Source organism: Nelumbo lutea, chromosome 1 (genome assembly GCF_056320005.1).
Source record: "Nelumbo lutea isolate HS-2025 chromosome 1, American lotus-T2T, whole genome shotgun sequence".
Taxonomy (NCBI): Eukaryota; Viridiplantae; Streptophyta; class Magnoliopsida; order Proteales; family Nelumbonaceae; genus Nelumbo; species Nelumbo lutea.
Genome location: NC_142684.1, coordinates 107,441,779 through 107,513,867, shown reverse-complemented (window position 1 = coordinate 107,513,867; position 72,089 = coordinate 107,441,779). Strand labels below are relative to the sequence as shown.

The following is a 72,089-nucleotide window of genomic DNA, read 5'->3' as shown; positions in this document are numbered from 1 at the left end:
GGACACCAATTGGGGTCGAAGTTGTTTTCACTATAAGAGTTCTGATATTGAGGGGTGCTTATACTTCCATGATACGCAGATGGCTCATTGTATGTGTTATCATTAGAAAAACCAAAAACATATTTTGTTCGACAACATTGAAGAGCACCATGTCCATCTTTGTTATAAATTTGACAAATTATGTTGCTCTTACCTCCATGACCTCCAGATGATTGTTGAGACTGATTTGAAAAAGATTGACGATTGTACTGGGGAGATCCACGACCTTGTCCTCTGCCTCTATTATTATTGAATGCCGAAGAAAATTGTTGTGGAGGTTTTTGAGGGTTACATTTGTTCTTGGAAGTAATACCGACAAGGTTGGCATTCTGAGGATTTGAGACGTGGGACTGTTCTTCAAGCCAGCTCTCATGATTAAGAAGAGCTCCCATAATGTCTACAATGCCAAGATCAGCTGCATCAGCCATGTTGGTGAGTGTAGTAACTGTAGATTCATACTCACTCCCTAGTCTGGAAAGAATATAGAGAACAAGTTCTAATTTGCAAACTGATTCAGCAATTGTGGATAGGCTAAAAATGATGGACTTAGCACGTTGAATATAAACAAAAATAGAATGTGACCCCTTTTTGAGACTATACAATTGTCGTCGCTGTTGAAGAATTCTAGATCGAGAATGAGTAGAGTACCTGCAAGCAAGTGAAGTCCATACCTTGGCTATTGTTGATAAGCCTACCACTTGAGCCATAACACCTTTTGCAAGAGAAGAGATCAACCAGCTCAACACGAGTTGGTCTATGTTTGTCCACTTTTCAAATTCTGGATTGATGATTGTTCTCGTACCGTTTGGATTTGGAATGACTTCAGGAGGTGGCTTCTTCTTCCCTTCAACAAAATCCATGAGATGGTGATGTCATAGAATAGGAAGGAACTAGGGGCGTCATAACAGGTAGTTGTCACTACCAAGTTTGATAGGCAAATATTGAGTGACATTTTAGATTGAAGGGAGTGAACTGATCGTTGATGAATTACCATTGTTGGAAAGAGTTGTACTGCTGTTGTGTGTTCCAGCTTCGGTCGACATCAGCTCTGATACCAAGTTAAAACAATAAGAAAGATAAAAATAACAACATTAAAGAAGACAATAAAGAATAGAAAAGAGAAAGCAATAAAAATAAATCGGCTAACCTTGCCTTGGTAGAGCCAAGAGTCCATCTATTTATAGAGAAAGAGTTTAATTTACATTAGGATTACAAGAGATAAGAGAAGAGTTTTACATTATCTAGGTTAGATGAGAGTTATCTAGGAGAGAGTCTATCCTAGATTTGGAGAAGGATTATCCTAGATAAGAATGTTATATAAGAGAGTCCATAGGATTTGGTTTCTTGAGAGAGTTGGGCTTGGAGGCAGTCCATTTAGAATGGTATGGGCCATAGGCCATGGGCCATGCATGGGCCCATGAGCACATACACTATCACTGAAAGAATGGTATCAATTTAAATATGGAATACCCACTTTTAGTACTCTCTTCTTCTGCTTTAGGAGATTGATTGAGCTCCTTCTCCACAAGGACCTTCCACAATTGGAGGAGTAGAGCGTCGGATGGATTGGTGGGATCGTCGAGGTAGGAGAACACATGTTGGTGTTCAATAACCTACAAGAGCTCCTCATAGAAACGAATTTCGAACAATAATAGTCCGTTGTGAGTTGTGTATAGGGTCTTCCTCATAACTCGGTCAAGGATGTGTTTTACTACCTCCCTCATGCTCTCCTCTTATTAGCAATCAGACTTCTGATTCTAATAGAACTTCATATTTTCCGATCCAAATAAGGATAGAGATTATCCTACTAAACTTGTATGATAAGGATAATGACTACCCATCTATCTAATCTTGTAACAAGTCCTAATAGGACTCAAACCTTTGTAACTCTATAAATACATCTCAATGAAACAGATGGATTATCATCCTAGATTTTCTGTTTACATAATTTTCTATATTTCTATTCGTTCACATGGTATCAAAGCCATAATGTCTACGACCCCAATCCCCCAATCTTCTAATTCTTCTCCTTCCTCTGTTTTGTCTCTAGTATCTCCTACTTTACAATCTCTTTCCTCTTCCATCAATTTCTCCAACATCAATCACTTTCTACCCATAAAGCTAACTGTTGACAACTACATAGCATGGAAGGCTCAGTTCATTCCATCTTTCGTACCCATGAAATTGAAGGTATAATAGATGGCAATATTCCTTGTCCTCCAACATAAGTTCCAAACTCAAGAGAATCACATCCTTCACAATCCATAATACATGATGTGGATCAAGTTGGATCAGCTTATTCTAAGTTGGATTATTTCATCTCTCAATGAGAATATAATCGGACAAATTGTTGGCCTACGTACATCTCACCAAGTCTAGAAAGCATTGGAAGATGCTTCTGCTTCTCCCTCACCAACCAAACTTCTTTAGTTGCATTTTCAACTCAGGAGTCTCAAGAAGGGTTCTATGACAGTTATAGAATATATCCATCATGTCAACACCATTGCAGAGCAACTCGCAGCAGCCTCAGAACCTGCTCACCATCGTGATCTTCTTCTTAGTATCCTACATGGTCTTGGACTAGATTATGGCTCTTTTGTTACATCTGTTACTACTAAATCAGATTTTTCATCTCTTACTATTGTAGATCTTCATGGGTAGCTTATTAATCATGAGATTTGGCTCAAGCAAAGACATACTTCTTCTCTTGAACAAATCACTCCAGGTGTTAACCTTGCCAATAAGAAGTCTTCATCAACCTGAACCTCTACCCCCCAACCAAATACAACCCCTAACCAACCTCCTTCTCAACAACAACACTATTCATCAAGGGGGCATGGGTGTGGTAAAGGCCGAGGCTGTGGCTATTTTCCTCAACAGCAAGGAAACTATCAAAATCAACAGCAACAATTTTCTCCTAACACCATACGCTACCAACTTTGTAATAAGTTCAATCATAATGCTCTTTAGTGCTATAGGTGTTTTGATCTTTCTTTCTATGGGGAGCAATCTAACAACATAGCACCAAATCAGTCATTTGCCTTTCAGGCAAAAACTCTCAATCTCAATTTGATCCCGCTTTGTACCTAGACATTGGCGCAACACATCACATGACTTTGATCTCAACAATCTTCACACCAATTCTGAATACCCTAGGAGGGATCAGATTTGTGTTGGTAACAATGCAAGTTTGAATATTTCTCATATTGGGCATTCATCGTTCTCACTTCATAATCTTACTTTTCATCTAAATAATATTCTTCATGTTCCTCAAATTACCAAAAATTTACTTTTTGTTCATCAATTTGCTCGTGATAATGATTGTTTCTTTGAATTTCACCCTTCCTTTTTCTTGATTAAGGATCAATCCTCGGGGAATCTCCTCATGCGTGGTCTCAATCATAATGGTCTTTATCAGCTTTCTCCTCCGACTACTCATTTTCTCCTCCTTCATCTCATGTTGGTGATGTTTCAAGTTTGGAATCATGGCATTCTTGCCTCGGGCATCCTACTTTTCAAGTAGTTAAGAAAGTTCTTTCTAGTATCGACACTCCTTTTGATAATAGTTTTTCTACAATTTTTCATCATTGTCAAGTTTCTAAAAGTCACAGATTGCCTTATTCTTCTATTCATACTAGGTCTTCAACTCCTTTGGAGCTTATATATTCAGACATTTGGGGTCATGCACCTTGCACTTCTGTTAATGGATTTAATTGTTATATTCTATTCTTGGATAATTATAACCGTTTTACTTGGGTTTTTCCTATTACTCATAAGTTTGATGCTCTACCTATCTTTCTCCGTTTCAGGATGTATGTTGAGAATCTATTTTCTTACAAAATTAAACAGTTTCAGTCCAATTGGGGAGGGGAGTATCGCTCTCTTTCCACTCAACTTGCTCACTTTGGCATACACCATTGTATATCGTGTCCCCATGCTCATGCTCAGAATGGTGCACCGGAGAGAAAGCATAAACATATCACTAAAACCGCGCTAGCCTTAATCCAAATTGTTGTCATTTTCACTAACCGGCTTCCCACTCCTATATTACAAGGGTCTTCACCATTCCAACTTTTGTTTAAATAAGACCCTGACTACTCCATTCTTTGTGTTTTTGGATGTGCTTGTTACCCATATTTATGACCATATAATAAGCGTAAGTTTGATTTCAGATCCTCTCTCCATGTTTTTCTTGGCTATAGTGCTTCTCATAAGGGATATCATTGCTTGAATCCCTCTATTGGTCGTATTATAATTAGTAGAGATGGTTTTGCGGAATCTTCATTTCCTTTTGAATATCTTTCAGTTGCCTCCTCTACTTCATCTTCTCAATCTACCGGTACATACATATTTGCTCCATTTTCTTCTTTACCCCAACCATCGTACTCCTCACCTCTATCTTCCCCTTCACCTATACAACCTCCCTCCCCTATAACATCACATGAATCCCCTTTATCCTCCTCTCCCATCCCGAAGGTGCAAACATTGGAGTGTATTATGAGGAATATTGAACTTATCCCACCCCCTACTTGATCTCATACTATGGTTACAAGGTCCCAAACTCTTGCCTCTACATCTCTTGCTACAAGGTACCCTCTCCCTAAGGCACTTCTTGCTCACCATGCAAGCATACCTAGTGAGCCCAGTTGTTTCTCTCAAGCTAATAAACATGTGGAGTGGCAGCAAGCAATGTGTTATGAGTTTGATGCTTTAATGAAAAATGGGACTTGGACCCTAGTCCCTTCTCATTCTTCCATGAATATCATTGGATCCAAGTGGGTATATTGTGTGAAACAAAATGCAGATGGCTCTACTCAATGTTACAAGGCACGCCTCGTAGCACAAGGCTTCTCACAACAAGGTATTGATGTTGGTGAAACTTTTAGCCCGATTGTCAAACCATCTACCATAAGGACTATCCTGAGCCTTGCTTCATGGTGAAATCACTTAAGAAGTCTATATGCCCCAGCCACACAGTTTTATTGACCCACAGTTCCCAGATTATGTTTGTTGACTTCATAATGCTTTTTATGGACTCAAGTAGGCCCCACATGCTTGGTTCTCTAAATTAAGTGGTCAACTTCTGAATGTGGGCTTTACTGCTTCTAATTATTATTCTTCTCTCTTTCTATTCAACAAGGATGGTATTATTATTTATTTGTTGATTTATTGATTACTGGCAATAATGTTTCTGCTCTCTCCAAGTTTATTTCTCAGCTAACTACTCACTTTGCCACCAAAGATTTGGGTGATTTACGCTACTTTCTAGGCATTGAGGTCACACATTCCCCATTTGGACTTAACTTTCTCAATGCAAATATATCATGGATCTTCTCCTTCGTGCTGATCTTGATGGCTGCAAACCAGTCACCACTCCCATTGTAGCCAATAGTCACCTCTCCAAGTTGGATGGTACTCCTCTTGAAGACCCAACTGAATATAGAAGTCTTGTTGGTTCACTACAATATGCCACCATTACGAGGCTCGACATTTCCTTTTCCGTGAACAAAGCATGTTAGTTTCTTTAGGAACCAACCACTGAGCATTGGAATCTAGTCAAGCACATTCTTCGCTATCTTAAGGGCACTATTGATTTTGCTCTCATATTTCACCCAAATACTTGTTACACCACCAATGGATACTATGATGCTGATTGGGCTGTTTGCTTGATGATTGACGCTCTACTGGTGGGTATGCTATCTTCCTAGGCTCCATTTTAATATCATGGCTTGCTCACAAGCAACCTACCATCGCTCGATCAAGTAACGAAGCTAAACTACGCTCCCTTGCTGGCTTAGTTGCAGAAATTGTATGGCTCTGCTCCTTGCTCAAGGAATTGGGTGTTTCTTTCTCTCAACCTCCTACAATCTGGTGTGATAACATAAGTGTGACATACCTTGCAACAAATCCAGTCTATCATGCACGTATTAAGCATGTTGAAATCGACTATCACTTCATACACGATCGCGTCACTACTAGTTCTCTTCTAATTCGACATTTGTCTTCTATAGATCAAATCGCCAATATACTCACCAAGGGCTTACACAGATATCGATTTCATCTACTGCGGTCCAAACTCAACATTGTTCATCACCCGTTGAGTTTGAGGGGGCGTATTAGCAATCAGACTTCTGATTCGAATAGAACTCCATCTACCGGTCCAAATAAGGATAGAGATTATCCTATTAACCTTGTAAGATAAGGATAATGACTACCCTTCTATCTAATCTTCTAACAAGTCATAATAGGACTCAAACCTTTGTAACTCTATAAATACATCTCAATGAAACGGATGGGTTATGGCACAGCGTGGAAGCAATGGAAACCGGATCTGGCTATGCAAGCACTGGGCATTCGCTAGCACCTAGTAAATAACACCAATTTCTCTAGGAGAGAGAAAAGGTGATGAACACTAAAAGAAGAGAACTCAAGAAAATCTAAAAAATATGAAGTATGAATTGATTAATAATTCTGGGAAATAGCAGTATTTATAATACATTGAGAAATTGTAAAATAATTACGAAAGAACATGAATCTTGATCTTGATCATGATCCTCTGGAGCTGTCTTGATAAGGTCGAACCCTCTTAGAATTCTTGGGCTTGATCTTCCATCGTCCGATCTCCTTGGTAGTCCTCTATGTTTAATCTTAGAATGTCTTTGGAAATCTTGATGATGCTTGGAGTCTTGCTAATCTTGATAGTCTTGGGAGTCTTGAGTTGTTCTTGCTTATCTTTCTTGGACTAATCTTGATAATCTTGGGTTCTTGGCTCATTCTTTATCTTGACTTCTTGCCTTATTCTTATCCTAGAACTGCCGCCCCTAGTGGTGAGATGGGCTTTCTTGTGATGAGCCTCCATCATTCTCCCCCACTTGGAGAGAGCTCGTCCTCGAGTCATGATTAGGATAGGCAAGTGTGATCTCTGGAAAATACCGGTGAAGGTCAGCAACATTGAAGGTCTTGGATATACCCATCTGATCTGGTAGGTCCACTACATAGGCATTATCATTGATCTTCTTGACGGTCTTGTATGGACCATACTTCCAGGGCTTCAACTTATTGTAAGTACCCACAGGAATTCTTTCCTTCCTTAACAAGACCATAACCTACATCAAACACTTGAGACTAGCGGTGCTTGTCTGCGGCCATCTTGTATTTGGCGTTGGATTGCTCTAGCTTCTGCTTCACGGCCTCTTGGGCAGACTGGATCTGTTCTACCATATGTTCTACTGAGATACTGGCATTGGGTACTTTGGGAAGCTTTACTAAGTCCAGTGCATGGTTAGGGACCTTCATGTACACGATGGAAAATGGTGATCTGCCTGTAGAACTGTGCACTGCATTGTTATAGGCGAACTCAGCCTGGGCTATGGCGAAGTCCCACTGTTTTGGCCTCTCCCAACATATGTTGCGAATTAAATTCCCTAAGGTCCGGTTTACCACTTTTGTCTGTCCATCTGTCTGTGGATGGGCTGTACTACTGAAATTAAGTGATGAATCAAACAACCTCCACAGGATCATCCAAAAGTGACTAAGGAACCGTGTGTCACGATCTGAAGTGATGGTCTTGGGTACCCCATGCAAGCAGACAATCTCCTTGAAAAATAGTTTGGTTGTAGCGGATGCATCTGCTATTTTCTTGCATGGGAGGAATTGAGTCATTTTTTAGAATCTATCAACCACCATGAAGACAGAGTCCATGTTCCTCTGGGTCTTTGGCAAGCCTAGCACAATGTCCATGGACAGGTCTTCCCATATAGCAGTAGGAATGTATAGGGGCATGTAGAGACTTGTGTTTTGGGTTTGTCCCTTAGTTGTCTGACAAACATAGCACCTACTTACAATGGTACACATGTCCCTTCTTAATTTTGGCCAGTAATATCGCCCTTTAACTGCTTCTACTGTATTGTCCCTTCCCAAGTGTCCTACTAATCCACCCCCATGCAAATCCCTGATGATCTTTTCACGGAGGGAAGTGCAAGGGATACACAGTTGTTTCCCTTTCATGAGGAACCCATCATAAATAAAGAAATCTTCTGTTGGCTGTTTATTCACACATTTCTCCCATACCTGTTGGAAGTCTTCATCCTGGGCATATAAGTCTTTCAGGCACTCAAAGCTCACAATCTCCACACTAAGGGTCTTGATGAGAGCTACACGCCTACTAAGTGCATCAGCCACTTTATTTTGCTGTCCTGTCTTATACACAATTTTATATGGGAACTTGTCTAGGAAAGCAGACCATTTGGCATGTAAATCACTTCTTAATTGCTTTTGCCCACTAAGATATTTTAGGGCCTGGTGGTCGGTATAGAGAACAAATTCTTTTGCAATTAAATAGTGTTCCCATGTCTTCAAGGCTCTAATCACAGCATAGAACTCCTTGTCATAAGTATACCACTTTCTCCTAGCTTCACATAGTTTTTCACTAAAGAAAGCAATGGGTCTTTTCTCTTGGGACAATACAGCCCCTATGCCAACTCCACTGGCATCACATTCAACTTCAAAGAATTTATTAAAGTCTGGCAAGGCAAGAACAGGAGCAGAACATAATTTTTCTTTTATGAGAGCAAAACTTTGCTCTTGTTCTTCTCCTCATTGAAATTTACCCTTTTTCAAGCATTCAGTAATGGAAGCCATGATACTATTAAAATTCTTAATAAAGCACCTATAGTAGGTTGCCAACCCATGAAATCGCCTGACATCTGTGACAGTGGATGGGGTCGGCCACTCCCTAATGGCTTTCACCTTTTCCTCATCTACTTTCACTCCATCTTTGCTTACAATAAATCCCAAGAATAATAAATTATCATTCATAAAGATGCATTTCTTCAAATTAGCATATAATTTATTTTCCCCCAATGTTTGCAGGACCTCCCTAATATGTCCCACATGCTTAGTGATAGATTTGTTGTATATCAAAATATCATCAAAATAGACTACCACAAATTTGCCAATGAAGGGGCGCAATACCTGGTTCATCAGCCTCATGAAAGTGTTGGGTGCGTTGATTAGTCCAAAGGGCATGACTAACCACTGGAACAAGCCATCTCTAGTCTTGAAGGTTGTCTTCCATTCATCTCCGGGACGGATCCTAATTTGATGATATCCACTCCAGAGATCTATTTTTGAGAAAACTATAGCTCCACTTAGTTGGTCCAGCATGTCGTCCAGCCTAGGAATGGGAAATTTGTACCCAATGGTAATCTTATTAATGGCCCTGCTGTCGACACACATTCTCCAACTGCCATCCTTCTTAGGTGTAAGTAAAGCAGGTACTACACAATGACTCATGCTGATTTGAATGTGTCCCTTTTTCAATAATTCTTCTACCTTTTCCCATAAGATTTCATTCTCCTTAGGACTCATCCTGTAATGTGGGAGGTTAGGTAGACTAGCACTTGGAACAAAATCAATATGGTGATGTATATCTCTCATGGGAGGGAGTTCATTTGGTAACTCCTCTGGAACTACATGATTAAATTCATCCAGTAGTCCCTGTACTTCAGCTGAAATTTTATTTTCATCATTAACATCTTCTCCTTTTACTACTAACAAATGTATTTCATGAGTATCCTTACATTCTTTAACAAATTCAACATGATGATGGGTGATGGTAAGGAAATTCTTCTCATGTGCCTTTGGAGTATTTGTAATATTTTTTTTTTCTGCTATGGGTAACAAAGTATAACGTGTACCCTCTTTTTCAAGTTGGTAGGTATTCTTTCTACCCATGTGCCTTGCATCTGTATCAAACTGCCAAGGCCTCCCTAACAAAATATGGCAAGCATCCATATCAACAATGTCACAATATACTTCATCATGGTACTTACCAATTGAAAAGGGTACCTTGCAGCGTTCTTCCACTCGTATGCCGCCTCCTTCCTTAATCCATCCAATTGTGTATGGGTTGGGATGTTTTTCAAGAATCAGCTGTAATTGTTGGATGACATCCCTGCAAATAATATTTTCCTGACTGCCACTATCAATAATTAAAATAAATAATTTTCCCTTGACAGTGCATCTGGTACGAAATAATCTGTGCCTTTGAGAAGTATCCTTATTTTTCTGGGACAACATTAATTTTCTTACCACACAAGTATACTCCTCATGTTCATATGGACCCTCTTCATCCTCCCCATCAGGTCCACAGTATACTTCCTCCTTGATATCTTCTTCCTCCTCCCTTTCTACCATATCAATTGCCTTCCTCTTGGGACAGTCACTGAATCTATGTCCCACCTCATTACATTTAAAGCATTTAATAGGAGCAGGCCTTACATAAGGTTACTGAGTTTAGGAGGGTTGGAAGGATTACCTCGCGTATGTCCTCCTGTAGTAGCCTTACCGTCGTTACTTGTGCTTGCCGGGTGAGAAGGTTGTACTGCCGGGGCTGATTTGTTCTTGTCGACAGTTGCTGATTTATTGTCGCTTCCGTTGTACCGGCGGTAATTATCACCGTGTGCCTTGTCTTGGAACATTAATTCTGCTTTCAAGGCTAGGTTCCTTACTTCCTGCACACTGAGAACCATCTGTACACCAATTTTAAACCACTTAGATAACGGGCTGCCTGCTGGTTATCACTTTCAGATAATTGATTTCTCTCAACTAATCTCAAAATTTCAGATGTATATTCATTAACACTACAAGAACCCTACACACACCTCTGATGAGATTCGAACATATATTGTTCATAGTCAGGGGGTAAAAATCTACCTCTGATTAATTGTTTCATGCACCTCCAGGTTTGAACAGGACCCCTTCCTTCTCTCATCCGAGTCTCTCTCATCCGTTCCCACCAAACAGATGTGCCTCCCTTTAATCGGAAAGCTACTAGTTTTACCCTTCGTTCCTCTGGTATCTCCATGTAATCAAAGAACCTATCGACTTCTGTGATCCAATCCAGAAGTCCCTCTATACCAAGATCTCCACTAAAAGTAGGAATATCTACCTTGAGTTTAAACTCATCATTATTCCTACGAGGATTGAAATTACCTTGATTGTGCCAATTTCTACCGTTTCTGTCGTTGCCGGAAAGAACTGGAGCACTGCCAAATTCGAAATCATCATCATTGTCATCGTCAAGAATTGGACATCGGGACGCAGTAACGACGGGTGGTCTGTCGTGGTTGTCTCCTTCGATCTGCTGTGGATTTTCCCGGTTCCGTGGGACAACCTCCCGTAACAAGGTTTGCAGTTGCTCAGTCACCTCTGCCAACTGTCGTTCGATGTTACGTGTGGTTGTGCATTGTTCTTCAATCACTCTCCAAACAGCTGGGAACCCCTTATCTCCGTCATGGGGTGGGTTGCGACTGCTACCGTCTGGGTTGGCCATCTGACTGGACGAATTCCCTGCTCTGATACCACCGGACGCAGTGTGGAAGCAATGGAAACCGGAGCTGGCTATGCAAGCACCAGGCGTTCGCTAGCACCTAGCGAATAACACTGATTTTTCTAAGAGAGAGAAAAGGTGGCGAACACTAAAAGAAGAGAACTCAAGAAAATCTGAAAAATATGAAGTATGAATTGATTAATAATTCTGGGAAATAGCAGTATTTATAGTACATTGAGAAATTGTAAAATAATTAGGAAAGAACATGAATCTTAATCTTGATCTTGATCCTCTTGAGCTGTCTTGATAAGGTCAAACCCTCTTGGAATTCTTGGGCTTGATCTTCCACCGTCCGATCTCCTTGGTAGTCCTCTATGCTTAAATCTTAGGAAGTCTTTGGAAATCTTAATGATGCTTGGAGTCTTGCTAATCTTGATAGTATTGGGAGTCCTGAGTTGTTCTTGCTTATCTTTCTTGAACTAATCTTGATAGTCTTGGATTCTTGGCTCCTTCTCTATCTTGATTTCTTACTTTATCCTTATCCTAGAGCTGCTGCCCCTAGGGGTGAGATGGGCTTTTTTGTGATGGGCCTCCATCAGATTATCATCCCAGATTTTCTGTTTACATAATTTTCTATATTTCTGTTCATTCACACCTCTAAATGCCGGGAGATCAATAACTTGGAAAAGTGCCACCATGTATGTTGCAGACATGAGCTTTAAGATTTCTATCGCTTCTGTGCTCTTCCTGGCCGAGATCAAACCAAGTGAGTTCACGTCCTGGTTATGTTGTTCAACGCTTTGAACATGCGTGTTGATGGGGTTTGCCAGGTATTGAAGCTCTGAGCAATATGCCGCCATGGCGATCTCCGCACCTTTGAACCCATAGTCTAGGCTCGGGTTGGGTCTACCACTCAGATTAGAAGGCACCAAAACCAATGGTGATGCCATATGTATTCATTCCATGAGCAATGTTCTCGACAACCCAATTGGCACTTTTTGCCACATGGTCCCAGGCCACAACCTCGTCGAGAGTAACAGTCACACTAGACCGACAAGCAACCGCGGCCACCTAAGCAATGATGAGAGTAGTGCCCTAGAGATTAACTATCTGGGACTGCTGGAACTATGACACCATGCGACGTACTTCGTCACAGTGGGTGCACTGTAGAGACTCGGTGGCCTTTTTCCAATGTAGTGGATTGGTTGGAGTGGTTGAATGGGCAGGGTGGGAGGACGAGAGTGGTCGATGGGGTGGTGAATTCTATTGGTTACCATTGCCAGAATTTGATTGGAAATATTGGAAGGAGAAGAGGATGGAGTGGCACAGTGGCAGGCAGATGCTCTGTATACTAATCACATAACACTAAAATAGAATGAATAAATGAATATGGTGTGGTTATCAGCACCGGCAAGGACAAGGTGGTTATCAGCACCGCAGCGGCAGGAGAGATGCACCACTGAGAGGTTGGGGACAATGGTGAAAGGAAAAGGGTAAAATGGTTCAAAGATCATCGTAAAGGTTAGTTTTGGCATTGTGAAGTTATTTAAACTGCACTTAATCTCATGTGATGGCCCTGACTGACGATGAATTAATGCTAAATACCGAATTGTGGCAAATTGAAAGTTTGATTATTAGATTTTCACATTTTAAAGTTTTGGGACCAAATTGTCAAATAAACTAAAATACAGGATACTGATTGAAAAAATTTTCAGATATAAAATATGAGGTTTTGTACTCTACATATTTGTATTTATATTCCTTCCTAACTTAAGCGTTGATTGTCATCTTTATTCCTAAAACTGATGATATTTTAATCTTCATCTCATATAATGGTGGAAGAAACTGAGGGGAGGATTGAAGCTTTGGTTTAATTCACTGACTGTCCGGCCCTTTGGGAGAGTTGAAGCACAGCGGCTTCGGGTTCTTCAGCACAGCCTAAAAAATCAAAATCTAGAGAGCCCAAATCAATCAGTTGCCAGTCAGTAATTGAGCTGTCCATTTCAGCCTGTTTGGATAGTTTAGCCAGAGCACCTCAAAGCAGCTAAACCAACTTAGCTGAATGTTCAGCTCAGCGTGGCTGAAGTATAGCCTCTTCTGGCTTTCAAAAGTGGGTTCCATACATGAACAGTCTATGAGATATCTTCTTTGGTGAAAATTTACAGAGAATGAAAGAACTCAAATTAGCACCAGCTAATCATAATTTAGCAAAAAGAACGATTTATAAAGCCAATTATCTGAACAAAAAATTTGATATTTGTATCTTTTTGTATGTGAACAAAAATATTGTAGCTCATGGAATAGCTAGAAAAACTAGGAACACCGATACTCAAAGGATGGAGCTTCATCCGAATTGTTTGAAATTCTTTTTTGCACTCTTCCACTTCAGGAGGTGAATTGTAATAAGATAGTGAGATGAAAGTGCTTTCTGGTTTGCTGAATAGTAAAAAAAAAAGCAATAAAACAAGGAACGTTTAATTAAGCATTATATAATGTATAGTAATATGGTTATAAACTTCATTGACCTTCTCCATGTTTTCATAAAACTTCACCGGCCTCTCTTGTTTATAAAAAATGCTTTTACCTTCTTGTCATATATTTTCATATCACTACCTCCCTATCATGATGAATCTGTCAATGATGCAGACAGTACCTCATCATATGACCTGTAAATACTTGTAAAACCCCAAAATACACCAACTGTTTGTAACATTGTTTAGAGAATCGGCTGGGAGGTAGAACCGTTTTTTCCTCCGGGTTGTGGCCTGTGGGTGATGTCTTTTTTATCACTCCAATTTGACCACCGGACACAAAGTCATGATCTTCGGAAGTAAGAATGAGAAATAAAAAAAAAAATGAATAAAAACTGATCAATTTTACGAAACCCAGCCGGACCGATACATCAATTCCCCAATTGAAACGACTAGTTGGCCAGTTATGCCCCGTTTTTATCACCTCGGTTTTTAGTGCCTGACCAAACCGACTGATGGACCGGTTCATAGTTTTTTCCTCGGTAAACACTGATTTGTGTTCAAAATTTTGCATGATCGATCAAATTGTCCATGATCCATACAAGCTAGAGGCCTTTTCACCTCCTCTTCTATTTCTACTCACTCAATCTTTTGCAGTTCTGTTATATGGATTATTCATTGATGGATAAGAGAGATCTTCATTGGCATCCTAAGTGTTTCATGGAGATTCATAGCTTCTCAGTTGACCTTGATTGTCTTCACAGTATGGCGAATGACGACTAGCGTTTTCAGTAGTTTGGTAATTTAAGTTTAATTTCACCGACCCCGTTGGGATTTGGGAAAGGGAATTCTCATACATCTTAATTACTTTTTGGCCAACTGGGTTTTTCTGTCTTAGAGCACTTTCATAGTTTTAAGGAAATAGGGGAAACTAAATCCACATAACCCCAACTTAAATGTAGTTAAAAAGCTCATCACCACTGTTTGGTTTTCAAGAATAATGAGTCCATCTTTTTTTTTTTATTTTGGAAAGTAGAAATAGAGACAATTAAACCCCAAAAAAAAAATCCTAAGAAGAAACAAATGGCATTCCCACTATCCAATGGATAATGGGACCATCTTGTCCTTGTAATTTCTCCCTTTCCAAGTAAAAAGAAAAGGATTCGTTTTTATAAAAGTGATCTGCCCTTTATCCTAGTCCTAGGATGTGCAAGGACGATCCCAATGGGGCGTTATTTGGCCCAAAGCCCAAAGTTGTCCAAGTTACAAGGAGCATGCCCATTATTAGGTCCATTAATTAATAGTGCGCCACAGTACTATTGACTTAGAAACTGCTGAACAATGAAACCAATAAAAAAAAAGCTGGAGCTTGCAAGCTTGAATCATTTTGCTGCTGCCTGCTGAGTGCTGATTCACATTGCACAAAGCTACAACTTTGGGAAGAACTTTCAACAATCTTTCTTTCGTTGTGGGCTCTTAAATCTTAAAAATTCTTAATATTGAGATCTGTGAAGTTTGGGTTTATTTGTTTGAGCATTGAGTGTTTCCGAGGTCACAGATAGGGCCCACCAAGCTGCATCAGAATCTGGAAGAATTATATCTTGAGTACAGTGAGTCATGACGAGTTATGACTCATGACCCACTACTGTCTGGCTTTGTAAATCTTCCTATCATTAGTATTTACAGCCGGCACCGGCAAGCTGCCCAGCTGCAGCAGAAGCGTACTGCTCAACTGACGTTTGGGCCAAGCCCTCAGCCCCAGTATGATCTGGACTGCCGACATCAACTAGGTCGAGGCTGCTGGGCCACCTATTTTAAACACAACCGAGGCCTAGTCTGGTTCAAAGCTTCATGGTCAATGATGTAGGCTGCACCCTGCACCCTGCACCCTGCACCACCACCACCAGTTTTAATGAAAAGTCAGTCTTCAATCGAGAGCCCAAGCTTCATGTGCGGACTGCGGAGGAGGAAGAGTCCTTTTTCAACTCTGAGATTGGATCGATCCACTTTAGTTATGTGAAATACTGAAATGGCATTGGGGTTGGGGTGGGGCCGTATATAGCTGAATCATCATCTTCTTTGCAATGGAGATGCAAGTTTTGATATTTAAAAAAGAAAAGAAAATTGCAGACTCAACTAATAACTAAAATTGATGGAAGGCGGAAAGCTTCATCAGAAAATGGTAATTAATAGGTACTAGTGCTGCTGCAAATACAAAAGTTGATACATATATAATCAGCTAGTCGATCATGCTACTTCATCAGAGAAACTGAAGAGGATAGAAATGGAGGTAAAGACTGCCGGCTCTAAAACTTGCAGTGATTGGGGGTTTTTTGCTGGTAAAGAACTGACATTGCAGTTTATTTTTCTTCTTCTCCTTTAGATATATTCTTCTTCTTCTTCTTTATATATATATATATATATCTATATATATATATATATATATATATATATACTGGGTAATTATAAGAAGCGACAATGCAGATTCAGTCTGTCCATTTGACAAAGAAAGGACCTTCCGTCTTAACTTTAACCACATGAATTATGTGCAGTGTCCTTGTCCATGTGACCTCCATCTCCATCTCCACCTCCCATTCCATACTCCACTACCCCATCCCCATGTATTGCGTAAAAAGCACCCCCTGAATTTTCTCAAAAACAAAAATTCTGAGATTTTGCACTTATTACTACGAACCGAATATTTTGCTTAAAACAAGCTCCATCCATCTACACTCGAGCAATTTGTTGTCAAACCCAGATCAAAATTAATTCATCACATTGTCGATCGAGTTAATACTTAATACGAATTCCACCCCTGCTAAATAAGTCCTCTTAGTGATCATGACCTCAAAATAACAAAGCTAGCTACCTAGCTAGATATTGTCACCTGAAAATACCATCAAAATCAATTTGGTTAAATTATTTTTTAAGCGCATATATAGCTATATAGGTAGTAAATTAATTCGGACTACAATCGGTCCATCTTCTGCTCCCGGGAATGAATGAGCTTAATTAATTTGCATGCACTGTATTTTGGCCTTCCCATTGATTGGGTGCTGCGCTAATTATTACTTTACTACTGCCAAATTCCAATTAAAATGAAAATATCTTGAAAGAGCCCCGTTCTGGACCTCTGTTCAGTTTTTAAAGGTGTTACCCAGTAGAGAGAGAAGCTGTATTTAAAAGGAGCCAACTTGTGCATTGTTCCTATCTGTCTCCCAACGTCCCACCGTTGTTACTTCTGTTTTCCTGCCCATGAACCAGTGCTTACATGGGCTCCACTTCCACGTATTCCCGATACCATCCTATCAATCCATAGGTTCCTGCCACATGGCAAAATGGGTATGGTTTAACCTCATCTTATCCATCTAATTTACATATCTATTAGTGGAAGCCAAAAGCGAATGAGAGGTTAAGAGGAAAGGAGAAATCTGATGGGTTACTGGAGATGATATATGAGAATTGGGGTGAGCGAATGGTTCAAAGTATTTATACTCTTGATTGCGTATCAACTATAGAAAGGTTTTTTGTTTCCCTTTTTTTATCGTTTTGCTGTCATATTTTGATAGGAATATGATGCCATTGCCTTGTAATAAGTAAAAATGTTAAAATATGTTAACTCTCCTAAAATAGCATATATATATCAGGGACGAGGAATGGGCCTATTGTATCTATACTTTGAACCTTGGACGAGAGTATTCTTAAACCCCCCCCCCCTTTTCCCTATATAAGATTTATTAGGTAGATGAGGAAAAATAGACTAGATATGCATATTAAAGAGTGCCACTACTTACAAGTAAGAAAACTTTGATCAGTTGATGTGATACTATATAAATTTACTCTTACAATTTCATCTACTCATACTTGCTTCTCTGCCCCAATTTCAATGAAAGAAAGAAAACTTGATCTAATGCAAATTGATCATTCTAAAAGAGTTCGTTAATTAGGAAAACACCAGAAATAAAATGGATTGAGAGGTGGGGGTTCTCTATAGATTCATGTGATCGAGTTTCTTTATGATAAATACGTAATCATTCAAGAATTGTATATGGGGAATAACACTACTTAAACGAGTTTATGTAACTAGTGCTGTATAAGCATGGTGTGACCCAGGCAGGGCCAGGAAGAGAAACATCACAAGGCTCGTCTGTAGCGTGTGGTATCGACCGACCAAAGAGTTGCACTCTATCTTATTCTAAACTCCAATATTCTAGTCATGATCTCTGTATATTCGATTCCCTTTCCCTACCATACTTGCTTTGAGATGAGATATATAAGGGGAACCTTTGGATTTGCCGGTTAAATCACTTCTCTGATTGAAGTTTAAGCTATACATTTGGTTTCATAGAAATTATCAAAAGTAATTAAAAGAGAGAAACAGAAAATTGAGGAAAAGTTTTTGACAAAATCTGTGAAACTCCTTAAAAACTTACCCTCAACTTTGTGTTTCTCTCTTATTTTTCTATCAAACCAAACATAACCTCATTAGCTGTTACCCAGGCCACCAACTATATTCTTTTTCTCCTGAACTTCAAAGCAGTCTCTCCTGATCAACTCCTTTGTTTTGTCATTTGTATTGCTTATTTTTCTTCATCAATCCAATTTTTTCAGACCCATGAGCTACACAGATCATATGCACCGATAGAATTTCTGGTGCAACGTAACGCCCGATTGCTGGACCTTCATTGCTAACTAGTTATCGGTCATAGCTAGATTGATGTCGTTACCCCAAAAATTGTTTTGTTTCATAGAGATATGCCGGATCTGTTGAACCAATAAGATGTATACATTCACCTATCTCACAAAACTACCATCTCTGCTTTATCCAATGCAAAACCCAGATTCTTAAATGCCTTCGTTTCAGAGGGAGAGCTTAAATAATCTTCAACTTTGTTGGCCGTGCAAATACACAGCTGCTTCGTGCAAAGGGAAAGCCTGTGCATAGAGCTGAACTGACCACACGAATGGTTGCAAATCCCAACTCTTAGTGAAGACCATTACCCATTTCATCGAAAGAAGCTTGTTGGGCAGAACTCGGGAAGCTGAAAATTCGTTCCTCCATTAGTTGCAGTATGAAATGATGTCTCAGATCAGAGAAGTTTGAAGCAAATATATCTAATTAATCCCCACCACAAACTGTGACTGTGATATGAAAGAAGGATATCGTCTCTGGTCTGGTCTGGTCTGGTCTGGTCTGATCTGGTAGGTAGGTAGGTAGGTATAATAATGTCAGTGTGCAAGGAGATGAGGATGAGACAGGAAATACAATAATAAAATTTTGTAGAAAACATTCTCAGGGGAACGACAAGGAAGAAGACACAAGCCGCAGTCCAATCGACTGGGGTCCGCCTGCATGTCCATACACTGATTAAGAAGTGAGTTGTAGTCGGGGCCGGCCTCGGCCGGGGGGGAGACAACAATATCCATATAACATCCATAAAGCCTGCTTACCTCAAACCTTTCTACATTGGATTGCCATCTTTTTGCTCCTTTTCTAACCGTATGCTTCCTTTTCTTTTTCTTTCTTTCTTTTAGGTATATTTGTTGAAAATGACTTGAAAATCCATGCCCCAACGCCATGTTTGGTTTGATAGGAAATAAGAGAAACGGAAAAATTGAGAAAAAGCACTTGTCAAATTCCTTTTAGGCACCGTTTGGGAAAAGTCCAAATACAAATACGCAGTTTTGCATGCATGTCATCATCCTGGAATGAATGCATGACCAATCTCAGTCACCCAGTCACGAGCATACTAGAAAATTGACTTCCCACCCAACAAAAGTTCAACCCAGGTCACAGGCTTTTCCAAAATATGAAACAAGAATTTTTTTCTTTTCATTTCCTCCTTTGCTGAATTAACGAAACTTATTGTGTACTATGAAACCAAAGTTCAATTCATCTCCTCAGTTACATAAGCATGAATTATACATTTTTTTTTGGAAAAAAAAAAAACAGCATATCCTCACCCATTATGTAAGAAAACATTTGATATTTATATAAATATATATGCTTCATCACCATCATCATCACAACATGCAACAACAAACAGCAATGGTAACAGAAAAAAAAATAAACATTTCCTTATTTTATCAATCCACTAGTAAGCAATAACCATCCCCTATCCTTCTCCAGATTCGCTTCCATTTCCTCAATTCTACCTCCAACCAACAATGTCCACAAATTGACAACCACTTTCTGGATATGGAATATCCATTCTACACAGTAATAATTAATATATACAACATGGTAATTACCATCAATAAAAAAAGTATATATATATATATATATATATATATATATATATATATATATATATATATAACTTCGTTTGTCTAGAAAAATAGTATACAACTAATTGTTTGATGCAGTATCGGGAAGACAATTAATATAGAAATTTCAGCATTGACAAACCTTTGGACCAGACACTGAAAACTTGATCAAGAGAAATGAGATGAGATTTTGGGACCATTCCCAAAACCAAAAGGTGTGTAGTTGCTTCTTTCCAAACTTGGTTAGTGAGCTCCAATTGTTTATGGACCAAGCATGGGCCATGGGAAGGTGAACTCCTGAAAGACTCGGCTAAGGAATTTCCAAATCAACTCTCAACATCATTTCCTTTTTCCAGTAGATTATTAGGGTAAGCCACAGTAGTAGCTTTTCTAGGGCCCATTATGACCACGGCATCTCAATGGACCCATGTGACCAAAGGTAAGCGGGAGATGAAATTACCAGTATTTTTCTTCCTCTCCTTCAAAAAGAAATTCTTACCTCTGGTAAAAGATTTGGATAATCATTCTTAGACGGAACTTTGTCTCTGGAATTACCCAACGCTGGGTTGGCCTCGTTCCTCATGCTTTGGATACTCTATTTGCCAAAGGGAGAAGACAAAAGAAGTTGGTTGCCAACTTTTACTGGCTGTACGTGATATATATGAAAATGAAAAAAAAAATTAAAGATGAAGCTCTCCAAGCCCAGAGAAGTGATGACTTCCATGGATGAATGCACCTGTGCAGGATCTGTAGGATTATGTATCCTGTAGAAATTACATAACACTTCTCGCCGTGTCCATTCTGGGATTTGACCAACTTTAAACAGAATAGTTGCATGTCTTTTGACAAAAACGCCAAGTTTAAGGATGTATTTTATATTTGACCACTTCTAGTGTTTCTAGTTACTAGGCTAACCAGTGAAACAAACCGGTTCATCATTAATAAGAAAAAAAAAAAAAAAGCAAGAAAACAGACTAAATCCCACAAATCTTTTATGTAAACAAATCTTTTATCGCCAAGGTGACACCTAGACAAGCACCTAGTAGCTTGTCACTGAAACAGGGTACAAGGTACACAACTGTCACACAACTTCAACTTGATGCTTGCTGTGAGGGCCAGGGAGCCACAAAAAAACGTTATTTGGATGGAGCAACCACATCAAGCATCTTTTGAACTTTTTTTTTTGATAATATTATGCTTTGTTTGTGTAAGCACGTATGAAAATGTAATCGCCCATATATTACCTAAGAAAGCTAGGTTACATAGGTTTATTGCTTCTTTTGAAAATTCCCTCACTTCTTTAGTTCGGTCTCTTTTTCGCCTTGTAAAAGGGCGACTATGATATGTCTAATGTTTTTAATGAATCCCTCTTGTTTTGCTCAAAAAGATAAAATAAAATAAAAATCAACTTGATTCTTTGACCTCCATGTATTGTTACAATAAATATCCTCTGTTAAAACTCCCTCACTTCAAAAAAATTCTCATTCATCTGTTTAAACTTTTTAAATTCCTAAATTACCCTTTTTATTTATTTGAACGATTTATAATTCAACTAGTTTTTAAATATAAGATTAAAACCCTCTCAGTTACTCCAATAGGTCCTTACATATTTCTGGCTGGATTCAATATTCAGATGAAATAATAGAAGTTTCTTTTCTTATAGATATAAATTTAAGGTTTCATTTTCTTGATTTATTGGAAAAATGAGTGAATAATGTTTATATTTTAAGATGAAGAGAGACATTCATGTCAGTGAAATGAAACAAGACTTTTAAGAAACTTGTTTTTCGACATTAATGAAATGGTTCTTGTTATTTTAACTAGTTTGATTTGAATAAAAGGAGTTTGGGTCAATTAAGATTTAAGAAAAGGGCAAGAAAAAGAAAATAAAAAAGGTTTAGGTCGATATTTTGGTAATTTAATACATTCCATCATCTGATTTAATGGCCTAGGGGTATTTGACTATTTGTGGCAACTGAAAGTTTAGGGGTGTAATTGTCACTGACCTATAGTACAGAGGGGTCATTGTAATTTCAATATGATGCTCTGACCACTATGTTGCTTTTCATTAATTTTGTTACTATTGTTGCAAATATATTATAATTGTTTCTGCAATTGGTTTCTGAGAGAACTATAGTAATTGTTTCAATAGGTTTTTTATACAACAGAGATTAAAAATTTAAAACACACGAGAAAAGACACTCCTAGAGCTTCTTCTATCAGGATATGCCCTTAAACGAAAGGTTGCCAAGTTGATATCTCCTCGATGTCAGAAACCAAAATAGCCACAAGGTTTTTATTTTTCAAGTTCATATAATTATTACATCAGTACGATCAACTTAGGATGACCTGCCAATTGCATCTTTAATCCAAGACTTGGGGATTAGTTTGTGCTAAAGGGACAATTAATAACCATATAAACCATTCAAGTATGGTTATCCAAACCCAGACAAAAATGTGGATATGCAAGAAACACTCAATTACAATCATTTAATTAATAACCATATAACTTCATCGCCTATTTAAGTGCAAAATGAGATTTTTATCTGAGTATGCACTACTCTCCAAGATCCATCATAAAAGTGAACTCTACAAATGTACCTTTAATACAGGAACAATAGGCACATTCCACGGTTCAGAGGCATACAGCATTTCTTTTTCTGACGTTTCAAGTTCATAATGAAACATCTGCAATATGACTCAAAAACTTACAAAGTTGGAAATTTTGGTTCCATGAATGCGCAACTATCACACAGATTGTGAGTTATGACCTTGCAAAGCTTCCTGTAGGCATTTTGCAGCATCTTCATAGTGTACAAAACCCATGAACCAAAATTCATGGTTGTCAACAGAGATAACTCGGATGTATTTTTCAGTACGACTGACTCTGCTTGCTGAAGGGTTAACTGCTTTGACCTGATGAAATGGGATGACCACCTGTTTACAAAATGGAGAAGGAAAGAGCATACTGAATTTTAGTAACCTGCAGCAAGTCTAAAATCTGGGAACCAAAGGTTCATAGATTTATGATAAGGGAGAAGGGAGGAGAAGAAAAACGGGTGGAAGAAACAAGCATGGTGTTGAGGCTTGCTATCTAATACTTTATCTCCTTCTTGGTCCAAACCATTCAGAAATTTCTCAGGAAGAGTATTTAAATAAGTTAAAAGAATATTAGAAAGAACGCATGGATTCCCTTGACTTCTGATGTATTAATATATTTATCATGTAATTGTCTTTCACCTTTAACCGTCAATCCTTAGAATGGCTTAAAACTCTCCTACCATTAAAAGCCATTTAACTCAGCTACTTTAAATGGAGGTGTTTTCCAATTTTGGATACATGCTACTAATAAAGGCCATGGGTTTTGCACATCTTAGGTTGAGAGAAAAAAATAATCACTATGCAGGTAATGGTTGGCTATTTGCAAATAAAGAAAAAAAAAAAAAAAAAACTCAGATAGCCCATAGATTAACAAGGGTCCATGAAGAGAGTGATTGTACCTAATCATCTTTTCATTTGGTATTTTGGAACACTGCCATTTCTAATTCTTTCTCAGATAGCCTGAGTTGTAACCAAGTTTTTTCTCAATGTTCTCCTAAACTGTGTCCATATCTGGAATCATCCCCCATTGAGGATGCTAGCTCTCACTAGCTCAAACTACATGACATTCTGCTTAGGGATAATTTTCTGTAACTTGCCATTAAATGATGAGTCATCAATGGAATACATACTTTCCAACTCAGTCCACAAAATTTTTTTCTTGTCACCCTGTGCATAGACAAAGATATCAAGTTCCAACTGAAATTTTCTAGCTATATTTGTTTGCTGATACTCTTTCAAGATAATCCCACATCACTTGTTCCCTGAAAGCTAGACGATAAACAATGGCTATATCCACGACCCCAACAGACATGAGATAATCTTTGCATTGTCAATTTCCCATCACTCTAATTCCATGACAAACATATTCAGGTTTGGGTTTGGACCCATCTACTAGTCCCATAGACCCTGCACATAAACAGGAACCAGAACCTCCACATACTGTAATAATCATAAAACTGAATAGATACTATATTTGACTTGTCAGAGGCCCTTAAAATCAGGTTTAATGAACTAAACGACCTTATGACAGATCTGCCACAGTATTTCAGAAAATCAGTACTCTTTGGCATTAAAAACGGAGTAGCCATAGGTGCTTTTTGACCTGGCTACACAAATACCTATGTCCAACAATTTTGGTGGGCTTAAAAAGCTCAAAAAACAATAAAAAACGATATGGAATATAAGTCCCCCCATCCAAGCTCAAAATAATTGAGGATAAATCCACAGCAATACCAAGTCTGTCCCTGTTGATTCTCTGATCTAAGCCCAGACAAATGATGAGGATTTTGCCTCATTAAAATTCCAGAAAATTTCTAGAATTACTGATTCAAATCCTAAAACTATTTCTCATTAAATTGTAGATCTCAGATCTGTCACCATGGATTCTTTTTTATTGTTTTCAGTCCCAACACTGTTCATGACAGAAATCCCCAAGATATGAGGGATGATGAAACCTGGTTTTCACCCCTGGTTTGATATGAAGATTCAGATTTCAGAGAAAGAACTTCCTCTCTCTAGAAAAGGTGTGTGGGTGTTGAGAATTAAAGGAAATTGATAGAAGATTTGCCTGGGATCAAACTCAGCCCTTTACTTGAATGATGAAGGTTTTGCATTGCTTTTTCCCAAGGGGCTGAGAGCTCATAACCTTGAGAGAGATGACAATAGAAGACAAAGGAAAAAGAGAAACCAAATAGAATCACTCTAGGGCTTTGTATATATAGACTGTCTATGGTTGGCCAAACTCATTACAAGACTAGGAATACAATACTGCTGCTCATGGGACCAACTTAATTAGCCAATGACTCTGAAAATTTAGACGTTATTAATTAAACTAAGACTAGACAAATCAAATTAATAGGCTAGACACCACGTAGAATGATCAAATTGAGGAAAATACCTCTGCAGGTTAAAAAAATACATAAATACATAGAAATTTAGAGAATTCCATTTTTTGACTTGTCAGCTCCTTCAGGCTACATCTCTAGGTCTGCTCAGGTCCCTAAAGTAGGAAACCGTCCCCCCAAGGTGGTAGTTAAGCCCATAACACAAGATCAAGCAAAGGCATGAATCAACCTGAATTTCCAGGGGTATCGTGGAAAATAGAAACTCGTGGTAGAGAGGGCAGCACTTACCCCCTCTAGACCCACACCCAAGTTGGAAACCCTTCAGCAATGAGGCCCCAGATGCAATCACTAAGAACTAGACCTAGCCCAAATCCATAAGCCATCTACCAAGAGTGAATAAAGCACGATAACATACTTTCCCAACTTCAAAATTAGAAGCATGTTGAAACCACTCATCCACATCTCATCTTGAACCCTGCCCAAAAAAAAGGAACCCAAAATACTTGCTTCAACAAATTCAAAAGAAAGTGTGGTGTGTGAACTCATTGCTCTACATGTTTAAGCTATCTTTGTATTTCTTGATTGTGAAAGTAAGGGAGTGGACCCTAGAGTTATACTTTTCAAGGCACCAATAGGAGGCTAAGCGACAGGGGTACCTTATTGCTTAGTTGCTTAGGCATGGCTTTTTCTTTTTGAATAAAAACCATAAATCCTTGGACAATTTCCTAGGTCTCATAGCAAGCAGCAACCACTTTCCACTATTAATTGTCGATCACTTTATCATAAAAAGTGTATAAACTGCATTTAAAACATAGAAAATCAACTTATTCATGAAAAAAATGGAAGAAAGAAAATAAATTTCAGAAAATAGAATGGCTCAGCCTCTATTTTTACCCAAGGAAGAAAAGAAAAGAAGGGACGAAAGAGTTAGAAGAAGAAGAAGAAGAAGAAAATACTAAATACTAATACTAATAATAATAATCAATGTGTTGATTAGATAAAATTAAGTTCTTCCATGCTTATCGGTTCAAGTTTTGAAGTCTTCAAGGGTTCAACGCATTATACATGTTAATTGTAGTGTTTTAAAAGTACAAGGCACGAAAAAAAAGTGCACGGGACATTTTGCGCACGACGAGTGAGGCACAAGGTGAGGCACATGCCTTTTTGAAGCAAGGTGCAAAAATACAAAAAAAAAATCAAAAATGTCAAAATTTTAAAAAATGCAAATATTAAATGCAATATTAATTAAAAATATAAACTTAAAGTTTAAAATAAATGTTTTAAAAAACCTATTATATCGAATAAAAATACATAAACATAACATGTAAAACATATTTAAAATGAAAATTTAAAAATAAATTCAAGTATAACATATTAACATATTCAAGCATGTAAACTCTTAATCTTTATTTTTTTTTCCCAACTGCATTACTACAAATAGCTAATGTGATGTTAAACATTATGCATTCCTAATTCTATGAGCTGTCTTTGTACCAAGCCCCTTGAAGCAAGCCCAAAAAAGTCCATATCAAGGCCTTAAATTCTTAATCCCTATAAAAAAAAGGTTTTATAACTTAAAGTGTCTTTTAAAAATATCTTTTATTAGGATGAATGAATAAAAAACATTAGCAAATATGGGGACATGAAAAAAGGCACAAATTTTCGAAAGGCACACACTTCAGATAAAGCGCAAGACACACCAGGCTCCAGGCATGCACTTTTGAAAGTATTGCACCTAGGATCTAGGCGAGGCACATACCTTGAAATGCGCCTCGCCTGTGCACCTAGGCACGCCTTTTAAATCACTACCTGATTGAATCCTAACAAATAAGAAAATAACAAAAAGAAACAAGAGTTTTAACTCAAATTGAATAATTTTTGACAAAAGGTTAACTTCTACAAAAGAAAAGAGAAGGATGTACAAAGCTTTAGCAAGGCTATCAACACACTATTAATCTTTAGAAAGGTCTTCGAAGATTTGACGTTTTCTCAAATGAAATCAAAGAGATCTCAAAAAGAGTTATTTGTAGTATTAGCAAGTCAAACCAGATAATTCAATTTAATAATGTTTGCTTTAATATTATAATCTCAATAAGTTAAGAATATAAAGGTATACAAGAGCACCCTATATGAAATATCTTAGTGATCAAGCATAGGGACCCTCTATATAAAAGTATACAATCATGTTTGGTGCCAAATTTTCAATGTCAAACATGTCAATTGAGTAAACAATGTAGAACAACTTTTCATTCAAGTAATAAAAGAGCAAATTTCCCTTTCCATATTATGCATTTTGATGTCTGGGGGCCTACTACTATAACTTCAAAAGGTGGATACAAGTACTTTATCACACTGATTGATGATTTTCTCGTTATACATGGATATTTCCCATGCATACCAAAGACGAAGTCCCAAAGATTATAAAGGACTTCCAAATGATGTGTGAAGAAACTCCCTAATGTACCATTTTATTGTAATCCTTATTGTATTGTTTCTCTTATTTATTATTATTTTCACTTCAGCCCTGCAAGGGCCTCTCTGTAAATTCTCTAAATTGTGTTGCCCTACAAGGGCCTCTCTCCAATTCTTTAATTTCACTTTCTATATAAAGGACCCTTGGGATAGGATCGAATCATCCATTCTTCATCCCTAGAATTCTGTATTCTACTCTGGGTCTGTTGACAGTATCAGAGCAGGCTGCTCTATAATCTCTGCTCTTTCCTTGCTCATTCGTTGGGCATATTAGGGCTTTTTGTTCTCAGGGTGCTTTGGCTGGTGTTAGGACTGTTCTCTTTAATCCTAACCCTTGTTCCTCTTGAAAGCTTCTGTCTAGAAGGATTTCTGACCAGTTGTGTCGCCCAGAACCTTCTTCTTTCTCTCAGAAAATCAGCAGAAACTGACAAGTCTTGGAGGAGTTCTGGTCTTCTCTCCTAGGCAGCAACATTTTTGTTTTCTTCCTCCGTCTGTGTGCTGACTTCTCCAGGGCAGCAGCAACTTTTTTCCTTGTGGTTCAGTTTTGAACAGTCACAGATTAAGGAATCTCAACAGTCTAGCTTCTTCCTCCCTCAATAGCAATAGTTTCAAACCTGGTTTCTTTTGCTTGACTGAGGAACTTCAACAGACATCAGGTCCTCTCTTCAAGCTGATCTAGAAAACTTCTCATTTCAGGTTGGTGCATCACATTATTATCATAATCAACTGTTATCAGTCCTTGGAACCCTAGTTTTTGTGCTGCCCTAGGGTATTTTCTTCTCTTGGTTATCAGTCCTTGGAACCCTAGTTTGTGCTGCCCTAATTCTGTGGTGTTTATTGGAAGATTTTTTATTCTTCTCTACAGTTTCCTGCTGAAGTTGCCTTGCATTTGTCTGTATTTCATGATTCAGCCCTCATTTTACTTTTCTGAAGAATACTGTGTTCGGCTGAAGTAATTTTCTGCTGTTCATTACTGATTTAAGTGCTTTTCCAACATCAGTGCTGCTATTCTAGGTTTTTATTTTTTTTTTTTGCTCATTTATGATGGCTAAAAAGGTTGATTTTCTCCCTGTAAAATTTGATGGAACTAACTAAAATATGTGGAAGTTCCATTTTGATTTCTATGTTGAGGGAAAAGGACTTGAAGGTTACTTGAATGGGACTGTATGTAAACCTGATAAGGTCAAGGCATAGTAAAGCCTATACATAAGGGAAGCTAGACAACAGAAAGTTAGTCTCCTGGATTTTGAGCTCCATTGTGCCTCACATTAGTGTTCCTATGAAAAGATTGAGGACCACCCATGATATGTATGTGCCTATTTGAAAAAGGTTTATCATCAGTCCAATATGTCACAGCAATACTAGATTGAATCTGAAATCTTTGCTTATTGCCAGGGGGACAAAAAGATACAAGAATACTATTCAAGCTTTATTGATCTCTGGGCTGGATATGAACTTTTTCATACTGAACCTTCTGATCCCGTTGAATGTGTCAAGTATTTGTAGAAACATTTTGAAAATAGGAAAGTTAACTAGCCTCTCATGAGGCTGAGACCTGAGTATGAAATAATCAGGTCAAATATTTTGAGTGGAGGAACTCTTCCAGACTTAAGACTCTATGATGGGAGAGTTGTTGAGGGAAGAAATTAGACTCCTAACTGCTACAAACATAGAAGGGAAACATCCTGATTCAGGGATTGATAGTGTTTTTCTTGCACAAGGGGATAAGAAATCTGGTGAAAAGACCCTTCTAAAACTCAATGCTATTAATGTAAAGGATATGGGCATATAGCCTCTTATTGCAAAAGGAAGAATGTCTACACATATTGCAAACAACATAGACATATCATTCCAAATTGCCCAATTCATCCACCCAAGGGACCCATGAAGAAGAACCAACCACGAGCTTATCAGGCGTCTAAGGGATGAGTGTCTGATACCCCTATTTCCAAGGGAGAATCCTCTGCTTCCACGAATAAGAAAGAGATACAACTGGTATCCTCTGCCATCTCATCTGCGTTTTCTGCTATCGGCCTATCTGGTGAGTTCTCCGATTATTACTCTTCTCCCTCTCACGTTTGGATAATTGATTCTGGTGCTACAAATCATATGGTTGGGGCCTATCCTGAACCTTCAAACAGACTATCTGAGACCAACCATAGACATATTGATGAGAAACTTGACATCATTGGGAACGATGACTTGTGTATCAAACCTTCCCCCTCAAATTCCTTGTCCCTTGCTAAAACTTTCCTTGATCCGAAACTTACTACCAACCTTATTTCAATTGGTCAATTAGTTGAAGGTCATATTCTAACATTTTCCTCTGATGGTTATTTGATTTAGGACCAGTGCACTGGGAAGGTGAAAAGGAAGGGGCATAGGACGAGCCGCTTGTTTGCATTGGAGTTTGAGAAATCTCCATCAACATCATCCTCTGCTTTTTTGAGCCCTTCTGAATTGAGTCGTGTTTTGAGTCAGAGAAACTATGTCTGGAATTTGTGGCATAATTGCTTGAGCCACCCAAATTCTGAAAAACTTAAATACTTATTTGAGTCTAGTTTTATTAAAACTAAAATTCCTTCTATGAAATCCTTTGATACATCTTGTGTTTCTTCTTGTTTGAGTAAGAGTCATACTTTACAATTCACTCACCAAGCTGAACATGCTACTTCACCTTTTGAAATTATTCATAGTGATGTTTGGACTTCTTCTGTTGTTTCTTGGATGGGATACAAGTATTTTGTGTTATTCATTGATGATTGTACCAGGTACACTTGGATCTACTTTCTCAAACACAAATCTGAAGTTTTTCCAACCTTTAGGTTGTTTCATAACATGGTTTGAGTTCATTTCCAAGTGAATGTGCAAACCCTACGCTCAGACTCAGAGAGAGAATACAGTGATGGATAATTTTTGGCTTACCTGAAACATCATGGCAAACAAGTCCAACAATGTTGCCTAGACACTCCTCAGCAAAATGGTGTGGCAGAAAAAAATAATGGTCACATTCTCAGTGTTGTAAGGGTTCTCCTACAAGAATCACATGTGCCTCCCACATTCTGGGCTGAGGCCGCTAGCACTGCAATATATCTGGTCAATTGTATCCCATCTGTGCTTGCTAACATTTCTCCTCGTCAAAAGATGTTTGGATCCCCCCCCAAATCTTTCCCCATCTTCATGTCTTTGGGTGTCTACGCTTTGTTCATCTTCCTCCTCATGAATTTTCAAAGTTGTCAACTCAATCTATCATGTGCGCTTTTGTGGGGTATAGCCCTAACCACAAGGGATTCATTTGTTACGACCCCTCAGCACGTCTTATTCGTATTTCTTGAAATGTGATTTTTCTTGAGCATATCTCCTTTTTATTAGGAATTGCCAAGTTATCTACTCCCTCTATTTCAATTTTGCATGATTTTGAAACAACAGGATACTCCATCACCCACTACTGAGAAGGAACTTCTCGTCTTCTCCCGTAAGCGGGTTCATGGTCCTACTCCTACACCTACAACCCCTCTTCCTCCTGGTCCAAATCCCCTGTCCATCACAGACAACCCTGTAAGTGATGCCCTAGTTTTAGATTCATCAATTATTCTTCCTTTTCCTTTACATCATTCTACTCATATCTCTAGACCACCTAACTGCTATAGTTTTCCTTCAAACCATAGTTCATTCTCTATTGTTTTGACCTCTACAAATATTCCTCATTCTTACTAGCAGGCTAGTAGTAGTTCTCAGTAGCAAAAAGCCATGGATGCAGAGATTCAAGCTTTGCATGAGAATGACACCTGGGACCTTGTCCCAGCACCTTCAAATGGCTCTATTATTGGGAGCAAATGGGTCTATTCCATTAAGCTGAAATCTAATGGGTCTCTGGACCGTTACAAAGTCAGGCTTATGGCACAGGGATAGCAGGAGTATGGCATTGACTATGAAGAGACTTTTGCTCCAGTAGCCAAGATTACTATAATCCGTGTTCTTTTAGCCCTCTTTGTTGCTCACTCTTGGACGATCTTTCAATTGGATGTGAAAATTGCCTTTTTACATGGGCATCTAAAGGAAACAGTATATATGAAACCTCCTCCATGGTACTGTAGTGATCCCTCCCTTGTCTGTCGGCTAAAGAAGTCCCTCTATGGGCTTAAGCAAGCCCCTCAAGCTTGGTTTGAAAAATTCAAAGACGTTGTCGTGCAAGCGGAATATAGCCAAAATGCATCAGACTAGAGATGATATAGAAGCAAACCAGGACCTCAAGTCTCTTCTCCATAATTCCTTTCACATGAAAGATCTCGGCCCTCTTAACTATTTCTTGGGACTTGAAGTCCAACGGAGCTCCCGAGGCTATTTTGTCTGCCAACACAAGTATGCCTCTGATCTTGTTAAGTTGGCCAACCTCACTGATAATAAACAGGTTGATACTCCCTTGGAGTTGAATGTCAAATTATCCAAATCAGAAGGCTCACTACTTCCTGATGCTTCCCTCTCGGAAATTTGTAGGGTCTCTCATCTATTTGACCATGACTTGTCCCGACATCTCACATGCAGTTCAAGTCATTAGTCAGTTTGTCTTTGCACCTCACCAACCCCATTTGGTTGCGGTGCATTGAATCATCCGCTATATTCGAGGCTCTTTATCACAAGGTCTTTTCTTCTCTTCATCTTCTTCTCTCCGATTGAAGGCCTATGCTGATGCAGATTGGGCTGGATGCCCCACACACGACTCTCCACTACCGGGTGGTGTGTCATCATGGGTGAGACTCTCTAATATCATGGAAGTACAAGAAACAACAGCCAAGTCCTCTACAAAAGCAGAGTACAGGGCAATGTCATATGTTTGTAGTGAAGTTGTTTAGCTTCAATCTTTATTTCAAGAGTTGGGACATTCCTCTCCTACGCCCATTCCTCTGTATGCGGATAAAGCTAGTGCTATTAAAGTTGCCTCTAAATCCTGCCTTTCATGAGAGGACAAAACATATTGAGGTGGACTGCCACTTTATCCGCGACATGTTTCTTGCAAACTCTATCTCTCTCCCTCATGTTGCCTCTGATATGCAAGTTGCTGACATCTTCACAAAGGCCATGACGAGATCTAGACACATTTCTAGTAAGCAAACTAATGCTCATGCCCCTGCATCAGTTTGAGGGGGACTATGAAGAAACTCCCTGATGTACCATATTATTGTAGTCCTTATTGTATTGTTTCTCTTATTTATTATTATTTTCACTTCAGCCCTACAGGGGCCTCTCTGTAAATTCTCCAAATTGTGTTGCCCTACAAGGGCAACTCTGTAATTTCATTAATCTCACTTTCTATATAAAGGACCCTTGGGGTAGGGTCGAATCATTCATTCTTCTTCCCCAGAATTCGGTATTATACTCTGGGTCTGTTAACATGATGGTGTTCACACAATTTCATGTCGAGATTCAAACTTTTCAATTAGACAATACAAAAGAATATTTCCATGGTGAGCTTAATGAATTTTTTGCTTCCCATGGACCTCTTTATAGGAGCTCATGTGCAAGAACACCACAACAAAATGGGCCAGGCAACAAGTTTCTCTTCCCTTGATTCCAGATCCATCTCCATTTCCTGTTTTTTTACGTACACGTCATAGAGACCAGTAGTGTTCTAAAGATGTAAGCTACTAGATACTAAGCAACTGATGCCGTCAAACTCCCAAGATGTAAGTCCAAACGAGCCAGGCATTCTTATCCCTATCGATTCCCCTGCTCCCATTTCGGTTGTGGATGATCATGACATCCCAATTGTTCACAGAAAGGGAGTCATATTGTGTTCTACCAAACACCCCATTACCCACTTTTCATATGAACATATTTCCCCCTCGTCATGCCTTCTTATCTGTTGTTGATAATGTTCCCATACCCAAAATGGAAAGATTGATGCCCTCCATAAGAATCACACTTGGGAGTTGGTGGATCTTCCAAAAGGGAAAGACCATGTGGGGTGTAAGTGGGTAATTACAGTGAAACACAAGGCGGACGGAACAGTAGAAATATACAAAGCAAAGCTAATAGCGAAAGGATACACTCAGGTTTATGATGTTGATTATGATGAGACATTTGCCCCAATAGCAAAGATGAATTCAATTAGGATTTTGTTATCATTGACTGCAATCTTAACTGAGAATTGCATCAACTTGATGTAAAAAACACCTTAAATGGTAATCTAGAGCAGGTTTATATGGTTCAACCACCGGACTTCTATGCCAAAGGAAGTGAGAATAAGGTGCACGAGTTGCAAAAGTCTCTATATGGCCTAAAACAATCCCCCAAAGCATGGTTCAATATGGTTTCATATGGCAGTCCAACAAGTAGGATTCAAACAATGTCTGTCTGTTTGTTAAGAGGTGTCAAGAACAGGTTGTAGTGCTAATAGTGTATGTGGATGATATCATCATTACAGGGAACTGAATCTCTGAAATACAAAAGTTGAAGGAGTTCTTGGCCTCCCAATTTGACATAAAGGATTTGGGTCCTCAAAAGTACTTTCTTGGTATTGAGGTTGCCTGCTCAAAAAGGGGTATCTTCATCTCTCAATGGAAGTACATCCTAGGTCTGTTACAAGACACAGGCAAGTTGGGTGCAAAACCAGCAAACACCCCTATGGATGTTGATCACAAATTTGGTGATTGTGATGGTGAACCTCTGAAAGATGTGAAACAGTTTCAGAGACTAGTGGGAAAACTGCTTTACTTGTCTATGACACGTCCAGGCATAGCTTATCTAGTTGGAGTTCTAAGTCAATTCATGCATTCTCCTAAGACACCACATATAGGGGCTATAGAAAGAATTCTAAGTTACTTAAAGAAGTATCCAGGAATTGGCTTGCTTTTCAATAAGCACAACCATCTAAAAGTGGAAGTCTATATAGATACTGATTAGGCAAGTTTTGTCGATGATAGGAAATCCATGAGTGGATACTACACATTTGTGGGAATAAGTCTAGTGGCATGGAGTAAAAAACAAAATGTATTTGCAAGGTCTAGTGCCGAAGCTGAGTATAGGGCTATGGCACATGAGGTGGCTGAAGCTCTTTGGTTGAAGAATTTACTAGGGGAGCTTGGGTTCCCAGATAACAGCCCTATGTCTCTCTACTGTAATAATAAGGCAGCCATAAACATTGCTACTAACCTTGTCCTACACGATAGGAAAAAACACATTTAAGTGGACAAGCACTTAAGAGAGAAATTGGAAAACAGTGAAATCGGCACTCCATATGTCAACTCCAAGGAGCAACTAGCTGATGTTCTCACAAAGGAACTTCCATACTTGTGACATAATGAGCTATATGACAAGTTGGGCATGATAGATATATTCAGCCCAACTGGAGGGGGTGTTGTTAGAATGATTTTAGGATTGTTTCTGCTGGTACAGTTATTCCTATTGTTAATTCTAGAGTGCTGTCAACCTGTTTACAGCTCTTGTTATTGTTTATATTAGGGTGTGCCACCAGGGTCAAATATGTAATTTCCTACTTTTTAATTTTAATCTCATTGTTATGATTATAGAGCTGGTCGCTGCCAGCAAGAGTTTTTTGTCTCTCGAAACAGTCTTTCTCTCGCTTCCTCTTCTTCCTTCTCTCTTCTTCTCTTCTTTATAGAAGAAAAACAATTATCATAATGTGAACTAGAAGTGAGATGAGGATGCCAAAGCTTACAAGACTTTTGTTCCACAGCAATAGGTGTTTGCCTTCCTCTTGTGCCTAAGTCCTATATATGAATCCATTAGGGTACAAATCCTAGGAAGTAAGAACATCCCATTCGTCCAAGAAGTATACACCCTAATACAGTCTAAGAAGAGTAGAAGTTTGATGAATAGTTCTAAGGGAGAATCAATGACTTTGGTGGCAAAAGGAGGAGTAGGTACAGGTGGTGGAAGTTCTTTTAAAGAGGAACTTCAAAAGAAAGAAGATGACAAAGATAAGTTATGGTGCACTCATTTCCAGAGGTTCAAGCATACTCGTGACACTTTGTTGGTATCTTCAGGAAGCCGAAATGGGCTCAACAGTTGAGCAAGAAATCAGGTCTAGATCAGAGTAGGAAACCAAGGCAACAAGGTCCAAGAAAATCTAGTGTATTAAATATGGCTTCTCAGGAGACTCAGTTATCTACTACTATGAGACAAGAACATTCTTTTGGTTCAGAACCCAAGAAAGATATTATTAATTCCTTTCATGACCATTTGGAGTTATACGGTAGAGCAATTTGTCAGAAGGATAATGCGACCCCTACTCCCTCGACTTCCTTTGCGTTTACATCAAGTAATTTTGCCATAGCTTTCCATGTGACTTCTCATTTCCCTGACTTTCCTTGGATAATTGATTTAGAATCTTCAAATCATATGACTAGTAAGTCAAATTCCTTTCAGTCCAATCATCTCTTCTCTGGTAGGGACAAGGTGAGACTAGCCGATGGCTCTTTCTCCACCATAGTTGATCAAGGAACTGTCTCCCTCCCTTTTGGACTTCATCTTTCTAATGTTTTGCATGTTCCAAAATTGCCTATTAACCTATTTTCTGCTAGTAGTATTACAAATTCATTCAACTATTCAGTAACCTTCTTCCCTTCTTGTGTCATAGAGGATTTGGGCTCAGGGAAGACGATTGGTAGGGGTTATATGGTCGACGGGCTCTACATGCTAGAGAATGAGACTAGTCTTGCAATCACAAAGTCTAAAAGTCAATTTAAAAAGAGTTAGGTCAATTTGTGGCACAGTTGTCTTGGTCGTGTATCTTTTGAATCATTAAAAGTTTTGTTTCCAGAGCTCTTTAAGTCAGTGTCAATGTCTGAATTTGTGTCGGACTTGCCAGTTGAGCAAACAATGCAAAACCCATTTTCCTTTAAGAAATAATAAATATGGTTTTCCTTGCTGACTATTCCAAGTATACATGGGTGTATACAATGCGGTCTAGGGATGAAATACCCAAAATTGTAAAAGATTTCCAACAAATGGTTTTTACCCAATTCCAAGCCAAAATTCAAATCTTCCAATCAGACAACACTAGAAAGTATTTCCATAGTGACCTCATGGAGTTTTTTACTTCACATGGACCCCTTCACCGTAACTCTTATGCTCAAACACTTCAACAAAATGGTGTTGCAAAAAGAAAAAACCACCACCATCTTGAAGTTGCCTGTGGGTTACTTATACATATGAATGTTCCAAAACGTTTTTAGCTGGAAGTTGTTTTCTGTGGTACATATCTTATCAACTATATGCCTTCTCGATGGTTGGAGTACAAGGCCCCACATCAATTTCAATTTCCCAAGGCTCCCCTATTCCCTACTCTATGTGTTTTTGGGTGTTGTTTCGTTCAAAATCTATCCCCCACTAGTGGTAAACTTGAACCTTGTATTATTCCATATGTTTTCCTAGGGTATCCCTCTTCTCAAAAAAGCTACTAGTGTTATGATCCCATCTCCCAAAAATACTATGTTTCTATGGATGTGTCCTTTCTTGAGAGTGACCCTTATTTCTTAATTTCCCCTCGGGTGGAGAGTAGTAGGGTTGAAAAGAAACATAATCAAGTTCACCTCCCTTCTCTTCCTGATTTTTCTTCTATTTTGTGTCTTCTTTCATTGTCGTAAGGGCCAACCAAGTTCAAGGGGCGTGGAGCATCCGGATGTTGTAACACTAGTGCTACTAGATTCCCTAGGGACAGATTTATATCCAACCAAGTACTCTTATTCACATTGATATGTCTGATCCCATTGACATTGATACTTCTATTGTTAATGGCCTAAGCCTTCCTATTGCTCAAAGGAAAGGTGTTAGGTCTTGCACTACTTAACATCCCATTTCCCATTTTGTTTCTTACGAGAACATCTCACCCTCTTTTTGTGCTTTCCTTTCTTCCATTGACAATGTCCCTATTCCAAAAAATGCCGCAAAAGCCCTCTTAGTACTTGAATGGACAGATGTAATGAAAGAAGAGATCAATGCTTTACACAAAAATGGCACATGGGAATTGGTAGACCTTCTTGAAGGGAAAAAAACTAAAAAAAACTAGTGGGATATAAGTTGGTTTTCATAGTAAAGCACAGAGTTGATGGAACAATAGAAAGATATAATGCTCGGTTAGTAGAAAAAGGATTCACTCAAGTGTATGTAGTGGATTATGCAGAAAAATTTGCTCGGATAGTGAAGGTGAACTCTATCAGAGTCCTTTTCTCCCTTACATGGAGAAGCAAGAAACCTAGTTACATGGAGAAGCAAGAAACAAAGTGTTATAGGTCTAGTGCTAAAGTTGAATACCTGGCAATGTCTCATGGAGTGGCTGAGATCATATAGATTAAGAACTTGTTGAGTGAGCTAGGGTTTATAGTTGATAATCCCATGTCCTTATATTATGATCACAAGGCTCCTATAACATTGCGGATTGTATTTTAGACTGCTTGAAAATGAGAGGCTTTGGAGGTAGATGGATTCGGTGGATTAAAGGCTGCATTAACTCTCCTTGGTTTTCAATGTTAGTAAATGGGGAACCAAAAGGTTACTTTAATGCTAACAAGGGGCTCAGACAAGGATGCCCACCCCACTCTCTCCTTTCCTCTTCACTTCGGTGATGGACAACTTCAATCATCTTTTTGAGAACGCTAACCTTCTAAATCTAGTGAAAGGGTTTGAAATGGAGCGAATTTTGGTTCCTATTTCACATTTACAGTTTGTTGATGATACCATCTTGTTTCTGGATGCTTCCTTAGAAAACATCACAAATACGAAAGGATAATTGAATGCTTTGAATTAATCACACGTTTGAGGGTCAATTTTAGTAAAAGCAGCACTGTTGCCATAAATTCTGTAACAAAGGAACTCCTAGAACTATTCAAATCAGTGCTGGATTGTAAAGTGGAAAATCTCCCTATCTCGTACCTGAGGATGCCCCTTGGAGGAAACCCAAAATCCTTAAGTTTTTGGAGGCCAATGATGGAGAAGTGCAAAAAGAAGTTAGCATCCTGGAAGAGATGTTATCTTTCTAAAGGGGGGAGACACACTTTTAAAGGCCTCCCTAACAAATTTTCCTATCCACTACCTCTCAGTCTTTCAAATCCCGACGAAAGTGAAAAATCTAATAGAAAAAAGTACAAAGAAACTTTCTATGGGATGGAGGGGAGAAAAGAAATCATTTGGTAAGCTGGAATCAAGTTTGCAAGCCAAAGGAGGAAAGGGGATTGGGGGTTGGACATCTAAAAGAGAAAAATACTTCCCTTATGGGCAAATGGCTATGGAGGCTCCCTATCAAATCCAATGCTCTTTGGACAGCTGTCATCACAAGCAAATATGGATTAAGCAACAACGGATGGGATAGAAATCTCCTTTTGAATCAGGTAAAGTCTCCAAATCCTTGGAAAGGTATAGTCTCCTCACATTATGTCTTCTTTTCTTTTATTAGATATAGATTGGGGAATGGCTCTAAAATAAAATTCTTGAAAGACCTTTGGTGGGGAAATTCTTCCTTAGCAGCTACCTTCCCTAGACTCTATAACCTCTCCCCAGACAAAGATTCAACGATTTCTGTCTATATTCCCAACCTTCCTGCTGACAACAACCTGAACTTACACCTCAGAAGACCCTTAAGAGACCAAGAAATTTCAGACATTGTAGCCGTCATCCAAACCATCGTCTACTTCTCCCCCTTTTTCCTTGACACCCAAGTGTGGACCCTCCACCCAAATGGCAAGTTCTCTTCTAAGTCTCTGTTCAAGACTCTTTCAACAGGCGAATACAGCTTCTTCTTCCCCTTCATGAAAATCTGGTGTAACCACATCCCTTCTAGAGTTTGCTTTTTTGTATGGGAAGCTTGTTTACACAGAAGAAATACCTATGATCTCCTTCAAAAGAGAAGTTTGGGAAGACTTTATATTTCTCCTTACGCTCACTATCTGTGCCTACAAGATGGAGAAACAGCTGACCACCTACTTATCCATTGTAAATTCACTCAAAAGGTTTGTTGCATTTCTTAAACCTCACAGGTTACCATTGGGTTAACCCAGAGCATATTCAAGACTTTATCCATCAGTGGCAGGGTCATGCCCTAAGCAAAAGAGGCAAAGCCTACTGGAAAATGGTGATGCATGCAGTAATGGGGGGAGCTTGGGAGGAAAGAAACAAGCAATTATTTGAAAACAAGATTAGAACTCTAGAAAAGTTTATTTCAGATATTACCTATATCTGTAACTTTTGGGCTGCTAATTCAGAGCTGTTCCAAGGTCTCTCAATTAATAACCTTAACAGAAATTTACAAACTGTTCTTTTCCTCCCTCACCCTACTTAGACTTCCTTAAGACACCCAGCATTCTTAATTGAAGGAGGAACAATTTTACACTTCGATGGGACAGCAGGAAATCCAGGCCCAGCTGGAATTGGGGGTAATATTATGGGACAAAAGAGGTAATTTTTGCTGGGTTTTCAGTGGCCCAATTGGATTCACTAACTCAACCAAGGCTGAAGTGTTGTCTGCTCTCACTGGAATCAGAACAGCTAAAAGCTTTGGTATTCAGACAAGGAAGGGGGACCTTGGAGGTTAAGCCATTATTTGGCAGAAGCAAGGGACTCCTTGGACAGCTTAAATGCAAACCTGTTTTGGATCCCAAGGGAGCATAATCCTATTGCAGATAGCTTAGCTAAATTGGGTGCCTGTTTAGAAAATATGTATAATGATAGACTTCCTCCTTTGTAAGCTCTTCAGGGTTCTCCCCTGCTGTATACATCACCTCATGTACTTCCTCCTTTTTTAATGAAATCTGGTTAAACTTTTCTCAAAAGAAAAAAAAAAAATAATAAAATAAAACATTGCGGCCAATCTTGTGTTTCATGATAGGACCAAGCATGTTAGTGAAGAAGTATGTACTCCCTATGTCAGTTCTGAAGAGAAGCTTGCAGTCATTTTCACTGAAGGGTTACATCACTTGTGGCGTAATGATTTGTGACAAGTGGGGCATGATTGACATCTATGTCGAACTTGAGGGGGACTGTTAAAAATGCTATACCTTTTCTTATATTTAGTGCCGCAAAGGCACTATTGTAATTTCCCTCTCTTTATTTTTTGATCACCTAGTATATAATCTAATGCCAGCGCTGCCAGCACAACCTTTTGGCCTCCCATTCTTTCTCTCTTCTTTTCTTCTCTCTTTTATTCTCTCCCTCTTCTCTTCTCGTCCTTCCTACTATTTTTCCAGCTCAATAAGCGTTTCTAGCTGACTTGCTATCCTAGAAGGTATTCTAAAGGTAGACAGGAAGCAAATTGGGAAATTGACTAAAGTTGCTCTAATTAGAGTAATCCTCCCACCAATTGAAATCTAGTTCCTCTTCCAAACGGCCAACTTCTTAGTGAATCTCTAGACCACCAATTTCCAGAACACTTCAGATCTCGGGTTCCCTCCTAGTGGTAGTCCTAGATACTCCATAAGCCATTGTCCAACCTCGCACCCTAATATCTCTGCCAAACTACTCAAATCTTCCTCCTCCACATTGATGCCTACCATACAACTCTTTCCCCAATTCTCCTTCAATTTTGAGATGGCTTCAATGGAGTTAATAAGCTCTTTCAAGTTTCTGAGATTTTCATAATTGCCTCCCTCACAAAAAAGAATGATATCATCTGCAAACTACAAATGAGAAATTGGCACCTAAAGACTTTCAATCCTCCACCCTCTAAACAGGTTGCTTAGAACACCCTTGATAATCATTATACTCAACACCTCTGCTATTAGGGGTCAGCTTGTCTCAAACCTCTTTGCTAAAAAGAAATCTCTAGCCACACCATTTATGAGGATTGAGTAGTGCACTAAGCTCAAAAACCCCTTAACTGTTGTGGATGCTCTTACAGCCGCTAACAGCAGTAGTGATGGACAGCAGCAGTAATGGGCGATTAATTCAGAGTTCCTATCTTATCTTATTCAGTATTCCAATCTGTTAGCTAGTTACAGTGTCCCTATCCTATCCTATCTAGCTAGATACAGTTCTATCTTATCTATTCAGCATTCTTATCTGTTTTCAGTAGTAGGATTAGTAAGGAGTCTTATCTAATCAGTGTTCTTATCTTATCTGTTTAGTAGTATAGATTAGTAGGGAGTCTTCCTAAAAGTAGGACTCTTATCTCTTGTAATCTCCTATTTAAGGAGCTGATAATATTTGTAGAGAAGATGGACCAAATGGAAGTGGGCTTTGAATGCTTTAACAGTCCTCCCAAACAACAAAAAATAACCCAGCAAAGGACTAAGAAAAGACTAACAGTAAGAGAGTCTCTGGTTTGAATATAAACCAGGCCGAACACTTGTTCTCTGAGATAACTTCGAAATTCTTTTTCTCTGATTTAAAATCAGGCCAAACAACTTGCTCTCTGATTCTTCCTGGTCACCGAACCCTTCTCCAAGTGTATAGAAACTTGGGCACCCTCCAATGACCTCCAAGAACCAAGCGGATGACTGTAAACTTTCAGCCCTATAACCTCCTCATGCAGTTGGCTGAACTAGAACCCTATAACCACATGAGGGATACGCCAAGCAATGGCCCGCTCTGATACCAAGTTGAAAAACAGCCACTTGATGTATGGAACTGTTTGAGATTGGATGCAAACCAGAAAATAAACAAACAATAGAGGAAGAGAAGAGAGAGCTGGCGGCAATGAGTGTTAGAGAGTAAGAGGTTCGAACATAACCTCTCTCTAACACTCTAAACATCTTATTAATAAGTTAATCTTTGACAAATTACAGAGAGGCCCTTGAGTGGGCAGGAAAATACAAAAAACAGAACATTACAGAGTATGGGCCCAGAATAAGGCCCACAACAGAGAGAAACATAACATAACATGAAATGACAATCTATGGGCCATTCAGCCCATCTTCTCTACAATATTCAATAAAGGCATCGAAAATATTAGTCAAGAAAGAGCAAAGGAGAGTTGGTGATCTCTTGAACAAATCACCATAAGGCACCAAGATAGGTTCCTCAACAAAAGGGAGGAACAAGGGAAAACAGGAGGTTTTCCCCGTGGACCGACCCGTGACGAGATCCTATTCAAGGGCCCATAACAATTTGGTATCAGAGCAAGGCGTCATGGGTGACCTTGAGCAGTTGTCGACTAGCGTTCATGAACTGGAGTTCAAGATCATGGAAAACAGCACGGAGGTGCGCAAGATCAAGGACGACATCCGAGAATTAAGGCGCTTGATGGAGTTGTACTTTTCCAACAAGGAAAGGATCCCGGAAGGGGCTGCAACCACAACCAACCGCCGACCAGACATGGCAGAATCGTCCGGCGAGCAGCAGGCCGTTGCCCTAGCGCAGGTTAGCAACACCCAGAATGTCCCGATTAAGCAGGAATCCAGTGTTGTCGAGGATTCCATCGACGTGTGTTCAAAGAAGAATAAGAGCAACTACTCCAAGGTCGTCTTCGCTGACCTCAACGTCAACCCTCCCGAAAGCAACGGCGGTGATTGTGCCTCCATCGCTCCTCTTGATTCCACCAGGAGCATTAAGGAAGAAAATTGTGGGGAGAAAAGTACCTCAATATGTAAAGACATTGTGGTTGATGCCACAGAAGGAGAAACTAAACGGTTAAATAAACTGGGGAAGTGTTGTTCAAGAATTAACAAGGGAAAATGTTCTCTTGAATGTGGGCCTGGTACGAATGTCGATCAACACTGTCAAGGGGCTCCAGCATCCCGTGAGGAAAAAATCAGCAGCCTCAAAACTGGTTTGGTTCATGCTGCAAGGAAGATGCTTAAAAATGCCCATGCACATTTTATACTTGGCCTAATGTATCAAAGGTTGGGTCAGCCACAGAAGGCAGTGCCGACATATGAAAAGGCAGCAGAAATATTACTTCGGAGTGAGGAAGAGATTGACAGGCCTGAGTTACTTTCTTTGGTTCAAATTCATCATGCACAGTGCCTCCTACTAGAAAGTACAATTGATCATTGTGCCGATAAAGAACTCACATGAAGAACTTGGAGAAATTATTTCTAAGTTGAAGGAGTCAGTGCAGTTAGATATTAGACAAGCATCTGTTTGGAATACACTTGGATTATTACTTATTAGAACCGGCCGCCTACAGAGTGCTATATCGGTTTTATCCTCTTTGTTGTCTATTGCTCCTGACCACTTGGACTCCCTTGCAAATCTTAGGACTTCTTATCTTCAAAGTGGTAGCTTGGAGCTGTCAATGAAATGTTTTCAAGATTTGATTCTAAAAGATCAAAACCATCCTGCAGCCTTAATCAATTACGCATCTCTTCTTTTGTGTAAATATGGTTCAATTGTTGCAGGTGTTGGGGCAAGTGCTGGTGAAGGAGCTTGTATGCCTCATGTTGTGGCTGCAAAGGTTGCAAAAGAGTGTTTGTTAGCTGTAGTCAGATCAGATCCTAGGGCTGCACATATCTGTGAATCTTGCTAATGCATACTATTTGGCTGGTGATCATAGAAGTGTTGGAAAGTGCCTGGAGAAGGCAGCAAAACTGGAGCCTAATTGCATGTCAACTCAATATGTTGTTGCGCTTCATCGTATCAAGGATGCAGAAAGGTCTCAAGATCCCACTGAACAACTTCCATGGGCTGCAAATGAAATGGCTTCAATACTCAGAGAAGGGAACTCTGCAACAATTGAGCTTCGGATAGCATGGGCAGGACTTGCCATGGTTCACAAGGCTCAGCATGAAATTGCAGCAACGTTTGAAACTGGACATAATGATTTGACAGAAGTGGAAGAACGAGAAGAGGATCCAGATGATGCAGTTCAGTGGCACCAACTTGGCCTTCACAATCTTTGTACTCTACGGTTCAAGACATCTCAGAAGCACCTTAAGGCTGCAGTTGCCCGCGGCAAAGAATGCAGCTACGCATGGTCAAATCTTGGCATCTCACTGCAATTGTCTAAGGATGAACCCTTTTCATTGAAACCCAATCCGGGGGAGCAAAATCATTCCACCTATCCTGGATTCCTTTGACTGTGTTTCAAGACACCTATCATGAATTCGAGCTTGAGGACAAGCTCTTAGTCCAGGAAGGGAGTAATGTTGTGGATGCTCTTACAGCCACTAACAGCAGTAATGATGGACAGCAGCAGTAATGGGCGATTAATTCAGAGTTCCTATCTTATCTTATTCAGTATTCCTATCTGTTAGCTAGTTACAATGTCCCTATCCTATCCTATCTAGCTAGATACAGTTCTATCTTATCTATTCAGCATTCTTGTCTTATCTGTTTTCAGTAGTAGGATTAGTAGGGAGTCTTATCTATTCAGTGTTCTTATCTTATCTGTTTAATAGTATAGATTAGTAGGGAGTCTCCTAAAAGTAGGATTCTTATCTCTTGTAATCTCCTATTTAAGGAGTTGATAATATTCAATAAAGGCATCGAAAATTTCAGTCAAGAAAGAGCAAAGGAGAGTTGGTGATCTCTTGAACAAATCACCATAAGGCACCAAGATTGATTCCTCAAGAAAAGGGAGGAACAAGGGAAAACAAGAGGTTTTCCCCATGGACCGACCCGTGACGAGATCCTATTCGTGGGCCCATAACATTAACCCACAATCTTCACCTCACCCCCATAGTTTTCAAGGCGCCAAGGCAAGGCTAGGCGACCACAAGGCACCTAGGCGCCTAGGCATTGGAATTTTAAAATGTTAATTTTCTTGAGTTTTTACTTTATATATGCTTTTCTAAGCTATCTTATTGGCTTTGTGTGCTAACTAGTAAGCATGTACACTAACTATTAACTCTATAAATCATTCAAATGAGTATAAATTTCATATAACTAGCAAGCATGTACACTAACTATACACTAACTAGCAAGCATATACACTAACTATTAACTAAAAAAAAAAATAAGTGCAGGAACTAGGAAGGGAGGAAAGGAGTATAGGGGCGGAAGAAGAAGTGGAACAAGAAGAAGTATAGGGCAATAGGGGCAGGGAGGTGTATATGACCCTATTTTTTCAAAAAAAAAAAAAGGGACTGAGACTATCGACTGAGAACAGTCAAGGGCAGAGTGGAGTATAGGGGTGGAGCCTCTGTTTTTTCAAAAAAGAAAAGGGACTGAGACTAGGACTAGCGACTGAAAACAATCAAGAAGAAGAACGAGTGGAGTTGTGGAGGAAGGGAGGAGTATAGGGCTGGAGCCCGTTTTTTCGGGAAAAAAAAAGCAAAAAATGACTAAAGCTGGGTTGGGGCATGAAGAAGAGAAGAACTTACCTGCTGAAGCTGAGGTGCGATGGAGTTGGGCTGGGGCATGAAGTCTTCGGTTCTCCTCCCTCTCCAATCAAACCGAAAAAACCCTTATGTTATGCATAAATAAAAGAAAAAGGCTTTATATTGTTGTCTTAATAATAAAATGATAGCATGTAACCGGTTTTATTTTTAAAGAATAAAACATCTAATAAAATATCAAAATAAGTTAAAAAAAAATCTTAGATATATGTAGGCGCTCGTCTAGTCGCCTAGGCGCCCGCTTAAGTCTCTGGGCGGGCGCTTAGTATACAAAATCCGAGGCGTTCAGGCAAGGCGACCATGGAAAACCGCCTAGTCGCCTTGACAACTATGCTCTCCCCCAAAACAACTCTCTAGAATATCCAAAAGAAATGACCAATCAACAAAGTCGTAGGCCTTCTCTAGATCCAACTTACACACCAAGACTTGTCCACCCTTTTCCTTCTTTCTGCTACACACTCATTTGCTACCAAGATCTGATAATTATTTGTCTCCCTTCCACAAAAGCTCCTTGATATTGTAAGATTACCAATGGTGACACCTTCTATAGTCTCCTAGTAAGAACTTTTGCAATGATTTTGTAGATGCTTCCCACTAGGCTTATTGGTCTAAAGTCCTTTGTTGTCCTTGCATCCTTTTTCTTGGGATTAAGGCTATGAAAGTTGAATTTATTCCTCGAGAAATTTCCCCATCTTGATAGAACTCATTGAAAACCTCCAACAAATCACCCTTGGTAATATCCCAACACTCATGAAAGAAAGCCATTAAGAAACCATCTGGCCCTGGAGCTTTGGAACTTTCCATTGAAAATCACTGCTTCTCTAATCTCTTCAAGGGTAAAAACTTCCTCTAAAGCTACTGACTCAGCTTCTAGTACCCTCTCCCACTCCAGATCTGGAATAGGTAGATCTCTCACTCCTGAATGCATATAAATACCTTTAAAATAATCCACAAACACCTTAACAATCTTCTCCTTCGTTATTGTTGAGTTGGGCCGATTTCAAGTTATTGGGCCCAATCATTTATTTTTTATTTTTAAGTTGCTAAGTTAGGAAGTTATTGGCCTTTAGGCCCATTAGTTTATGTCTTTAAGTTGTGACTGTTCAGCCACTTAAAGTAGCTGCCCTTATTCTTGTAATCTTTCATTATTTTATTTTTAAGTATATAATTCAAAGAGGGGTTGACGGCCAGATCTATTCAATTCTAGCGACATCCCACTCTCTTTTCTTCTCCTCTTTGCTTCTCTACTGCTGAAACCTTTCAACTTCTTCTACTTTTCTTCACAAGGCATTCATCTAAGACTGTTATTAACAACTTCTAGTTGGTATTAGAGCAGGCTAAAGGTTTCTTGAGATGCTCTATCATGCAGCCCCAGATCAGCCGATTGCATGGTGATATGAGAGGTTGATCGAAGATCTCAGGTAAGCCCAATTTTTGGACTTTTTGATGGATCTGTTTTGCCCTATAGCTGGTCTAGGGTTTCCTATCAAATTTAGGAAGAACTGGAGAAAAGGGGAGAGTGCTGCTTTTGTAAGACTCTTCAATTTTGACCTAGGAAGTGGCACCCTAATTTTTTAGGGTTCCTTGGAGTTTTTTGAAGAGGGCGGTTCAAGTCCTACCTTTTATGGAGGTCTCTAGAGAGAGCGGTTGCCTCTTCTCTCTCTTTTCCCGTCCCGCAAAAAGGGAATCTTTTGTGAGAGGATCATCTAGGGTACCAGAAGGGTGTTTGTGGTACCTAAAGGGATTTATTTCATATTCTTTCATCTTAAAGTGACCTTCTAACCTTTTTTGAGAATTATGGAGGGAAACGGAGCTGAAAACAAACCCAGGAGTGAAATGGAACCAATGAGAGGAGGTGTCAAAGACCTTTTCGAGGCTGAGACAATCACTACAGTTAAGTTAGATGGTACAAACTATTTAGAATGGTCACAATCTGCAAAGATGGCCATCGGTGCTCGTGGGAAGTTGGGGTATATCACTGGTGAGGAAGTGAAACCCGAGCCTAACAGCTCCCGATGGGTACAAGAAATTTATATGGTGATGACTTGGCTGTGTAATTCAATGTTGCCCCATATAAGTAAAATTTTTTTGTGGGCAAATACGGCTAAGGAAATATGGGATGGAGTTGCAGAAACCTACTCAGAGTAAAAATGTTGCTAGGACCTATCAGTTGAGGAATCAGATTACTGCTATCAAGCAGGGAGATAGACCTATTGCTGTTTATTTTTCGGCCCTTAAAAACCCTGTGGCAGGAGATTGACCATCTGGAGATAGTTGTTTGGAAAACCACTAAGAATGCAATTGCCTACCAGAAGCTCTTAGAGAAGTATAGATTCTTTGAATTTCTTACTGGCCTTAATCCCGAATATGATATTGCAAGGCAACATATCCTTTCTAGGGACAATGTTACTCTCTCTCAAGCATATGCCTTTATATCAGGGGAAGAGAGTAGGAGGAATGTGATGATGAAGAATTTTGCTTTTGAACAATCAGCCATGGTTAGTACTATGAAACCTAAACATAGCGGAGACCGGGGTGGCAGTGAAATCAGTAAGGAAGATAAGAAGGATTTGATTTGTGATTATTGTAATAAGCCTAAACACATAAGAGATACCTGTTGAAAGCTTCATTCTCATCTTGTGCCGAATAGACTTAAAAACAAGAAGGGAAATGCTAACATAGCAGTCACTGGAGACATACCTAGCCCCCCTACTGTTGCTACTTGGAGTCTGTTGCAGCTACTGCAGTGAGGGCCGAACTTGAGAGATACGGGCAGTTCCTAAATCAGCAAGATACAGTCAGCCCTAATTCAGTAACAGGTGGACATCTAGGTACAGGTGGTTCTGGTGGAGCACATTCTACTTCCTTTGCTCATACAGGTAGTTCACATGCCACTGCAAACTATGTTTCTACTACAAGTAAGGAGGGACCTTGGATTATAGATTCTGGAGCCACAAAGCACATGACCCATAGTTCCACTATTTTTCTTCTTACCAACTCTGTTCTGGAAGAGACAGAGTCTCCACAGCCGATGGATCTCATGTTCCCATTGCCAGGAAGGGGTCTATCAAGATTACTGATTCCATTTCCCTACCCTTTGCCCTTCATGTTCCCAGATTGACTACTAACTTGTTATTTGTTAGTAGTTTGACTAAGAACTTGAATTGCTCAGTGATTTTTTCTCCTAGCCGTTGTATTATGCAGGATCTAGATTCAAAAGAGGACGATTGGGAGTGGTCATGAAATGAATGGAATCTACCTCCTGGATGTGCTTCCTCATCATCGAGGTCATCATGTTAGCGGGGATATTGAGTCAAAGTCTGTGAGTCAGATTATGCTTTGGCATAATCATTTAGGTCATTTGTCTTTTTCTTCTTTGCGTTTCTTATTTCCAAAGCTATTTGAGTCTGTTAATTTGTCCAATTTAGAGTGTAAAGGTTGTCAGCTTGGAAAACATTGTAGACATTCCTTTAAAGCTAGTAATAAAAAGTGTTCATCTGCTTTTGATGTTATTCTGATGTGTGGGGACCATACCATGTTCCCTCTATGGGTGGATATGGATATTTCCTTTTATTTGTGAATGATTTTTCTTGGTATTCTTGGATTTATTTAATGAGATCTCGTGATGAGGTACTATCCTTGGTTCGGCAATTTCATCAGATTGTGCTAACACAGTTTGGGGTACAAGTGAAGGTGTTCAATTCAGACAATGCCAGGGAATATTTTGAAAAGAACCTTACTTCGTATCTGTTAGAGTATGGAGTTATCCATCAGAGCAGTTGTTCTTACAGTTCACAGTAGAATGGTGTTGCAGAGAGGAAGAACAGACACACTGTTGAGATTGCAAGAAGCATGATCACATTTACTGTTCCAGTTCAGTTTTGGGGTGATGTAGTTCTCACACCAGTCTTCCTGATTAATAGGGTGCCCTCTCGTATACTTGGATTCAGCACCCCATTCAGCCTCCTTTTTCCTGAGGGGGAGATGTTCCACATTCCTCTCAGTGTGTTTGGGTGTGTTTGCTTTGCATATGTCCTTAGTCCTCACCGCTCGAAGCTCGATCCAAAAGCAAAGAAGTGTGTTTTGCTTGGGTATGCAGAAAATCAGAAAGGGTACTACTGCTAAGAGCTAGTCTCTAGAAGTCGGTATGTTACTATGGATGTCACCTTTTTTTAGTCCACATCCTTTTCTCGAAGGATCCTTCTCAGGGGGAGTGTTTTGGGGAAGTGAATGAGCAGTCTATTCCTCTTCCGGCTCCAGTTCCTGTGTCCACTCCTGTGTCTGATCCTCCTATGTCACTTATCTTACCACCTCCCTTGCGTCCTGCTTCTCAGTGTTACGACGGCGACTTCACAGGGAGGTCGATTCCACTGTAGAATAACTCATATCACTTCCCATTGGTTCCTTGGAGACTCTAGATTCAGCTGACATGGATTCAAGTATTCCTCTTGATCCCTCTAATGTTTAAATTCCTATCGATTCTACTAATCCCATTACAGATGACCTAGACCTTCCTATTGCACTCAAAAAAGGGAAGAGAAAGTGTACTGCTCATTGTATTTCATAGTACCTATCCTACAATGGACTTTCTCCTTCCTATCGTGCTTTCCTCTCTTCTCTTGACTCTGTGTCTATACCCAAGGGTGTCAGTGAGGCTCTCTCCAAACCTGAGTGGAAGGCAGCTATGCAGGAAGAGATGGAAGCCTTAATTAAGAATCAGACATGGGAAATTGTAGATCTACCAGAGGGCAAGGAGACTGTTGGATGCAGATGGGTTTATACAGTTAAATACAAGGCAAATGGAAGTATAGAAAGGTATAAGGCCAGACTGGTTGCAAAAGGGTACACCTAAACCTATGGCATTGATTACTTAGAAACCTTTGCACCAGTTGCAAATATGACTTCTGTTCGGATCCTTCTTTCTCTTGCTGCCACATACTCTTGGCCCCTGTTTCAACTTGATGTGAAAAATGCTTTTCTGAATGGAGATTTGCAAGAAAAAGTGTATATGGATCTTCCTGTTGGATTCTACAGTGATGCTGAAAAGGGGAAGGTATGCAGACTGAAGAAGTCACTTTATGGTTTAAAACAGTCTCCCAGAGCATGGTTTGACAAGTTCAGGAAGGCCTTGATTGCTTTTGGTTACACTCAGACTCAATTAAACCATTCTTTGTTTGTAAAGCGGAGGGGGTCCTTGGTGTTAGTCCTGATTGTTTATGTGGATGATATTGTAGTCACAAGAAATGACCTAAGTGAAATTGACAGTTTGAAGAAGAATCTACACAGAGAATTTGAAATTAAGGATCTTGGGGAGCTGAGGTACTTCTTAGGCATTGAGGTTGCAAGATCAAAACATGGAATTTTTATTTCTCAGAGGAAGTATGTTATGGACCTTTTACAAGAAACAGGGAAGCTTGGAACAAAGGCCGCTAGTACTCCTATTGATAAGAATCACAGAATTAATGCATCAGAAGGTGAGTTGGTAAAGGACATTGGGAGATATCAAAGACTTCTGGGGCAACTGCTATATTTATGTATCACAAAACCATATATCTCCTATGCAGTGAGTGTGGTGAGTTAATACATGCATGCCCCACGAGTCCAACATTGGGAAGCTGTTGACAGGATTCTTGCTTATTTGAAGGGACACCCACGCAGAGGCATACTATTTGCTGACCATGGACAGTTGAAGCTAGAAGCTTATAGAGGTGTTGATTGGGTAGGATGCCTTGATGACATGAGATCTACATTAGGAATTTGCACTCTTGTTGGGGGTAATCTAGTCTCGTGGAAAAGAAAGAAACAGACAGTTGCGGCAAGATCAAGTGCAGAATCTGAATACAAAGACATGGCACATGGAGTTTCAGAACTTCTCTGGATCCGCTCCTTGTTAGGAGAGATTGGTGTTGAGGCAGAAGAACTATGATGTTGTACTGTGATAATCAGGCAGCAATTAACATTGCCCACAACCTAGTTCAACATGACAGGACAAAGCGCATTGAAGTGGATAGACATTTCATAAGAGAAATTGTGACTTCAGAGGAAGTTTTTCTTCCATACATTGTTTCTGATTTGCAGCTTGCTGATGTTCTCACAAAAGGTGTTGCAAGGAACAAGCTGGAGCATGATCTACGCAAGTTGGGAATATGTGACATTTACTCCCAACTTGAGGGGGAGTGTTGAGTTGGGCCGATTTCAAGTTATTGAGCCCAGTCATTTATTTTTTATTTTTAAGTTGTTAAGTTAGGAAGTTATTGGGCTTTAGGCCCATTAGTTTATGTTTTTAAGGTGTGACTGTTCAGCTACTTAAAGTAGCCGCCCTACTAAGGGCATTCTTGTAATCTTTCATTATTTTATTTTTTTAAGTATATAATTCAAAGAGGGGTTGGCGGCCAGATTTATTCAATTTTGGCGACATCCCACTCTCTTTTCTTCTCCTCTCTTCTTCTCTACAGTTGAAACCTTTCAGCTTCTACTTTTCTTCATCTAAGACTGCTATTAACAACTTCTACTGTTATCTCTTGACCATTCAACTCTAACCTCTTAATTAGATTCTTCCTTCTACCAATTACCAGCGAGTGAAAGAATTTTGTGTTTCCACACCCCTCCAATAACCATGTGCACCTAGATTTTTGTCTCCAAGAGATCTCCTTCCTTAGCATCTCTTCCAACTCATATTTGAGCCTCCACCTTTCCACTCTTTCCTCCCTGATAATATATCTCAAGTTTTTTTCCATCCAATAGTCCAACTCTACAATCCTTGAGCAGATTTCCTCATTTGACTCCACCTCTACAAACAGGTCCTTATTCCAAGCTTTTATTTTTCCTTTTAATCTCTTTAAGCTCCTCAAAAACCTGATGCCTTTCTTCAATCCCCTATGCCCTACCTCTTGCCACCAAACTTTGATCCTCTCCCCAAACGAAGGGTCCTCTAACCACATGTTTTCAAACCTAAAGGGTGAGGATCCTCCCAAAGTAGCATCTTTACTAGGCAAATCAGACAATGATTTGAGGTGACTCTAGGTAAGGCTCTAGAGGTCTGATTCTCCCACATTTCCTCCCAATCCACTGAGAAAAGAAACATGTCTAGCTTCAAACAAATTGGGGAATCTTGATAATTCGTCCAAGTAAAATCATCTTGTAGCAATGGAATCTCTTTTAGCTCAAAGGTAGCTTCTTGTACTAGGGAAATCAAACAATGATCTGAGGTGACTCTAGGTAAGGCTCTAGAGGTCCGATTCTCCCACATTTCCTCCCAATCCACTGAGAAAAGAAACATGTCTAGCTTCAAACAAATTGGGGAATCTTGATAATTCGTCCAAGTAAAATCATCTTGTAGCAATGGAATCTCTTTTAGCTCAAAGGTAGCTTCCTGTACTAGGGAAATCAGATAATGATCTAAGTAACTCTAGGTAAGGCTCTACAAGGCAGATTCTCCCACATTTCCTCCCAATCCACAGGGAAAAGAAATATGTCTAGTTTTGAACAATTGGGGAATCTTGATAATTCATCCAAGTAAAATCAGCTTGTAGCAATGGAATCTCTTTTAGCTCAAAAGTATCCACAAACTCATTAAATTTCACCATACTATGTGGTTTCAATTATTTGTATTTGCTGAAAACCGTACCACATTGAAATCACCACCTAAGCACCAAGGTTCTTCCCACAAACCCCTAACTGCACCAAACTCTTCCCAAAGTTGAACCCCGTCTCTATATGAGTTTGGCCCATAAACATTTGTCAAAGTCCATTGCTTACCATCATCCACTCTTGATTTTTACTGAAACAAAGAATTGTCCTATTAACTCCTCCACACACTCTATCTCCTCATTTTTCCAAATAGTCAGGATGCCTCCAAAAGCTCCCCACAACGGGGCACAAGCCCAACTTAAACCCTTAGCACTCCAAATACTCCTGATCCATCTTCTATCCAACTCCTGTATTTTTGTTTCTTGTAACAAAACTACAACCGGCTTCTCCTTCATAAGAGTTTCTCTAACAATCTTCTCTTCTTAGCATTGCCTAAACCTCTCACATTCCAATTTAAAATCTTCATGTTGATTCTAAACTTGAAACCCACAACTTCCAATCCCATTAAAAGCCCCCCATTCATATTTCTTTCCTCTTGCTCTCCTCTCTATCATATACTATTTCGCTTATCAGATTTCCACCTCGCTCTTCTTTTTTCTTCTCCCTTTCCCCTTCATTTTTCCTTTCTTGCAAACGCCTTCACCACTAACAACTTCCCTAAAGTAGACTTCTTCATCTTTCCTATTGAGCTACCCCTTGAATCCCATTGTCTCTTACCAACTTCTTGGACTTTCACTTTACTTTCCAAGGGGGGCTTGTTTCTCTCTGTAGCCTATGCATCTAAGTTGATTGTCTCCCTCACATCCTCAACCATAAGATTAGCCTTGCTAACAAGCACCGAATCAGTGATTCTACCTTCCTCTCCCCACTAACCCCCAACCTCCTAGCTCAAATTCATCTCCAAGCGTAGTGGAAACATGATTTTCAGCATCCAAGGGATTTTGAGCAACAACCAGATCTACAAGAACAGTAGAGGACACACAACAAGCAGTGGAGTAAGCATTAGTTTGAGATGCAATAGGGAGACAAAACTCAGAGACAACAGAAGGAGAAGGGCTAAGAACTCCCTGTTCAACTCTATCATAAGCCAAGCCCTCGACAAGCACTAGCCGATTGGAAATTTTCGGAAGTGAGACCTGTTCTACTACAAAGTGTTGTATCCCTTGTGTGCTTCTTTGCTTTCCAAATGGATACATCTGAACTCCCGTCTTACCACTCATCCTTTGGCTCTTAACTTGGTCATCAATTTTGTTCCCCCAACCACAGTCACAAAAACATCGTAGTCAATAGAGACCTCAACAGAACCACAATCCTTCAACTGTACAGCAACAAACAAGGAGTGTTCTTCAAACAAAATCTTTGTAACCAAATCATCATCATTCAACCTTTTTGAGCTTTGGTCAAATCAAGACTTCCAATGCTAGAGGGTTGGTTTACTTCCTCATTGCAATCAAGTTCCATGTTCTCCCATTCATTGTCTTTGTCAGAGTCCTCCCTCAAATCCCTATTGCATTTTGGGTTTGATCCATCTAGAGCGATCTAGTTTTCTTCAGACAGGGGTCACTAGACCAGCTTGTTGGGGGGGATTCTGGTCAAGGGAGACGATGATACACCACAATTACCATCCCCCAAAGCCCCAAAGGAACAAGGCACTTGACTCATAATAGAGTCATGTGCCAATAAATTAAAATTCTCCTTGGGTCAAATTGACCTGACCCGATCCACGCCCGCCACACATTACCCAAGACATTAAAATTTTCCACCTGTCCACTAAACTTGTTGGGCACAGTTTCTCCGGCTGATAAAGCCTCTGCACATGATTTCTTGGTCATTCAATCTTGCAACTCTAAGATCCTCAACTGCTTAAACAAATAATACTGTTGATTTGCTTTCCCCTGAAGAAACTGTTGGGTTTCCTTCTCAAGAAACCCTTTATCATTTGCCTTTAACCACCTCTTTGCCACATGTCCACTCTCTGGTCTCTGCCTTCTCCTTCACCACATCTCACCCAACCTTCCACATCATCATCATCATCTTCCTCTCTCTCCTCCCACACAATAGCATCACTTCAGCTCCCGATGCTATCCAGACCCTATACCATAGTCCATCCATGAGCAACTGGAATGTCCTCAGAACCATCTCCGCTTTAACTCTGACAATATGAAGCTTTTTCCGCTTTCAAATCCTCTGTATTATACGCCTCCAAAAACCCTCACAGGATTGAAGCAACTCTGTAGAAAGTTGCTTCCACGAAGCTAGACAGTAAGAGTTCCTTCATTTGGCGACCACTCATTTGACAAGGGGCACCAACGATGAATTAACACCAAACCATCAGCAGCTTCAATGTTTTTGAGGTCTAGGTTATTTGGTTTTTCATTTGATTCATAATAGTATGCTTGTGTTTTATTGGATGGTTGCAAGAAGTTGTTGTGACCCTGTGAATTCATTAAAACAAAATCACTAAGGCACGCATTCGCTGGGTGATTTGGTTTATTCTTTGACTGACTTATAGCATGTCTATGCTTTTTTGGAGGCCATAACAAAGTATTATGATTATGTGAACTCATCACTCCACATATTAGGCTAACTTCATATTTCTTGATATTCCTAGTAAAGTAGTGGACCCTAGAAATAGTCGCTCTTTTTCTTCATATAATAGCAATTAGTTCATGTATTACCTAAAGTAGCAACAACAGGCATGTGCTCATTGGGTGATTTGGTATTTCGTTTGATTAATAGAATGTCTATATTTTATTAGAAGATCACAATAAAGTGTTGTGACCATGTGGACTAATCAAAACCAAATCACTCAACCATGCACTCACAAGGTAGCTTTGTTTTAAATTTGATTATTAGTATGTTTGTTACTTATTGGAGGATCACAAAAAAAAAAGTGCCGTGTCCACGTGAACTCACCAAAATCAAATCACCCAAGCATGCACTCGTAAGATTATTTGACTTTTCTTTGGATTGATAGCAAGTTAATGTTTTGTTGGAGAGTAACAGGAAAGTATTACAAACATGTGAATACATCACAACACATATTAGGCTACCTTGGTAATTCTTGATTGTCATAGTAAGTACACCTTACAGGTGGCCTTTATTTTTTCAGGAAAAAAGGCATGCACTCACTAGGTGATTTGATTTTACATTTGATTGTTAGCAATTTTGTGTTTTATTATAAAGTTGCAAGAAAGTACAATGACCATGTGAACTTATTGAAATAAATGCACTCACTGGGTGATTTGGTTTACATTTGATTAATAGCATGTTTGTGTTTTATTGGAGGGGTTGCATGGAAGTGTTGTGGTCGTTTGAACTAACCGCTCAACTAACTTTTAAGTAGAGGAAGCTTTAGTTGGGACTGAAACTATACTAAGGGAAATTCCATATAGTTTTTACTTTGTTTAGTTTGTTTTTTGGTGAACTAATAACTTCATATCCACAATCATCTATGCCCTGCACAATTTATATTTTAATGAAAAATGTTTTTCCACCACCAATTAAAAGAAAACTCAGTAGCTAATAGAGACAGAAATAGCGAGGTGGAACCCTCTGTTCATAAGCTTTGTTTATCCCATAAACTGAGAAGGCATGCAGAGAGCATAATACCTTATAATAGCTCCACTCAGTCTGGTTTCCAACTTTATATGAAAGAGGATTGTCACTACAAAATGCGAGTTTTTCTGTAGAGAGATACAAAATTCCCATAACTGGACCAGCTGATGTTGACAAGTAGCATGCATATGACCTTTGAAGTTGCTCCTCAGGAACTGTATCAAAGGTGTGCTGGAAGATCTTCTCATAACCACCTTCTGCTAAAACTTTGGTTCCCTGAGCAATCCTTCCCATGGCAGCATCAGCAATACTGGGTCCTGTTTTCACTGATTTATCAGCAGGCTGTCAGCATAGTTGCTTATGATACAAAAAGGAAATTTCTAATTAACAAGAACTAACAAAAATATTAGCAAATACTTCAGAAACAAACTGGAAAATATTCCAGAAAAATAAGAAATATATGATGGGAACACAGGATGAAACAGTATTGCCAAGAATTTGAGTAAGCACACTTAAGATTGACATCTTTCCAAACCTAGAATTCTTCTATTAACAGTAACCTGTGCTACCTTGGAACAAGGTAGGGGTGCCAAGTACTCAAGTTTCCACAGGTGTCTGTTCTAAAACATGGAAGAGAAACACATGATTAATATTCAATTACATAGATAATTCTGAAGTATACTAGAAATAAAAAAGAAAAATTGTTTCCTCCTCACTGAATGTGTCCTTTCTCATGATATCTAGCTTATGAATAGTAGGTGCCAAGGTATTTTGGTCACTTCAGATTGGAGCATCATCAAGATGGTACATGACGTGCCATAAGTGTTAACATGGTGATGTACACAAGTGTCTGGCATGGTTAGACTTTCTAGTTTCAAGATTTCCTGATAATGGTAATAAATGCATGTAAAATTATCTTTTAGAAGTATGAACTGAATATCTAGACCAGTATTTCAATAAATAGGAATAAGCTTACAAAGTAGAGGACCTAAAGTATCTTAAGTGCCCAAGAAAGTGGGCAGGCACCCAAAAAGAAAAGAACAATTACAACTGAGCCCAGAAACCAGAATCCCTATTCACCCCGTGCCTAGCTAATCCATCAGCAAAGGAGTTTGCATTTCTCTTTACCCAGGTACACTGAACTTCCATTTTCTTGATCAGCCATTTGAATTTTCTCTTTTCATTGCTGTAGCTCCAAAGCTTAGAGGTGTCTTCTTTTAGCCAGTTCACTACATTCAGGTCTTTAGCCCTTTGTACTCCTTCAAAAGCTGCTAACACCTCAGCCCTCAAAGGTCTCCCATTCCAATTGGGCCAGAGAACATAGTTATTACATTCCCTTTCTCATCTCTTAGCACCCCCTAATACCCGAAGGCCTTGGATTCCCCATGCTGCTACCATCAAAATTTAGTTTGATAAAACCAAGAAGTGGAGGGTTCCAGGTGGGATTCGAGATCATCTTAACTGAGGTTGAACTTGCAATTTCTTTACATTTTCTTAACATATCATCCGTTGAATAATCTGTGAACAAGTCCATTGTATTCAACCAATGTATTACCCTTGTATGGATTATTTCTATAATAGTTTCCAACCTTCTCTCCTTTTCTGAAAAAATCCTTGAGTTTCTTTCTTCCCATATAGTCCAGCAAACAACAGCTCTCACACATCTCCACATGATCCTTAACCTTTTTGTTGGGCAGTTGATAGAAGAGGAATTAAACAAACTTTGCACATTCATTGGGGAAATCCACCTGCACCCAAACAAAGAAACAAACCGTTCCTAAATACTTTTTGCCAAGTCACAAGATATTAGTAAGTGGTAACCAGACTCACCAGCAGCTTTGCAAAGAACACACCAGTGAGGAGATAAACAAATACTGGGTCTTTTTCTTTGAATCAAATCACCTATGTTGACTCTTTCCAGGAAAGCTTCCCAATAGAAACTCCCAACCTTTGGAGGTATAGGTTGACACCACACTTCTTTGGCAGGGAATGCAAATGACAAGCCAATAGGAACTGTCAGTTGTATTAGGGCTTTGAGGAAGGAGGCACAAGTAAAGGAGCCTGAAGGAGACAAAGTCTAGATCCTGCTATCTATTTTTGTAGGCTCCAAGAAAACCCCATCAAGAATGGACATGAGAGTTAAGGTACTATCCAATTTTGTTTCCCTGAGAACTCTTCTCAAACCCAAGTTCCATCCAAACTTAGAAGTTGAGTTCAAGGGTACAAGGAAAGCGGCAACTGGTTCATTTTTGAAGGTGGAGATAGCAAAGAGGGCTGGAAATTGGTCTTTCAAAGGATATATCTAGATCAGTATTCACAAAAGAGAACATTCAGAAATAACACTAGGATTTCAATGCAGTCACAACTCAGCACATTATACATGCCAAGTTGTCATAACTCAAGGGCAACATGCAGCAATCCGAGTAAAATAATATCTTGTAGTACCATTAATAAGAACACTTCAAAAGCAAACTTTAGGTTAGCAACCACCAAAACATGCATGGTAATGACTTCAAGCATGCATTAATGATTCAAGTGATTGACTCTAGTGTCTCTTACTCTCTCCTTTAACTCCCTTTGGAGTCACTTCAATTCATTAATCTGGCTCTTCCATATTTATTAATAACAAAGGACAAATGAACAGACAAACTCACTAGATAACTCTTAACAATCTAAAGGCAGGGGCCCTGGATTTCAGAAGATTAAGGCAATGAACAAGGCTCCTATTGTCATTCGATCTAACAGTTACATTTAGCTTCAATAAATTCTAGAATTCATATACTAATGTATCTATGTGGAGCTTTTAACTAAACCAAATTGGACACATTATCTAATTAAAAGATGTCAAGAAAATATTGATCACATCCAATATTTTGGACCCATATACCCTTCCTTGGTGATTGAGGTCAGGTACTTGGTAACAATTTACTGATTGACACCCCTAAAATTCAAACATGGCAAGAAAAGAAAACCAACCCCAAACATCACACATAAAACCAGCAAAAATGTGTGCACGTCACAACTCCACAAAAAAAAAAAAAAAATCGCACCATCAAACATCCTGCCTGCTATTCTTCTCCTACATACTTTAATACATTGAGAAAAGACCAAGCAATCATATTCCAAATTATCCTTATTATGAGAAGATCCGATTACATCAAACTTGCAAACATCCTAAATGGCTACTTGGAGATAGCAACAAACCCCAAAGGAGATGACAATTTCTGTGCTACCAAATCTTGTTCCCCACAACTACATTAAGTTCCATTCTGAAAAATCAATAAGGTAATAATGAGCCTTCCCAGATCAAATTTCCAGGCTTTCTGGCATTAAAGCCACCAAAAGTTGTAGAAGCGCATGTCTCAACATTATTGGAAGCACAAATATTGCTTGAAACCCAAGCGTGTGAGCCTCTAGTTAGTTCATCAGGTTTGTGTATTCTCCAAATAGAACTTTAACATTTCCAACAGTAGGCAGCAAATCTTCAAGCAGGGAATAAAAAGATACCCTCAAAGAATAGTCCAAGATAGAATTAACAGGTCAGAAATATTATGGTCTAAGAATTGAGATGGCTGAAATATTATGGTCTAAGAATTGAAAGCTTTTATATAGATTATACAGGCAAATGTTCCCCATATTTACAATTAAGTGTTCCTTACTTTTGTTGATCTCCATCACGATCCAAAAGAAATCATTCCGATTCCATTTATTGGAGAACTAAAAACACATTTCAGTGGCTAACTTAGTTCTTTCAAAATGCACACTTCCAATCGTGGGGGAAAGCATGCCAGCTTTGCGCACAAGAATAAGAAAAAAAAATGCCAACTTCGATTACTCGTTGACGTTTAGTCGATTCTACTAAAGGCAATAAAGAGAATTGAAAATAGAGAAACTCACAGTGTTGCCAAACGTTCTCGGCCAGATCCTCTGCGGCCTTGGAGGTTTCTCCCACCTTCGTACGCCATCTCAAAAGCGCATCGCGAACCGTATCCATTGTCTCTGATCAGAACATTGTATTATTCAGAAATAAAAAGAAAGAAAAATGCAATATCCAATTAAGGAAAATCAAAGAATACGAATGGCTTCAATCTCAGAAAGAAATAAGAATAATAATCTTAGGAGCAATAATAACCATTAGAATTGCAATCACCCTAACTTGCGATGGAAAACGTGAACGGAGGAATACTCACTCTTGACGGACGATAACGGCGACGCCTCAGGTGAAGAAGAAACGTAAGAATTGGTGGCACGATTTTCAGGGAGTGAAGAAGGGGTGGTCTCGCTGGTCAATTCGGATTTCCAACTGACCGATTTCCGTGGCGCCGGAGACGTCGATTTATTATTGCTTGTCGAAGGATGAGATTGTGAACCAAGTACCAAGGTGCCCCCGTCCCCGTTCTCCTGCGGGGGAGGAGCAACATCTTCCGGATCAAGTTTCGGATACGGCGCGTATTCCGAAGAATGCTCCCCCTCCAATTTATTTGTGTCGGATTGATCACCTGAGCGTTTATCCATCGTCCCCGAGTTAGAGGAAAGATGGAGAAGAAAACCCTTGTGACTGAATTAATTTTGGTGTGAACGTGGAGTGATGTTTTTTCGTGGGAATTTGGATTTCTGTGAAGTTTGATTCTGCAATGATGCAAAGCTTCTTATCTTGCTTCGTACGTTTTTTCTTTATATGTGTTTTTTAATTTTTTTGTCCTTACTTCGACCTCCTCCAAAGGGCCGAGAGGAAATCGTGGGCCCTTTTTTCGGCGAAGGCGGGGTATCAGGTGTGTGAATTAATTGCCCAAACCTGCTGCATCTGTTCCACTGAACTCTAGTAACAACGCAGCCGCACATCAGGAATATCTGTTAATTACAACGAAAAGTACGATAAAATGCTTAAACGTATGAGAGATATAAGGCCCGTTAAATTGGAATCCGCTACCCAGACCACAATGCAGTCGCACAATTAACATGTCTCGTACTTTTTATGTTATATATCACCGGAGATGTTCTCGATGTGCGGCTGTAGAGTGGTCACTCATTGTTCTAAAAGAGCTATTGAGGCGAGGCCAAAGAGACAAACGATTAAGCCTTGAGGCGAAGTTGAAGCTTGAAAAAAGCCTGGCCTAGCCTTTAGTAGCCTAGACTCTACCATCAAAGCTTACGCCTTGAATTGTTTGACGGTTATCCCTTTGGCCATTAGCCTCAACTATTTAGCAAGTTAATGTTTGTTTTTTTTTTTTTTGAAGCCCGCAAGTTAATGTTGTTTGAATATGAAAGATTATTTTGGGTTAAAATGGAAATTTAAGACAAGAAAAGAAAAGAATACCTTATTTTATATGTATTGACATATTGATCAAATAAATAAATATAAAAATAACAAATAAAATCATAAATGTATATATATATATATATGAAAATAACATGTTCTATTGTTCATACTTTATTCTTACTTACTTTTCCATTTACCCATTCTTATAATTTATTTATTCTAAAGTATGCATGGTCACTCTTCACTAATGTACACAAGTGCAAGAAACAAAACTAAAATTCCTTATTCTTAAAAATAACTTATTCGTATCCTTGAACTGAAATTTACATGGTATTGTTCTTATGGTGCTTAAATTTAAGGGAAAACCCTACTCTAATAAGATTCTAACCAATGTCTAAGATATAAAACAAGCCATATAAAATCTTAGTTTTATGTTTTTCATGTCTTTATTTTTTATGGATTATATACTTCTTTTTTGTTTTTTATGCTCGAGGCTTATGCCTCGCCCCAATAACACCCAACCGCCTTGCCTCTGTCCTTAGCCTTTTAAAACCTTTCTCCTTATGCTTAATTTGGCTTCATGTAATTAACATAAAAAACTTAAATTAGAATACTTTATAGCATCGTCATTAATGGTTTATAAATATTTCAAACTTTAAATCCAATAAATGAATGGAGGCATTTAAAGAAGTCCAACAAGCATGGTATATGTCCTTCCACTAGTTAAAATAAAGGCAATTTATATGATTAAATGGTATAATATATGAAGTTCAACCAAATTAATGTGATGTTTGGTGAAATTGAATTTTAATATTTAAAAAGTAGGGGTATAAACTGGATTGGGTTTAAGGTCATTTTAGGCCCAACAAACCCTAGTACTTTAGGCCCAAGGCTTAGTCCTAAATTTGGTTTGAGGTCAAGTCTAATCTGTCCAATTCAAGCCCAGTTTGAACAAAAAAATTATACATTCAGTTGGCAATCGGGCTCAAGTAGACTAATTAGCCCAATGTACTTAAAAGTTATAGCATCAATAATTTAAATTATGAGATAAAAAGCTTGTATGCATGTATAGTCAGGCGGAGCTCAAAGTTACAAAGGATTAGGCCTGGGCCTATGTAAAAAATGAAAAAGCCTGAGGTTTTGGGCTCATGCCAAGCTCAAACACCAAAAATGAGATTTCAACCCATGTAAATTTGTGAGTTAGATCAGTTTGGGCTCGGATTGGGCTGCTCAAGTTGCACCCCTATTGAAAATAAATAGAGATTTGACATAGTTTTGGGAGCTACGTAGGTAGAATCAGCCCTTTTTTTTTCATGCATCTAAATGCGGTTGAACTATTTGAATTATCATACCATCTAAAAGGAGAACATTTTACAAATTTATCACTTTGAATACATCTGTTTCATAAATCTAAATGTTATAACTAGTACTTTAGATTATAAAAAATAAATAAAGAAAAAAACCAGCCTTTGATATTGCAAGTTATAAAAAAAAAATCATGTTCTAATAGAAGGAAGTTAGAAGGTGGATCCTATTTGAATAATTGGCAAATTTCTTAAATTACCCTTATCGTGTAGTTAATTGACTAATTATACCCCTACTATTTAACTATTGTCTTGCGCTACTATTATTTCTGACAATTGTCTAAAACCTCCCTTACCGTTAATGCTCTGTCATAAACCGTTCACATGTGACATCACATGACTTATAATTTTCAAAATACCCTTACCCTTTTATGGTAAAAAATGCCCTAATTTTGCCATAAGTCACTGGCGGTGACTATTGTAATCTCGAACAACTTTCTGCTTGAATCGATGACACCGGTATCTCTAACAACCTCCTCTCTCTCCTTATTAACCACGTTGGCATGTCATCTTCCTTATGAAAATCGCTACTGCTTTCCATCAATCTCCACCACTTCTGTATGGGAACACCAGAGAAGTCTCGGTCCCCTCTCGAGTACGCGAAGATGGCCAAATAATTGCTCATTAGTCCCTATCATATCCTTCAACCGGTTCTCCATCTGGCTCCTCGTGTATCCATTCATGTTGCTTAGTCCTTCAACGCAGGTGTCCTGATTTGTCAATATTGCACTCAACCATGTCATCACATCTTGGGTGGTTCTGACTGGCTTCCCATTACAATGCCTTGGTGGTGCATTGGAGTTTAGCAAGAGGGAGAGCTGATCCATGGAGTAAATCTCTCATAGAGCTCAAGAAAAATCCTAGGAGAGAGAGAGTACATGTCTTTAGTTCACTAGTCATGTTTGGGGCTTCTAGTGTCTCGTTGCTTTTATAAAAATGTCTCCTCTAGTTCAATTGCAGGTGGCAAAATCACATTCTTTAGTCTGTGTTTGGAAACGATGCAAACAAGTGTGAATGCAAATATGTAGAGTGTAAAACGATTCATATAAATTGCAAAGTTGGGTTAGTTTTGCACTGACAAATTTACCTTCTTACCAAACAAGCTTTTAGTTGTAGTGGATGCAAACGTGAATTTCAATAAAGCATATGCTTTTTTTATCAAAAGCCCACTTGAATGCAAATTTACTTCTTTTCTATTTATGTACTTTTACATCTTATTATCAATGTAAACTAGTGAATGACCCCGTACTAAGTACAGGGAAGTTAATATATATATATATATATATATATATATGAATAAGCATTAATGATTTTTATTACCATTTTTATTATTACTTATAAATTGCCATTTTTAAGACATTCATACAATATATATATATATATATATATATATATGAATAAGCATTAATGATTTTTATTACCATTTTTTATTATTACTTATAAATTGCCATTTTTAAGGCATTCATACAATCTATGGGTCCACATAAATTGACCCTTATATGTCAAACCCATAAAATTATATGGGTCATTAAATTCAACTTGAACCGTTTATTACATTAATTTAACCATTCTTATTCTTATTCTTCTTCTTCTTCTTCTTCTTCTTCTTCTTCTTCTTCTTCTTCTTCTTCTTCTTCTTCTTTTCTTCTTCTTCTTCTTATTATATTATTATTATTATTATTATTATTATTATTATTATTATTATTATTATTATTATTATTATTATCATTATCATTATTATTATTATTATTATTATTATCATTATTATTGTTATTAATTTGTTTTAGTATTTAATTTAAAATTCTTGTAATATAGTAATAACAATAACTAAATTTGTAATTATTTAAATAATTACTTAATTTTTTTTCCAACCGAGTATAATTATTATAGAATAGATCTATTAATTCATATTTTGCATTTAAGAATAAGCATTAATGACTATTAATAAATATTGATTCTTATTTAAGGTTTAATTAATGTATTCAGTAATTATTATGGGGCATGCTTTTAATTAACATTAATGATAATTGATGATTGCTATTTCGTTTTTATTATTTAATTAATCAAGTACTTGATTATTGTTATTATTATTAATTATTTTTATAAATAATTAATTATTTACTTAATCCATTAATTTTCAACAAGTAATTATTTGATTTAATTTGAATTATTTCATTTTTTAATTATTTATAATAGACATTTAGGGTAGGCTCTTTATTTGATTTAAGAGACTTACCATGTTTTATATAGACAATGACCCCATACTAAGTAAGGGGCAACTACAATATCATTTAATTTGAAATTTACTATTTAACAATAAAAAATCAATGTCCTCTTGAGCAACCCACCCCCAAAAAAGTATCAACAACTTTGAAATCATTAATCTATTTATAAAATAGTAAAATTAGATGGATGTTTACAACAATATCACCAATACTACTTAATATTTAGGGACATATGAATGGATAAAAAGCATTTAAATGATATTCATTCAAAGAGGCAAAGAATGAAGAAAATCATTCAAAGAGTTGCTAAGAAAAACAATCCATGCCAAACAACATTTGCAGATGCATCCATCCTCTGGAGTAAGAGATGAAAAATATTTGATTACAATCAAATCATTATCATGTACGGCTACAATCAATTGATAATATAATCAGGACTCCAAAGCCCATCCAACAGAGGAAACATGAAAGAAAGGAGAATAATGGGACCATCTTGAGTATGGAAGTCACTTCCAAGTTAGGTGGCAACACTTCTTTTGGTCAGTCATGGTTATGGATCTTAAGTCTAAGCTCCCCACAGTTCACGTAGACTGGCTAGAATTTATCTTTAGGAAAAATGTAAGAAAACCTGTACATAACCTAATGGTATGTTTGAATTATTAGAATTGGGAGAAAGAAATAGGAAATGTAGGTTGAAATTATAATTTTGGGCATGCTGACGTGTCAAATTCAAGTCAATTAGAATACTAATAGATTTTTAGTTCATTCATTTATTGGTAATTTGAATATTTTTTTTTATTCCATGTCTTTATTGAGTAATATAGATTACTAATATATTAATAATTATGGAATCAATAATAATAATAATAAGTATATTATTATTACTATTATTTATTAATATTATATTCTTATTACATGTGTATTGATTTTGAAATAAGTAATATTAAATTATTATTATTATTATTATTATTATGAAGTAATTAATTTGTTATAATTATGATTTTTAGTTAATTCCTGAAATAGTAATTGATTTTATAATTCTTTTAGTTTAACAACAATGAATAATTGAAAGTTTATAATTTAACTTTCACTAAATGAAATATTTATTGGAGAATAATAATAGTATAAATTGTAATTACTTATAATAATAATACTACTACTACTAATAATAATAATAATGTAAAAGAGTAACCCTTATAATATATTTATAAAATAATTAATATGAATTAATATAAATGTAAAATGACTATATCCCAATTAATAATTAAAATTATCAAAATACTTATTAATTATTATTAATTAATTAATATTCCGAAGTAATAATTATCATTGTTACAATTAAGGAATTAATTATTAGTAAGTAATTATAACTAGTAATTAACTTTTATCATAAATCATTATTATTAGTAATAATTAATTATAATAACTGTAATGTAAATAATTAACATTATGAGTTAATATAAATATAAAATGATTATTTCTGAATTATTAATTACCATTATGAAAATAATTATTGATTATCATTGATTAATTATCATTTTGAATTAATAATGAGAAATATTATCAGTAATAAATTATCAATAATTGGTTAATATCAATAATAAGTAGTAATTATTATAAGAAATTATTATCAATAATTAATTATTATCAGTGAGTTATTACTATTAGTAATTAATAGCTGAAATGAATTAATTAGAAGTCCTTAATTATTATTACTACCCCTCTGTTTCAAAAAGTTGACTCATCATCATCGTCATCATCAATGACAACAACTTGATAAATACATAATTTGATAAAAATAGGTAAATATCATTAATTTATATTTTTATCTTTTGGAAAACTAAATAAGAGAAAAATAAAATGGTTAGCATTGCAAATGAAAAATTATTTGGATTTTTGCAAAAAACAATTATTGAACACAAAAAACCAATTATTCAAAAAAAAGGTCGTTAAATCAAAGAGTAATTAAAATTATTTGGTAAATAATAATTTTAATAAATTAATAATTAATAATTAATTATCTGCTCGAATTAAAATGGGTTATTTCAGCAAATAATTTTAAGTAATTTAAAATTTCTATTAACATTTTTTAATAATAATCAGTATTATTAATAGATTAATAATATATTAATAATTATGAAATCAGTAATAATAATAAGTATATTATTATTAAATAATAATATATTCTTATTATGTGTGTAATAATAATAAATATGTTATTGAAATCAATAATATTAAAGTATTCTTATTACTACTATTATTACTATTTTATTTTTATTTTTATTAAGTAATTAATTTCTTATAATTATTATTTTTAGTTAATTCATAAAATAATATTTGCTTTTATAATTCTTTAAGTTTAACAATATTGAATAATTGAAAGTTTTATAATTTAACTTTCACTAAATGAAGTATTTATTGGAGAATAATAATAGTATTAATTATAATTACTTGTACTAATAATAATGTAAATAAGTAACACTAATTATATATTTATAAAATATTTAATATGAAATAATATAATGATTATCCCAATTAATAATTAACATTATTAAAATGCATATTAATTATCCTTAATTAATTAACATTCTAAAGTAATAATTATCATCATTAGTATTATTAATAATTAATTATAATTATTGATAATAATTATATTAATTAATATAATATTATTAATTAAAATTACTTATAATAATATAATTAATTTTTCATATAAATGTATGAATTATGATTTATAATAATAATTATAATATAAATAATTAACATTAAATATTTATTTTCAAATAATTAATATGAGTTAATATAAATATAAAATGATTATTTCTAAATTATTAATTACCATTATGAAAATATTTATTAATTATTATTTCGAATTAATAATGAGCAATATTGTTAGTAACAAATTATCAATAATTAAGTATTATCAGTAATTATTATAAGAAATTTTTTTCCAAATTAATAACGAGCAACATTATCACTAATTAATTATTATCAGCAATTAAGTAATATCAATAATCATTATTAGTAATTAATAGTTGGATTTAATTAATTAGTTTAGTAATAAACAATAATTAATAGCACAGTTTCCTTTTTTTTAGGAAATGATTGAAAGTGGCAGCTTCCCACTTCTCACAACTCTGCCTGGTGGTGGGCTCCACTCTGTATGTTAGTGGGATCTTTTCTTGAACTACCACTAATCAGAATTTGACACATGTCTAGTAGGCTCTGTTTTTGAACTACCATTAATCATAATTTGACACATGTCAATTTTGTTTAAATCTTTGGAATGACAAGTGTTTGAATGTAATGAGCCACCTATAGGGGGCTTTGGCCTATATATATATTTATTATATATGCATTGGTTTGTCATTCGTAAATGCATAAATGTAATGTTGTCAAAAACAAACAGAAGTGAACTAGAGTGCAAATTTACCCTGAACCAGGATTTATATATATATATATATATATATATATATATATATATATATATATATTTATCTATTTATTTATTTATTATATATGCATTGGTTTGTCATTCGTAAATGCATAAATGTAATGTTGTCAAACACAGGCAGAAGTGAACCAGAGTGCAAATTTACCCTAAACCAGGATTTATATATATATATATATATATATATATATATATTTATTTATTTATCTATTTATTTATTTATTATATATGCATTGGTTTGTCATTCGTAAATGCATAAATGTAATGTTGTCAAACACAGGCAGAAGTGAACCAGAGTGCAAATTTACCCTAAACCAGGATTTATATATATATATATATATATATATATTTATTTATTTATCTATTTATTTATTTATTATATATGCATTGGTTTGTCATTCGTAAATGCATAAATGTAATGTTGTCAAACACAGGCAGAAGTGAACCAGAGTGCAAATTTACCCCGAACCAGGATTTACACTCCATTTGCATTGTTTCCAAACGCAGACTTAGTTCTTCTATCTATCCCACCTTAATTCATTAGGGTTATTAAGGTTATCTTCCTAATTTAGTTCCAACTGGAGTTAGAAATCCATGGATCCTCCATTTTTTAGATCTAGGATCTAGGGTTCACGTTTCTATTTTCATTTCATGAAGTTAATCTAATTACAATCCTTAGAGTTTAATTTCTGAGATTATTAAAGAAAATGCATAGCTCAGCCATCTCGACTTCACAGCTAGAGGCTACATTGGAGTGGCTTCAGAAGGAAATGGGGTACCAGCCATAGGGTCTGTACCTCTTGTCAAACAAGGCGTTCTTGCCATCAGTAGATACGCTCCAGAAAGTTTACTAGGGGAATATGGTCCCTGTATGGAATTTCTTGTTACAGAGTTAAATCAAAGAAAATTGTAGAGAAGATTCATCGGAATATACTTGTTCATGGCAGTAACGATGGTAGCGGCAATTCGATGGGTTCCAACAATAAAGCCCTATAAAATATAGTAGGTGGCTCCACCAATAGAGCTTTTGCTAACCCAAAATTGAATTTACGACAACCCAACGGTTGTTGGAACAGAGTAGATGAAGGAGGCCCTCTTAACTCTAAGCAGTGAAATTGCCTCATGAGCTTCTGACCAGATATCATCAACATTTGAGCTCATAGGACGATGAAGCTTGCCTGCCAACTCACGGAAATTGAGCCTCGTGGACCGCTCTAAACTATAACACCGCGATGTCATAGGTGGCGACTGCCATCTCCGGCGTTTCGAAGATGCTCATCAAATTCTCGTTTTCTTCCCCGGCTTACATATCTAGCCATGACACCTATTTCCTCCATTTTCGTCCCCGAAATCCCCTGTAATTCCCTCTACTCTCCGCTTCTGTAAGTCGCTTGCTGAACATCTTTCAAAATTCTCCTCATTCCGATAGGGGGTTTCTAGTTGGTCATTTCTGCATGGCTACAGACTATGGGATTCCATATCGGTGGTTGGTCATTTCTCACGGTTTCTAGCAGAGGCGTGGCAAACATCGTCATAGGCGTATCTGTCATTAATGTTGGCGTTGGGCTCAGAAGGGTGCTCGTACTGCGATAGATTGTTCATGCTAACACTCTTATGGATTGAGCCCTCGGTTAGACGAACACCAAACAACATAAATCCACCAGATTCGGAGACGGCACTGCAGCCAGCGCCTGCACAAGTATGGCAGGTCAGAAGTTGCAATGGCAACCGTTGAAAAAGCGATGGTGATGGTGCTCCTTTACTCTAGCGCTCTCTTCATTTGAATTAACATGTGCATATCTATTAAATTAATGGTTAAAAAAAGTAATTTTATATTTCATGCAATTATTTGACTTAAGGGCAAAATGGATATTTCATTCTTTTGTTACGATTTAACACGATGACAATTGTCATAAACAATAGGGATAGTGCAAGATAATAGGTAAATAATAGAGGTATAGTTAGTCAATTAACTAAACCCTTAAATAATTTGTACGAAGGACAACGAAACAATTAACAGATGTTACTCAAATGGGTAAGATGAAAGATCTGTTTGGTTAAGTTTGGACCATGGCGGTTGTGTGAATGGTGAACTTTAAGGCTCACTACATGATTGATTGAGGAATGTGATTTCCTTAGGTTGTGTTTGGTTGCAGTGCAATTTTATTTGTACTAGTACAAATGCATAGGAGTGCAAATGAAAAAAATGCAAATTCCCATTTAATTTTGTTTTCTTCATTTGTATTACAATGGAAAAAATGCATGGGACTTGAAAGATCTGTTTCAAGTCTTAATTTACTTCATTTGTATTACAATCAAACAAAATAAGCTAAAAATTGAAACAGAAATAGGTCAGAATTTACATTCATTGCACTGCCACAATTTTGCATCAATAAAAATTTATTTGCATTGCAACCAAACACAACCTTTGCAAGTATTGCTGTGCAAAGTGATGAACTTCAAGTATAGTTTTGTGTATGTTAATCACTTGCCTTGTATTGGGAGTGACTACCTCCCCATTTTACTCAGTTAGGGATTTGGGTAATCATCATAGAAGAAAGTCCAACTCTTAAAAATTTAAAGCCTATTGGATCCACAGACATGGTTACTATGATGAGATAAAACACTATTGGAACAACCTTCTTCAAAGCTCCCCTTTGTCCACTAAATTTAAGCAGTTGGTTAGTCATCTTCAAACTCAAAGTTGAAGCACTTTTACAGTTGGAAATTCACCAAGAAAAAAGGAGATATAAGACTTACTACTTCAAGTGTAAAGCGCCACTCCCACTGAATCTATAATGTCAGAAGAGCAGCGTCAAGTTGGCTCCTAGTCATATTTTGCTGATCAAGATGAGATGTAATGGGCTTAACGAACTCATTCTAAGTG

The 72,089-nt window shown here is 37.8% G+C and overlaps 1 protein-coding gene and 1 pseudogene across 3 annotated transcripts; one reads left to right on the top strand and one right to left on the bottom strand.

Moving 5' to 3' along the window:
* Positions 1–22,573: 22,573 nt before the first annotated feature.
* LOC148876660 (GEM-like protein 1) lies at positions 22,574–61,658 on the bottom strand. 3 transcript variants are annotated; one of them, XR_016104043.1, is made up of 5 exons: positions 61,093–61,658; positions 60,800–60,901; positions 56,957–57,228; positions 25,712–25,853; positions 22,574–23,046 (listed from the first exon to the last, which is right to left on the bottom strand). XR_016104043.1 is itself a non-coding variant. In XM_088960260.1 (5 exons), exons 1-5 carry the CDS (start codon positions 61,415–61,417, stop codon positions 22,818–22,820), a joined length of 987 nt encoding a protein of 328 aa, XP_088816386.1. In that variant the 5' UTR covers positions 61,418–61,652; the 3' UTR covers positions 22,574–22,817. The 3 variants fall into 3 exon arrangements, 2 of the variants coding, with proteins under 2 accessions (XP_088816386.1, XP_088816396.1); XM_088960260.1 differs by lacking the exon at positions 25,712–25,853 and adding an exon at positions 45,740–45,798 and having other exon boundaries at positions 61,093–61,652; XM_088960270.1 differs by lacking the exon at positions 25,712–25,853 and having other exon boundaries at positions 61,093–61,652.
* LOC148876661 (uncharacterized) lies at positions 42,606–44,494 on the top strand (annotated as a pseudogene).
* Positions 61,659–72,089: the final 10,431 nt, after the last annotated feature.

Excerpts from the sequence above, each read along its gene's own strand:
- LOC148876660 (XM_088960260.1), bottom strand. The coding sequence starts at position 61,417 with ATGGATAAACGCTCAGGTGATCAATCCGACACAAATAAATTGGAGGGG. Across the intron at positions 60,902-61,092 it reads GCCGTTATCGTCCGTCAAGA|AGACAATGGATACGGTTCGC; the intron begins GTGAGTATTCCT and ends TGTTCTGATCAG. Across the intron at positions 45,799-56,956 it reads CTGAGTGGAGCTATTATAAG|GGAGGAGAACCGAAGACTTC; the intron begins GTATTATGCTCT and ends TTGATTGGAGAG.